Source organism: Aptenodytes patagonicus, chromosome 7, assembly GCF_965638725.1.
Source record: "Aptenodytes patagonicus chromosome 7, bAptPat1.pri.cur, whole genome shotgun sequence".
In the NCBI taxonomy this organism is placed as follows: domain Eukaryota; kingdom Metazoa; phylum Chordata; class Aves; order Sphenisciformes; family Spheniscidae; genus Aptenodytes; species Aptenodytes patagonicus.
The window spans coordinates 63,225,404-63,276,296 of NC_134955.1; the positions used below are offsets into that span (position 1 = coordinate 63,225,404).

The following is a 50,893-nucleotide window of genomic DNA, read 5'->3' on the forward strand; positions in this document are numbered from 1 at the left end:
CCAAACTCTCTGCAAAGGAGACCAGACATGTCTCATCAAGAATCCTACCTGCACCAAATCATCAACATCTTCCTGGGCATTATTAAATTTTGTAATATGACACAGTAACCCCCCCTCTTAACATCACAAATCTCTATGACAGCAGGCCAAATAACTACTGATCTACCTACAACACGTAGATTAACTACTGACTGGTTGCAATCAAAAGCAGGCAAGCTTCCAGGTGGTGATGGCAATGTTCTGATGATGACTGCAGCTCTGGAACAAGGACTGTATAAGCTTTTAAGGAAATGGCTTTTGTCATCTTGATGTTCTGCTACAGTTATCCCAGTTGTTCAGAACTACCCTCTCCTACAATTGTGCTACTTATCAAAACCCAGAAATACTCTTCCACTGAGTAAAGGTCTTCCTTTACTAGGAATAATCGTTCAATTTCTTTCTCTTCCTCTGTTAATCGTATCATCCCAGTACCAGCAGCTCTGTGGAAACTAGAGTCCTGCCTGTCTGCATAAATCCCAACAGGATTTATGCCATCCTCGCAGTTGTACGACTGGTACCAACAAACGTCCAGCTTGGACTCTGCCGCTGAACACTAGTGCAGAAATACAGCTGGCAAATTTAACGGGTGCCTGAAGAGAAACCATGAATTGCTGTTGAACACTGTTGAAGAGTTCCTGAAACTTCTGGTAGAAATCCCTGAATACAAACAATATAAAATCAAGGTTGCTATGGGATAAATCTCTGGAATGCTAATGAAGTTAAACCAATGTTCTGTTTTGTGGACAAAGGGACTAATTAAGAAGAATGCATTTCAGTCCATAGTCGAACGTTGCAGTTAAAGCTAATGAAATAGTTTGCTGGTAACATCATCATATGGAGAAGGCCAAAGGGATTGACCAGAAGGCTCTGTTCTGCCATTTACCCTCAAACCCCAGCAACTGAGCACTGTAAGTGTGTATGGGCATATTCAGAACAGCTATTCATTGCAAATTGAGAGTTTCTTAACCAGCTTTTCCTTCAATAACTCTTATTTATTTTTTTATTTGTCTTTCTGTCTGAACGCAGGAAAATCAAGAAAGGAAGGAGCAAGCTGCGAAGTCTGAGAAAAGGAAGAAACAGCTTAAAGGAGAAGATGCGAAGAGGCTAAAGGGAGAGTATGGAAAGAGCAGTACATTTAACAAAAATTAATTCTGGTTTTATTAGCCAGTCTTTTGTTAATTAGGAGGAAATTATCTGTTTAGCTGTGGCTGATCTAATACAATGAGAGTGATTTAGCCATGGATGATGTAGTTGTCAGGCAGATAGCATAGTAAGCCATCAATTTTCAAGTGCATGTGAATGTTTGGAAGAAATTATGATAGGGATGTTAGAAAAAATATCACTCCCAATGAGCAAGTTACTACTGTTTTGCTTAGAGGTGGGTGATACCCTGCTATTGCTCTGAATAGTTGTTGGAAGACTTTTCGGGGTATAGAAAGTTGCACTTGAACTTCAAGCTGCGCTGTGTCACTGTGGTAGGCAAGTTGTGTCACGTGTTACTGTTACCACAACATTTGGTTTTTTTCTGATTAGAGGTCTGATTCCTTAAAGCGGTTATGTGTGTGCTTTTGAAGGAGCGTCTGTGCTTTGCTGAAGAACGGCTGATTGACATAAATGCAGAAAAGCGTTTGCTGTGCTGGGCCTACCTGGGTGTGAAGCATTTCTAGTGCTAGCATTGGCATGTGTACATTTTAAAATTTTATCTTGGCAAATACTTGACATCCACTTTTCTTGAAGATTTCTGCCAATAGCATTTGGTTACGATTCTTGATTCTTCAGAGAACCACTGCAAAAATGGCATTAGTGAATCTGAGTGGAGTTAATGTAAATATTACACTAGATGCTCACCCCTTGGGAGACTGTGTTTTTCCTTGTATCAGGTGTCTAAATAAATGGCCACCTTTTAGCTCCTCTTTCACGGTTAATCATAGTTAGAAATACATTTTAAAGATATATAAAATTCATTGAAAACTGACCAAAACAAAGTTTTCAATATTGTCTTGACAAGCTGTACTGCAAGTAAGTTTTACATACTTTGCAATCGTAACATGCTTAATGTAAAGCTGCAGATTAAAACAATAAACCTTTTTGCTGTAAATACAGAAAAGTAACTTAGTATCTGGTAAAATAAAATTATAAAGCGACATTCAGCAGCTGTAAGGATTAAAGGTGTGCTTCAACCCTGTGAAGAGAAGGAGCACCAGACCAGAAGAACCTTCTGCACTTCCAACCCGCAGTTTAGATGGAACTGTCGTTATTTTTAGTCTTTTGTGAGAAGGTGGATTTAATTCTTGGGGTATAAACTTAAACATGAGAGAGCATTTAGACTCTGAATTATTTTTTAGTACTTTAGAAAACTGTGCATAGCACTGGTGACAATGAGAATCGGGCATTTTTTTAACCTATTTTAATCTCCATCAGGATATGGTGACATAAATTACAGAGAGTATCAGATCTGGCATGGCAGGATGTTGGAGCTCATCTTAACATTCTTCAGTCTATGTAAAACCTTTTTTCTTTTTTTTTTAATCATATAATTAGCAAGTTAAGTAATTATTTTCTGTATTTATTTTCCGAAGGAGGGAATGAAAAGACAGTAAATCTGGTGAAACCCTATCAGCATGTGCTTACAGGATTATCAAGGCCTGGTTCCACAAAGAATTAAGTACACCTTTAACTTTGCAGGTATCTCCCTTGAAGCCAGCGATCCGCAGCACACGGGGTAATCCTGTGCATAAATCTTTAAGGCCCCAATCCCACAGTCTTTGAATCTCTGACCTTAACTCCAGTCACATGCTCTGTCAGTGTCAATATCTGGTTTATCCAGTTGTCTGAGGATCATTTCTCTGCAGCTGACAGATCTGCCACAGACAGCACACAGCAGCAAAGTCTCTTAGGGCAGGCAATAATTGCGCTTTCCCGAGTTCAAACAGAAGAGGTGAAGGCAGAAGCACCCATCACGGACGTATTATTAACAGATTACATGGGAGGGCTTGCAGCTACTGAAAATTGCTGAGAACCAAGCTGAGCCAGAAATTGTTACCAAAATTCAAACGTATGGCACAATTAAGAGAACAGAGCAATATCCTACTTGATTCCATGTATTAAAAACAGCTTTTCTATGAATAAAATTTAAGATACGATTTCCTAAAAATGTTTGGTGACAGGCTTCTGTTGATTCCAGAGACTCGGACATCTAGGAGGTTTTTTAACTCCTCTGCACATGTTTACATATGTATTTACATTAAGATTTTTTTTCCATGCTTGGTACCAGATAAAGCAACTATCCCGCTTTATTTTCTTCAGCTTCTCTTGCAGCAGCTTCCGTTACTGAGCATTCAAATTCTTCAGGAAAATTGTATCAGATACTTGCAAAGACCAATTCTGTATGTTATTTCAAGACAATATATAATATATATGTTATTTCAAAAGAAATAACATACAGAGGTTTCTTCAGCTTACCAAGTGGAAAAATGAGCTGCTTCTAATGCAAATGTGGGGACACAGTGAACGACCAGAGTAAGCAACAAAACAAAAACACTTAAGAACGAAAAGTGAAAGTGTGCAGTTAAATATCTGGTGAGAATTTACGTATGTAGCTCTAATACTGTAACTGCAGCAGAAAATGAAATGCTATTGAAAGATGAAGAGCAAATAAATTTTGATGAACAGGAGTTCCACAGCATAACTACCATCGCTACATATAGAAACCAACTGCAAAAGCAGACCCTCCCCCCCCCGTCCAATTTCTTATGTCAATATATTCAGCGTTTTTTAAAGCATGTAATAATGGTTTAAAAACTGTGTATTAAGGACAAGTCCAACTTTCAGTGCAGAGTTTACTTATAACTGCATTGTACTCTAGTATGTATTTGTAATCCAGGATGTGTTTCACTTTTGTGTATGTTCATTTTAGTAAACAGAGCTAAACAAATGGCTTATTAGTTGTGATTTTAAACCACTTACTAGCAAATAAGATCCCGAGCAACTGCTTTTCCTGTGCTGATTCCGAATACCGTCGCGGTATTTTTATTTTATTTATTCTTAGGTGCAACTGCAAGGATAGACTATCTGGATCTTAATCTCCTAAATAAGATGGTGAATAAATGAGAAAAAGCTTCTTAATTGCATCTGGCAATATAAAACTGTTAAGCAGTTAAATTAATTCCACATGAATTCTAGAAAACAGTAAAGATTTTTTTTAAAAAGCCTGACCCTGTGCCCCAGAATTCAATGAGTTTACTGGGAGACCAGCAGACTTCAGGCCATGCTCTCACAGGCATAAAGGAGCATAACCATATTGCACTGCTCCTTTAATCTCTTTTTTTAAAATATAAATCGCCCTGCAGAATCTCCAGCTCATTATATTGGCTGGAGAAGTGATTCAAATTGAGCTCATTTCATTAAAATGTGTTTTTAAATCTTTCCATAGGTTTTATGGAATCTTATTTCTGTGCATATTATTTACTCAACCAGCTGAAATAATGTGAAGAAGCCTCCTGTTTTCGCATCAGCTTGATTATTTGTTAGGCAGAGTAAGATGCTACATAATTCAGCTGTTAGAGGGCTCGCCCTAGGATGCCAGAGACTAAAGTTCCCGTTCACATCTCTAGTCAGGGGAAAAACACAGATTTGAAGCAGTCAGTGTCTGTCACATCACAGCTGAGACCCTTAACTCGGTCAGTCTGCGGTGATAGTCCAAATACAATTCTGGGGGGCATTTGCTCTGGTTTATACATTCACTGTTCATGAGGGAGGGACCTGGCAGCAAAGCAGAATACCCGATGCGAGACCCCTCTCACAGCTTGACACAACAAGCTGAACTGTGGGATGAATTGCCTGTGCCCACCCACAGACATGTAAGTGACGACAGAATTGGGTGGCAGCTGAGCAGCTTTCTAAGTGTTGCTGAAGTATTCGACCTGGGCATCTAAACAGGTGGATATGCACTTTTTGAGGGTTTGGGCCAAAGTCTTCAGAAAAGACCCACAGCACTGGGACTTACACAGTTAGTAAAGCTGGTCTAACTCAAAGCAGTTAACGCTGAATCATTTTTGCCTAATCTGTTCTCAAAAAATGCCCAAGGACACAGGAATCCTGCAGCCTGGACAAGCCGCTGCTGTGCTAAGATGGTGCTAAAATGCTGCTGTGCTAAAACACCATCCTTAGGAGTAGCGTTGGAGCAAAGCTGGTCTTATTCGCAGCTTCTGTTTCAAGCTTAGTAAAGCTTTATATGCCTTCAAGTTTGTCCGTGTTTATCAGATCAGTTGGTTTAGCCTAATAAAAGATGCAAACTCTTTTCATTTCATCCTATCCACCACAGAGAAAACACAATAGCACTCCGTTTTAATTTGCAGCAGCCTTTTACGTATTTGGAGGCCGTTATCATGTCACCTCTGGTCTTTTTCTTCCTAGACTAGACCCCAGCCCTTTCAGTTTTTCATTCTGGGGCTTTCCCAGTTTTTTCATCCTAGGGTTTTCCAAATCTATGTTCATGCACTTGTGGCACTCTTCTAGATTTTCTTCAACTGGATCTCGTCTTCCTCACAGCGCAGTGCTGGATCTCCATCCATCTGGGCAGCTCAGCAGGGCTGAGGAGAGGGAAAGGACATCTTCCTGCATCTTACAGGTTGTTCTTCCATCTCAGCATGATGTTTGACTTTTTTGGCAACCATATAACATTTTGACTCCTCTTCAGAGAAACATCCTGGTCTCCAGTGTGATTCTTGTTGCTTCCAGCTCCACGCTGTCTGCACATTCAGTAAGTGCACTCTCTATTGCACACTCCAAGTCTTTCATGGAAACAGAAAAAATTCTGAACCACAAACAGAACCTTTACAATTTCACATGCGCTTTGTCAAAATAAATCATTCTTGACTGGTCTCCGAGTAGAGTCCTTCATGTGCTTTTGCACCAATTTACCATTTTTATCAGGGTTGTGAACAAACAGGTATTTGGTAAAAATGTAGTTCTGAAAAGAAACAGTATAGTTTGGGTTAATTTATTCTGCAGTAAATCTAAAGTGCACTGCTTTAATCATGCGGACATATTTTGCTCCTATTAGTTGCCCTAAAGTAAAAAGCACTGTGGGTTTTTTAGCTGAGAAGGCAAATGCCTGAAAGTTTTCCTGTGAAACTGCAAAGGTCAAGCGTTGTCAGGTGAATCGGTTTTAATGGAAGAGCTCTGAGGAACAGGGAGCTCCTCTGAGATACTGATACTGATCACTGAGCTAAGGGTTCATTCCCTTCTTTGTCAGTACCCAGCACCAGGTGACTCACAGGGGACGGGGACACTGCATACCTGCAGCCCTTACAAGTCGCGTGGCACTCTGCGTGACCTCACTGTTAATTTCATCTATTACTCAATTTAAAAGTCAAACATTTGCTTTTAACTGAGCAAAATCTACCTTGAAGGTTTGATTTTTTTTTTCCATCTCACACATCAAAATGGATTTAAATCCATTGATTTCAGTGGACTTGAGTTTGCTTTTAAATTGGTTTAAGAAGAATAATAAATCACTTCAAGTAATGAACTGCTTCATATTACTTCCATGCTGAGTGACGTGGTTTGAACTTTTATAAAGAGAAGCATTCCCCTGGTTGATTAGTTTGCTTGCAAAGTGTTCAGTAACTTTTTCATGTAAAACAGTTTACAGAAATGGAAGATTTGACATTGCTGGCACTGGTAAGAAAATACAACTGGAGTTTCTGACCATGTCAGAATGATTACAGATTTGGGTCTGATTACAGAAATGCTGAAGAGAACATAAAAAAATTGTCAAGTTTGCTACATCTGAAATAACATAAGAAGAAAACCCCAGAATACTTTAGAATACTTTCTGGCTATTAAGAGCAGAGAAACTGCACCTTTCTTCGCACAAAAAAAAGCAGAAATTTCCACCAAGCCAGTCACTTTGAAGATAGGTGAAAGTTGTTAACGCATTCTTTGTGGCTGAGAGACACAAAGAACAAATAGCTGAAAACACTGTCATCTCCTGTTAAAAAGATTCTGTCCTTAAGCGGGGCAATTGACATGTAGCCATGCCAGGATGATTTGCTTTTAAGAAAACAGATAGAGCATAACCAAAAACCAACCAACCAAACAAAAGAACAACAATAACATTACTCTGGAAAAAGATTTGAGTTCCTATGCTAATAGGTGAAGAGTATCATAAAGAGAGAAAAAAAAAGCCATGCAAGAATGGCAATGCTAAATGCCATAAAATAATAATAAATACAATGCCAGGATCCTCTCGGACTTCAAAATGTAGCTGTGTACAGCTTCTCCTGCAGAGGAACGGCACCAGGAATATGTATTTCTTGCAGCAAAGGGTATTTTTATATTCTAGCTATGTGGAGCTGACTTGCAAGCTGTCAGTTTTGAGGAGAATGCGTGTGTGTGCGAGGGAACTGAGTGACACCACTGCTACATTTTGCTGTCCTTGGTGCTCATGTTTTCAAATCATAAAAGCAACCGTAAATGTAATGCCCGACAAATATTTATTCCACAATGAGATGACACAATTTTTATTATTTAATGGACAAAATGATTTTGTTATTAAGCGGAAAAAAAATCTGAACAATTTGATGGAACAGTAAGGAAAGCTTTAGAGGAAACTTTGAAAGAAAATAAAAGCCAGGAGGGGAATGAAACTGGGATAAAGTACAAAAGGGACGAGCAACAGTAGAAACAGATCACTCCGGCACCGGCTTCCTTTGCCAACTATCAAGATAGACCAAATGCAGTAGACATGGGCTTCATTAAGAGACGCACCGCGGCGCGGAGTGTGGGGTGAGTACAATTACAAAGGGGGCAAGGTATCAGGTAAAGAGAAGTTTAAGTCATTAGCATGAATTTCTGTTGCATAGCAGGACCAGGCTGGTTGCAAATGATTGAGGAGATGGCAGATCAGTGCAGAAGTTTTTCAGATGAGGTCCACGAGCTGTCAGTGCGTGGCTGTGAAGTGAAACATGGCCAGTGCTGGCTGTTGCCATGTCAGGTGGAACAAGTTCAAGCTCGACTGGTCTGGGACGCTGGGCAGCTCTAGACTGGCTGGTACCAGGGCAAGAAGCCCCCAGAGTTTGGCGTAAAGCCTATGCTTGAGGAGTTGCGGCCAGGCATTTGGTGCGCATTAGACCACAGGAACCAAATGTCTTAAAAGACTTCACAGTAACTTTCCATCCTTACAACTGAAATAATGGTCAAAATAAAAGTAAATGTTAAAATTCAATAATGCAAAATTCTGAAACCCGCGCTGGAGGCTTGTCTTTCAGGCCATGTTAGATCGCACGCGGCATCTGGCTGTGAATGTATACATGAAATGCCAAGTAGCTGCACTGTGTGTGTGAAGCGCCAATGGCAGAAAGAGGTAGCAGCATTTCAGTGTGTGAGATACCAGCAGCATAAGTGTGGGAGAGGAGCTGAGTTTTGTCACGTATGTGAAACTTGACAAGTCCAGGAATGTCTTAGGTGAGATACTTCCAGCTGAAAGGAGAAGACATTAATTCCCATGTAGAGGGTACTAGGGAACTTGACATGGACCATAGCGTACAATTCTAGCTGCCTGTACTCAAGAAACATGAACCAAATTCAGAACAGGTGCAGGGCAGGCAGATGAGAACGACCAGCGAATTGAGAGCCGGTCTTTAGAGGAGAAGAGTAAAAAATCTTGTCATTTTCTGCTGAGCAAAACAAAGCCAGAGACTGGATGTAATTCCTTCTATAAATGTATGCACAGGAAAGGGAGAGGAAGTATTTAAACTAAATGGCAACGTCAGCACAGAACATACGGATATAAATTGGCCAGAAGGCTGGGAATCAGCAGAGGTTTCTAACTAGAACAGCTCAGGAACAGTTGTTCAGCAGGAACAGTGAGGTGGTATATGATTTAGTTGACTGCAGTAGCCGGGGAAACTAGGCCCAAACATCAGGAGCTCCCTTCCAGTCTTCTCTTCCAAGTTTATCACCTCCACTGATCGATGCTAAATACTCCGTTGGAGCATACAGTGTTAAATCTTCCCTACCTCCTTTTCCTAGAGGAAATATTGCAAATGCTAGAAATGAAGTAGAGCAAATGTCTGCTCTGTTTGCCACCACGAATGCTTACAGGGTGCCGGAGTCTGGAATGCGTTATATTCTATTTCTATACATGCACATATGTAAATGCATACATGTATGTGTACACGCATGGGTAGGTGCTTGTGTATATGCATACACGCACACAGACAGAGCCCACACATGCACGTTTGAAATGGGCTGTACCTGCCGCTGTATTTTTATTTTTCAGGAGTTCATTCAAGTATTCCAGTACTTTCTTTTCACCCTTACACCAGAGTAACGGACTGTATGAGATATGCACACACGATGTCTTTGTGTGACCTCATGTATTATCATGGCATCTCATCTGAGCCACAGTGTAAGAGAAGGAATGCGTCACTTGAAAATGCTGAAGTTCTGTCACTTGCTCTCTTGGTAGGAATCACACGCACGCATTTGCCAGGAGGAGCGTGCAAGCAGCGGCTGGTGCAGTTCCTCCTGTCTGAAGCTGCAACCTGGGTTTTGCTTCTGTGCACGCATCTGCGTGCAGGCATGTACGTGCGTATATATGCCTCATACTAACACAGCTGCACGTGCCTCAGACTAGTCTGTAAGCTTACACATTTCAAGTTGCTTTTTTTAAGGACATGGTGCCACATGCCTGGAGCTAGAGGACGTGCGTTACAGAAAAAGTCAAGCCCAGCGTACAGCTCGTGCATGGGGAAGGGGTTATGGGTGCCAGGCACTGTCTGTTCACCTGTCACACCAGGGAAGCGGGCATGTAAACCTGCCCCTGTGACAAACCTCCACGCGCCTCGTTTATTTGTCTCGCCGTGACGGTCCTGGGCTTTTTCAGGTCAGTGTGTGACTGTATGTGTGGGTGTGCACGTGTGCCTCGCCGAAATGGACTTGGGTGTCTCAGGCCACAAGGACAGCGTATGTATGTGCCTGTCAACGGGGTATGTGCCAGTTCAGTAACAACAGTCGTATGTATTTTAGGCTAGTGTGTGTGTCTGTCAAACCGAAAGTGCGCCTGCCCATGTTTCTCGGGCCAGCGGGTGGATGTTTGTGTCTCATGACCCGTGTGTGCTAGAGTAGCTTGTGTGCCTGTCCTTCTTCCTCTGACTGTTAGGTATCACGGGGTACTCTGAGTGTACCTGTGCACGTGTCAAGCTACCCTGCGTGTGCAATTCTCTGTGTGCCTGACAGTGGCAGTCCCAAATGCCTCAGGGCAACATCTGTCTTGCAGTGACAGGGGCCCATGTTCCTCAGGCCAGGGACTGTCTGTCTGGCAGCGACACAAGCTCACGCACCTCAGGACTGTATGCGTGTCTCACAGTGACACAGCCCCCGCGCCTAAGACCAAGAGACAGACTAAGGGTCTGTCTTGCTCTGACACCGTCACACACACCTTCGCACTGCTCGTGCATCTCACAGTGACAGTCACGCACCTCAGGACGGCACGTGTCCGTATGTCCCCATGACACAGCCCCACAGGCCTGAGACCGCCGGGACAGCCACACGCCCCGGACCCGTGTGTTGCGTCTCTCCGTCACGCAGCCACGCGCCTCAGACCCGTGTCAGAGTGACACAGCCACACACCTCAGACCAGCGTGTGAGCATGCCTCACAGTGACGCAGCCCCGCGTGACCCAGCCCAACGTCTGTCTGTCTGTTTGTCTGTGCCACAGGCCTGGCTGCCTCCTACAAGCCTGTCCGAGGGTGACACAGGCCGACGTTCCTCCGCGCTGCCACCGTCCCACGCACGCCTCAGGACTGCGCGCGCCTGACAGCGCCGCAGCCCCCGTCCCGCGGAGGTCGGTGCGCGCGCGCCTGTGTGGAGACTCTGCGTGTGCGTGACGAGGCTGCGCGTGTCTGAATGCGACCGCGCGGGGCGGCGGCGGCCGGCGGGGCAGCCGGGCCGGCACGTCAGCGCGCCGCGCGGGGCGGGCGGCGGCGGCGCCGTTAAAGGCCGGCGGCGCGCCACGGGCAGCGAGCAGGGGCTGGGCTCGGCGCCGGCGGGAGGCAGAGCAAGGCGGCGGCTCCTCCAGCCACCCTCCCACCCACCATGTCGGGCACCCGAGCGTCCAACGACCGCAGCAGCCACCCCGGCGGCGGGCTGAAGCGGGCGCGTAGCGAGCCGGGCGGTAACAAAGTGACGGTGGTTCTGGGGGCGCAGTGGGGGGACGAAGGCAAGGGCAAGGTAGTCGACCTGCTGGCCACCGAGTCGGACATTGTGTGCCGGTGCCAGGTGGGTGCCGGGCCGGGCCGGCTCTGCCGGCCGCTCCCCCGCCCTGCGTTTCGTGCTCTCCTCGGCCCTCGCTTCACCCCCCGCTCCCCTCGGCCCGGCGCCCTCTTTCCCTCGCGGGTCCCTTCTCTCTCTCCCATGCTGCTCCCCCCTTTCTCCCCCCCCAGCCCTGTCTCCCTCCGCCTGCCTGCCTTCCGCCGCTCCTCGCTCCTGCTGGTTTTCTTCCTCCTCCTCCCCGTCCCCTCTCCCCCTCTCCCGCAGCGAGCGGTGGGGCGCGAACGTGCCCCGGTGGGCAGCCATGTGCCCCCCCACGCCCCCCCAACCCTCCCCGGCTGCGCCTCGAAATGCCACTCGGAAAGAAAAAGCCCTGAACTATAAATATAAATAGCTGACTCTTCGCGATAAGCGACGCGAGAGACCGAGGTGCCGGCAGGCGGCGGGGACGGGGGCCCTCTGCCTGGGGCGGGGCGGGCAGCGCTGCCGGGGGCCGCTGCCCGCTGCTGCCCGGGGAGGGTGGGCCGGCGGAGGGCCGCGCTGCGGGCCGCGCTCCCCGGCGCTGGGCTGTCTCGGGAAGCGAAGCCCCAGGGCCTGGAGCGGGGTCGGTTGCTTTCAAGGATGTAACGCTGAGTGTCGGGGGGGGGGGGGGGGGTTGGCGCCTGCGGGGCGGAAAACGTTACGAGCCATCTTGAAGACCGGCTGCTAGTAAAGTTCATGTTTTTAATAAACCCTAAGTTTTACTGCAGGGGCTGGTTTGGATAGGCAGGTTGCGTTCCCTGCAGAACGCCTGGAAGTTTGTTCTAAGAACATTTTGAAATGGAGCGCGAGTAAAATGGAAAAAACAAGTTATGTAAAAGTACAAGATTTAAACAGTTTGATGAAAACAGGGAACATCTTACGTGGCTTTGCTTGTACGTATTTTTGAATTGAATATAACGCAAGGATTCTTAAAACGCTCTATTTGCCTAGTATAAACCAAATTAGACACAAAGGTGATCCCAAATAATAGTAATAACTTTTAAAAGAACTGTTTTCAAACATTAATTATGAACATATTAGACCAATACAGCTAATAATCTGTTCAGTTGTCCCTGTAAACTATATGACCGCATTAATAAGTAGTCAGCGTAGTCCAGCTCAGTTGGTATATACCATGAAATTTATTCTGCTTTAAAATGCATGATAGCTACTGAAAAGCTACAGATATCCTTGAATCTGAGATGATAAATCCAAGGACGTTTGTGTAATTAAGTACGTTATGTAAACAAATGTTGCCATGTGAGTTAAATATTTAGAAGGTGGAGGAAGTATTTTCAAGTGGGACATGAAACTCCCAAGGTCTTGAATCACCTTGGGGAGAAGTTTCTGTGCAAAAGTTAGCTAATGAATATGTATTATCAGGGCTATAGCTACTTTTCCATCTTTATTTCTCCCTTCCCCTGCCCCCCCCCCCCAAGCTGTTGCTAGGAATTTAAACACCGGTCTCATAATTGCTTTGGTGAGAAAACAAAATGTAAAAGTTTTAGCTGAGGAGGAGCATGTCATATAGGCCACAGTCAAACAGTGCTTTCTCATGGGTTTACTGTTACTACTGCAAGAAGTCATATTGGTTCTTTTTAGACCTGCTTGTGAGAGATGCCCTGAAGCCGCTTTTGAGACTGATTTGCTGTCCATCCACAGAACTGATTTGCAAGCATGGCCCCCAGGTGCAGCCTCAGAATACCCTTTGAAGGGTACAGGACTCTGCGTGCGTGAGCGTGCCAGAAGGGTTAGTGTGTTAGCAACAGGCTAGATGGCTTAGATGGTTTAATATGCTGCTGCGCACATCTAGATCATCTTTCTGTAGCCTGATGATGAGACCGGGACGGGTGGAAGGCAGGTGGATCTAGAAGAGCTCTAGACTCTTTTCAGAATAGTGTTCACTGATACACGCGCACACACACCATGTGGACGAGACTACAGTAGAATTACTAATACACGGATTTAATGGAAGTGTCTTCAGGATTAGAGTTTAGGGAAGAATATAAAACATTTGAAAGAGAAAATATGAGTAATGATTTACTTTTGAGTAGCAAAAAGTTATACAACTTAAGTGAGAAGTGGGGTTTTTTTAATACTTAAATGGGGGTTTTGCGCATTTGGCAATTTTGAGGATGCTTTTTAAAAAGATGCCATTTTAATAATTTAGTATTTCATACTTTAAAGCCAATCATACAAGTAGATAACAGTGTATTATTCTTGCCTCTGTTAGAACTCAGATGGGACTGTTAAGGTTTAGTAAAGATATGCACATATCTAAGCACATGAACAGTACTGATGAGTTCTCTCAGTGTGATAATGGTAGGTCATTAACTTACAGGCGTAATCAGTTTGAGAGGGACTTCATTAATGCTGTGTACTGCCATGAAAAATGTCAGCGTTTGGACGAGAATCACGCTTGCTTCACATTTCTCCTAGAAACTAAGAAAAACTTTCTTAGTGCAATAGCACTTCTGTACTAGAAGAGATTGCTTAAACAAGAAACACTGAAGGTCTCCCTTATTAGAGACTTTAGAGAAAATGTCAGAAAAAGTTCCATCAGGAATTTTGTGTGTTCTAGAATATGATGATTGACAGGGTTATTTCCTGTCCACTCCATTTTCTGAGACATTGACGGAAACGGTGTTCAACAGCTTGTTTTAGTCCTCAGTGAAATGAAAGTAGGGAAAGCTAGAAAATTAATGTCTGAAAGGGGGATGTTTGTCTTTTAAAACAATGTCTCAACTAGATGAATTCCTTTTTGTGGTAGGATACTCTTTGAGCTAACATTTTAAAAAAGGTGGGTTCCCCCCCACCCCGAATAGGAATTTCAATTCAGGGCCAAATTTGAGTTTGAAGAGCTTTCTCAAAATAGTAGTTCCCTAATATTTCTATGAAAGGAAATAATTTTCATTAAATGTTTCTGAAGTATTTTTAGTGTGTTGATTTCGTGAGAAAAAAAATCTGTGACAGCTAGATTGCTACAGAGGAAATGAAATTATATTTCTTGGGATACTGGAAAGAAAGGCAAGCAGGCAAATGGGAGTAGGAAGTCCTTCAGAGGCACAAGGGAAGCTTCAAAATATGTTAAATAAAGAAAATTCTGCATTAAAACCCCAGCCTCTTTAATTTTCCTGAGCTTTCAGAATTTAATTTCACAGGAATTGAAGAGTGTCAATTTGTTCTCAGTACTTAGATTATACACAGTCTAAGTCCAAACAAATTGGGTACACACCATAATTCGCTTAATTTTTCACATTAGTGACACTGAAATATGTGACATAATTTAAATATGAAGTCTTAGTTCACCTGAAGTAATTGATTTCATTTCACCTGTATACTTGAAGCATTCTTTGTGAAAGAGGATGTTTCAATAAGGGTAAAAGATCTCTGGATATTCTCGTAGATGATGCTGAACAAAACTTTTCACAGGCTGCTTTCATTAAAATACCAGGCACACATACCCATATAAACAAGCAGAAAAGGTATTTCTAAATAAATTAATAACAACAGGCAGTTTAGGGCTGTTAAGGAACTGAGTAGGTTTGTCTAAGTTCGGGTTATTAATGGAGAACATCAAAAACATTTTTCCTCTAAATTGCTCTTTCAGCAAGCAAAGGCATTCAGAAGCAGAACGGTAGAGGCTAACGTTTCTTTCTTACTGTGGCCTCTTGGGGCATAGAACTGTCGCATTATGCTGTGCAATACTTTTAATCCCTGATATATTTTCAGGGAAGGGTACAATCAAAGAGTTCAACTGCAAATGTTTCATTGTGATGTTTCCTTTAAAAACAGGTTTTATGCGTTTGTTTAAAGCTTTTAATGGATAGAGTATCAAAGATAGAGGGAAGTTCACTTTTTACCTAGCCTCTTAGCATGTGTCATAGAACGGGAAGTCCTAATGTAAGCTTAAGTAATTTGGATACATGTAACATACTAACGAAGAGAGGTTTGGCATTGCTCAAAACGTGGCTTCAGATCGTGATTTCTTCAGTGGCAGCTCTCATTCCAGCTGTACGTTTCTCACATCACCTCATATGTTGTTGTGTGGCTACCTTCGAAACGAGAGCTTGTGGCTGGTTTTAGCTACCTGGGTTTTAATTGGATAATTTCTCAGATCTGGTCTGGAGCATGATCAAACAGTCAACTGTCACAACTGCCGAGGTGATCTGCCTCCAGAGGCACCTCTTAAACTAGATCTGTTCCCGAAAAGTTGTATATAGAACTGCTGTATTAAGTTCACAGTTAACTGAGGACAGCTGGTGGTCATACAGTTCTAGCTGTTTCCTTGAGCTGAGACTACGTAAGGTACACTTGTAGTAATAACTCTTCACTGAACATATTTACTGTACAGTTCTGTATGGGTGTCAATGGAAAAGGAAATAGCGTGCATTGTCATATATGGCAGGAGAAGTACCACGCATCTTTGCCAATAATGGTAAATTACTCATGAGACACTTTCTGTGTGTGCCAAGAATGTCTAGGAATTCCTGGTGTAATGGGGAGTAAACAATTCTGCCTTTCCTGATGGAAGTTTTCTTGTGCAATAAACAGTTTCAATAAAACCTCCAAAAGCGCTGTAGGAAAATGCCTCATGAACAATTTGATAGAAAACTTGAAGGGGAGGAAGGAGAAAAAGATTTTCCAAAAGCTCTGTGAAAGATACAAAAATACTGCTAGTACATTAGTAGAGCCGCTGTGATAATGATCATTACCTGCAGTGGGTTTGATCTCGGTTACTGAATAGATTGGTAAAACGGTTGCGGCACAAATGCATATCTTTCCTTCACTTCATACCGAAACCAGTGACAATGATTCAGCAGCAGGGACTAGTCCAAGACAGTTTTTAAGATTTTTTTTCAAGCCTTCATTTGGCACTGCTGTTCCAGTGTTGCCCATAACAATGCTGGATGTGTCAGACCTGCGACACTTCTGCCTTCTGGAAGTCTGGAAACAATCTGCCGGATGTTACCAGCATTCCCTGAAGAACTGGCATTGAAGAAACACCACCAATTTGTAAGAATGTGATTGCAATAAGGAGAGCTGTTACTAGATGTCTTAAGCTTCTCATATTAATGGGCTTTTATTTTTCACTAAATATGCGGTTGCTTTTTAAAACATTTCCTCTATCCAAGTCAGTATGCTTTCAAGTTAAGGATTGCTTTGGTTTTAAAAAGGCATCATCTGATGTTTTGAGATGGATGGACAAAAATTATAGTTGATGTTAATACTGAAGAAAAGCTGAGGAGGTTGAAAAAGGTACCAGAAAAACTTGCTGTTAAGGCCTTTTGTGATTGAGTAGTTTGCAGTCATTTGGACCGAAGAGATGTAACCAAAGTCATACACCAAGGACATTGAGTGGCTACTTTTCTTGATGTAGTGGATGTTAACAAATAAGATTGAGAGGGGCTAATCAGTAAGAAAAGCCTAGCAACATTTTGGGTTTGAGATACCATTGCAACATTAGAGAACAATCTAGGAAAGGGTGAAGGGACGTGCCCAACACTTACGATACAAATAACTGTTGCATATTATTGCCAGTTTCCTTATTTCCTTGTTCTGGTGTTTTAATGAATGCAAGGTAAATATCACATATATTAGAAGTCATACTTTGAGGAATGCAAAGGAATATACCGTGGGCAAGTGATCGAATAATAAAAAACAAATGTGGCAGAAATGCCAGATGAGAAGTTTTTGTCGGTGGTTTAGGTGCGAGACAGGGCAGTGTCCTTTGTTCCTCTGTTGTGCTGCTGACATGGCAGGGCAAAGCAGCTGCAAGTTGTTGTGATTGTCCCTATTGATCATGGGCTGCTGGAACTGTTTGCAACGGGGATTAAATTAGGGCAGTTTTATGTGATGATTACGTGGAGTTACAGGGGCTTGTTGGCTACTGTTTTTCTCTGTGTGTATGTATCACGTGTTGCTCTCCTTTCAGTGAGATTTAACCCTGATATTTAGTATAATTTCTCCCTACAGGATAAAGTAGCACATAAAGACTTTAATCTCCTAATGATTTAGTGCTTGATGATCTTCAGTGAAGAGATTGATGACCTTGAGGTCATGAGTGTGCAGTGACTGCAGTTTTTGATTTCTCTAACGTTTGAGAAAGTTGATAGTCCCATTTGCACGTACATGTGCATTCATACAGGCATATTTCTTTCTATGTAATTTTTTGCAAGATTCCCTGCAAGAAAGCAAGTAGGTTTTATTTTGCTGTTCAACACAGGAGAGGGTTCATTACGTGCGAGTGGTTTCCTTAGCTACAATAAAGAAGTCCACCCTTTCAAAATTGAAACTTTTTTTGTAGCGATCTGTCACTTACAAGGTATTTTATCCAAATTTTATTTTTCATTTTGCTTATACATACTTACGTGCTACACTATATCATTTTAGGCTTTAGAACAACATGGTAACATTGCTATTTTAAACTAGCCTCTCCTTTGGGCATCAGTGAGATCATCTCAGGACCACCAGGATTATAAATACTGTATGAGAAGGTCAGGTTTAAAGTTTCCAAATCTCCATAAGAAAGCAAGCTTAATTTTCAATCCCCTTTATAAAGCCTGATAAATTTATTATCCTCTGCAAGCATCAAAAGAAAGCAGCTGAAAATTAAGCTGAAATGACATCTGTTCTATTTCATTCCTGTTGTAACTCACTAGCTGTTGTTAACTTGTTTACAGATATAAGAAAAGTTATGTTCATATCCTTGGATCATATTACTTCCCACAGGGACATGACTACACTTCTTCAGAAGAGAGGACTAAAGATGAGCAGACATGTCTAGGTTTTTCATGTTTGATTTCCTTTCTTTTAGGATTCTGCTAACGTTAGTCAGAATGCTTTTTCCACTATAGAATTTTCTATCAATATACCTTGAATTTATTATTTTCTTTACATCTTGTGCTGGAGTTGTGTGTTTTGTTGTAGTGGTCTGTCATAGTAGGTTGTTTTTACGTGGTTTGACAAAACTTTAAATTCAGTTTGAGAGAAAATAACTAGAGTTTAAGAGTGTCTAAGTTGCCTACACTGACTGCTGTTTAAAACCTGAGTTGAATTAGACCTGGCTTTTCCAGTTGCATTTTTCAGATACTTAGGAAGACCAAGGTATCCATATAAGTTAGGGTCACTTTTCATTTGTAGTAAAGGAAAAATACTACATTATTAGTGCAAAATACGATACAAGCTTCAGGGGTTTGTATTTGTGCTAGAAATAACTTTATATATTTCTTTAAAAGGTCAAAAGTTTTGCTCAGTTCTTCTCAAGAGTGTTTGTGTTTACAATCATACTAATTACCTCATTAGGCTTTAGAAGGTCTCCTTCCATGGGAATTCAGGAGTTTTTGAAGAGATCACTATCTTAATTGGGAAGGTGAGACCCTGTGGATTTTGTTCGTTCTATGAGGCAGTGAGAAGGGACACAGCAGGAACACACTTGAACAGATGCAGGAATCAGACATAGCAGTTCTGTGCAGAGTTGTTCTTACTTGAAACCATTATGGCAAACATTCTTTGGGAAGAAGAGCAAGGCAAACTAGACTTGGCTGACGATGATTGGTGTCAGGAAATAAATACTTGCAACTCACTCTAGCTCTTTGTCACCACCATAGCTTTAAAAAATCACTGCTCCCCCAGTTCTTCTGGTCTAAGTATACTTCTGATTATTCCCTAACCCAGCTCTTTCCAATGGCTTGGGTTAAAAAAAAAAAGTTATGATCCGCTTTTTGGAACTGAGTTGGGGTGAGTTGGGTGCTATCAGGCGATAGTTTAACTGGGAAAATTAGCAAGAAAGAACTTCCAGTAAAGGAAACTATAACAAGCACCTATGGCAGCAACCTCCCAACTGGAATGTGCAGCACTTTCAGTCATCTGACAAAAGCTTTCACACACAGGTGATTTTGTGACATTGTGTCTAAGGGTCTGAGTGTTCAGAGCACTTAATGCATTGCATTTGTCCGTATGTTGGTTTGTTTTTTTTTTTTAAACCAAAGATGTTCTAAACTCATTTGCAATGGTGTAAATCAAGAGAAATGCCATCAAAGGCAATGGATTTATATTATTATAAAGTTCATGTCAAAGCCAGTTATGCTGGTAACACTTATTTGCTACATTTATTCAAGTTAGCTCCAGGCAGTTGCTAATGTAAGTTAGAAATAGCCATCGTTAATTAAATTGTAAAGAGAAAGAAGAAACAATTTATGTAACAAGGCTCCTTCTTGTTTATTCAGACTCATATATGAAATGCTATAAATGGAAGAAAATTACTCAATCCAGATTAGAAAACAGAAGTATTTTATAGTCTGTTTCATAGTATGATGAGAGGTGTTTGGCCTGCAGATGCAATTGAATTTCACAAAATGTTTTGCTTCATCAATGGATGGAATTAGTGGAGCTGGGACACTTACAATGAAAAGAGATAGACGGGAATCATAGCATTTGTTTTCAGATGCAGACTTCCCAAACTGCTGGTTTGTAGCTGGTATTCCAATTCATAGATTATAATGCCAGAGGGGATCACCTTGTCTTGTCTGAGTACCAAGGACACAGTATTCTAGTGGCAGTTGCACCACTGCCAAAAGAAGAGGTAATACAATCTCTCTACTCCTACTTGATATTCCCATTTATACATGTGAGGTTCGCCTTAGGCGTATCAGCCAGTACTGAAACTGTGTTCAGACACCTCCACATGCTTCCTAGCGTAGATAACTCCCATCCAAAGTTTGACCTTCCTTTTTGTTTTGAATTCATTTATTCTAAACCTGGTCATGACATTTTATACATTCACGGCATATACCAATTGGCTAAGGAGCTCGGACTGCCGCATACTGCTGGTACACCACTCAAACGATAGTTGTGTCAGCTGCAGATCCTCAATAACGAGTTTCTATTTTTTCCCCATTGCATTGATTAGCATTGCGAACTGGAGATGGTGAGAACTGATCACTGTGGAACCCATCAGAAACAAACCTGTTTCGTGTTCATCCTCTAGTTATAGTTTGAAACTATCAGGTTTTAAGGCATTTTATATGTGCTCTGGTGCTTTTTCATATCAATCTAGTTTGTTAATCAAGCTACATTTGGGCATTGTGGGGAGCACTAAGCAAATGAAAGATGTGCTAACCAGTGGAAACCAGCAGAGCATCTGAAAACACTCCTCCCACATAGGCAGAATGCAGTCTCTTGCACGCTGCCTGGCTGGCAAGAGCACGCAGAAACATGTCTGAGCATCAGGACACATTTCATTCCTATTCAAACATGTATCATAAGGCTAGCTGGGAGGAAGGCGTTCCTGCTGCAGGTGCTGAACAGCCTCACTGCTGCTCTGAATAGAAATTCTGTTTCTACCTTGGAATGTTTCAGCTACAGAGAATAGAAGAGATGATTTAAAAATGCAATACAGCACAAAACATCAGCCTTGAAATGGCTGAGCACTTGGGAAGGTGGATCTGTTTCTTCATCTTTTTTGTAAGTTCTACTAACAAGAAAAAGACTATGTGTTCTCCTCTGCTAACCTGTTCATAATAATTATTAATTCCCTGAAAGATAGTATTTATACAAGCATACAGTTGTTAACACTGGTAAAACGGAATAGCTTCTCAATTTAGTGTCTTGATGCAGTGCTTGTGTTCACGTATTATAGAATAGTAATCAAAGTACATCTCTTCAGTGCAAGAATCCAGTATCACAAATAGGTCAGCACATAAAAAGCTTGGAAAAGTATTTTCTTTTTAAAATACGTACTTGAAAAAAATTTTGTTTTATAAGGCAGCTTAAATTCCTTTAGCTTCTTCTGGTACTAGGACAACACATAACTTTACACTTCGATTATTAGAAGTCTGAAAATATAGATTAAAATCTTCCAGAAAAAAAAATCTCATTTTTATTTGAGTCCAACTTAAACATTCTTTAAAAATAATTAAAAAAACCCCAATGACAACCAAACCTCACCATACAGGATTACTCTGCTCTGAAAACAATGCCTAGTATGTTTCCTGCTGTTTAACTCTTGACAACAACATGTTGCAACTCCTTCCATTAACTTAAAGTCTGTTTTCCAACCTGGAATGACAGGCATTTTAGGTTGTTGAATTTAAACCACATTGCTGGTGGTCTGCTGGATTTTAGAAGAAAGGGGGTATAGCTTGAAGCACCACAAGGTAATAGAGCATTCCTTAGGCAAAATATATTGAAATTATACATATTAATGCTGTTAATAGAGCCTCAACTTCTAGCACTTGCAAAGTTAATAAAAACTGATTTGTTAAGCAATGTAGGTAGTTAATAAAAACTGATTTGTTAAGCAATGTGGGTACTTTCAAAAGGCTGAATACTAATTTTCCACTGCAGGCTATGGATGACTTCAATGACAGTTGTTTTTTCTTAGGTGCCTGATTTAAATGTGAAGAACTCTAACACCTGTCAAATACTGTTAGAAACAAGCATTTATCCACTCTGAAACTTTCACATAGCTGATATGAAGAACAACAAGTCATGGCTGCACAGTCAAAAAGTATTGCTGTATATAGGCAGTGCCTCAAAGGAAGGATTTTTGTGTGCTCTCTGGAGATGAGCTTCCTAAATGATATTTAGGTCTTTTTATTACTATAGTAAGATATCTATCATGATGTCTTTGGCATGCTTAATACTTTCTAGTTCTCAAGTCCCACTTTGTTGCTGCAGTTTGCTATAATTGATAGCCCCAGTCACCTGCACCTGGTAGGTTTCCTGCATTTGGCACAGGTTTAATAGAGTCACTAGAGGTTTAAGTGGCTTAACAGAAGGGACACTTCCAGTTGGTGGCCGGTCATGAGCGGTGTTCCCCAGGGCTCAGTACTGGGGCCGGTCTTGTTCAATATCTTTATCAATGATCTGAACGAGGGGATCGAGTGCACCCTCAGTAAGTTTGCAGACGACACCAAGTTGGGCGGGAGTGTTGATCTGCTCGAGGGTAGGAAGGCTCTGCAGAGGGACCTGGACAGGCTGGATCGATGGGCCCAGACCAATTGTATGAGGTTCAACAAGGCCAAGTGCCGGGTCCTGCACTTCGGCCACAACAACCCCATGCAGCGCTACAGGCTTGGGGAAGAGTGGCTGGAAAGCTGCCCAGCAGAGAAGGACCTGGGGGTGCTGGTCGACAGCCGGCTGAACATGAGCCGGCAGTGTGCCCAGGCGGCCAAGAAGGCCAATGGCATCCTGGCCTGTATCAGAAATAGCGTGGCCAGCAGGAGTAGGGAAGTGATCGTGCCCCTGTACTTGGCCCTGGTGAGGCCGCACCTCGAATACTGTGTTCAGTTTTGGGCCCCTCACTACAAGAAGGACGTTGAGGTGCTGGAGTGTGTCCAGAGAAGGGCAACGAGGCTGGTGAGGGGTCTGGAGAACAAGTCTTATGAGGAGCGGCTGAGGGAACTGGGGTTGTTTAGCCTGGAGAAAAGGAGGCTGAGGGGAGACCTCATCGCTCTCTACAACTACCTGACAGGAGGTTGTAGCAAGGTGGGGGTCGGTCTCTTCTCCCAAGTAACAAGCGATAGGACGAGAGGAAATGGCCTCAAGTTGTGCCAGGGGAGGTTTAGATTGGATGTAAGGAAAAATTTCTTTACTGAAAGAGTGGTGAAACATTGGAAGAGGCTGCCCAGGGAAGTGGTGGAGTCCCCATCCCTGGAAGTATTTAAAAGACGAGTAGATGAGGCACTTAGGGACATGGTTTAGTGGACATGGTGGTGTTGGGTTGACGGTTGGACTCGATGATCTTAGAGGTCTTTTCCAACCTCAATGATTCTATGATTCTATGACACAAGTGCTAATGAGCCTGCTGGAATCACTGCAGGAGCAGTAAGGAGGGTTTCAGGTTGAAGTGGATGCCAGTGTTCAAGACACTGCTGTCATCCCAGTTGTACTCTTAGCCTCTTGGAGCTTCAGCAGGTCCCCTAATCATTCCTTCTTCGGAACAGAACTTCTCACACCAGAGTAGTTTAATGGGAATGCCCAGGCTTCCCAGATTTTGGAAGTGAATGCTAATTGTTATTTCTGGTCATACTGTCATCTCTCAATACAGACGGTGCCAAAGTGGGACTGGTGATTAATCTGTGAGAAGGTGTTGCCTTAACATTCCCTTTGTTAGAGAAGCTTTTGAAGAACCACAAAAGAAGGCAGATACCATCTCTAGAGACCTAGGAAGGTGCAAATGATGAAAGATAGATAAAATTCAGGTGAGATCAGTGGTGCACAGCAGAGATTCTGTGAGCTGAGTCTGGATATTAAATGGAAGCTTATTCTGCATAGCTGCATCTGAAGCAAGGGCCAAGCAGAGAAACCAAAGATTTCTTGGTCCAAGTGGAAGCATCCTGAGGGTCCAGAGAATACTGTCACTAGGTGTGTTAGTGTTGACACCACTTTAATGAAATACCATTTGAGGAAAAGAAGGGAGCTTACATGGTTGCAGTGTACCATGCACCTTCAATCATGTAACCTTCAGATTAAGCCCAGACAAGGTTTCAGGTTCTCCTTACACTTCGTTAGCAAAAGAAATGGCTCTCATAGACCCTACATTGACTGTTAGAACTCAAGTAAAATTAGAAAAGGAGTAGATATCTTTAATATCTGAGCCATTAGACTGCCAACGTTAGCTTTAGATTAGAGAAGTACTGTTTTATAAGGTCTGTCACTGAATTTTTGGTTTATATTATCTGTCCAGAGTGACTGAAAGTGGATTCAGAGATTTTTGGCAAATAAAGGATGTATCATATCTGCTGATGTTTCTGTGCTTCAGCATTTTTTTAATGTATGCCAGCTTTCACAGATGATTGAATAATGTCCCTTTTTAAGAACTTGCTAAAGAAAGAAACAGCATTTGTCTGGGTATCAGTAGTTCAGGAAAATTTCCAAAATCATAAACTGTCTTTCATAAACACTCTCATACTGGTATGTCCCACCTCCTAAAATTTTAGGATACAAGAAAACACTTCTGACTATAATTTAGGAGTGCTGTTATCTCAGATTGTGAGTCTTCAAGCCTGATTTCATTTCTTCATGTTGATTAAGAAAAGCAGAATATAACTATACTGTTAGTGACAACAAATACTTTTGAAAGAGCCTGGTTCCCCATTTTCTCAGGGAACGTTTGTAGTAGAGATTAAATCAGTGTTAAATAATAGAGTTCATTCTTTTAAAGTTTCCATCTTGCTATCATCTATAGGCAAGCAGAAAAGGAAAGCTGATGATTTCAGAAGAAGTTACTAGCCTCTTTCTCAAGCCTGAGAGAGGCTAGTACCACTATTATACCACTTTAATAAATTAAGCTAGTGTTTCAACCAGTGCAATCCATCCAGTCTCAGACCTTTTAAATATCATGTAAAGGAGTCTCCTGCATGATTTATTAGCCTGCTAGATAGTTCAGTACCTTTAACTAGATCCAAGTTCCTACAACTGGCTGCTTATATCTGGGAGGCAAGCTAAATACCCAGGATGGTTCTGCTTTCTTCAAGATTCTCCAGACAAGTTATAACTCTGCATTAGCAAGACACTTGGGATTCCTTCCCAGCCCAAGGATGAGCTACCCAGCAGTTTGCTAAATCAAATGAAATTTTACATTGTCGTGGTTTAACCCCAGTCGGCAACTAAGTACCACACAGCCGCTCGCTCCCCCTGCCCCCAGTGGGATGGGGGAGACAATCGGGGCGGGGAAGTAAAACGCATGGGTTGAGATGAGGACAGTTTAACAGGACAGCTAAGGAAGAGAGAATAATAATGATAAAAGAATACACAAAACAAGTGATGCACAGTGCAATTGCTCACCAACCACCGACGGATGCCCAGCCAGTCCCCGAGCAGCAGTCACTGCCCCCCGACCAGCTCCCCCCGGTTTATGTACTGAGCATGACATCCCATGGTATGGAATATCCCTTTGGCCAGTTGGGGTCAGCTGTCCTGGCTGTGCCCCCTCCCAGCTTCTCACGGGCAGGGCACGAGAAGCTGAAAAGTCCTTGACTAGTGTAAGCACCACTTAGCAACAACTAAAACATCAGTGTGTTATCGGCATTATTCTCATCCTAAATCCAAAACACAGCACTGTACCAGCTACTAGGAGGAAAATTAACTCTATCCCAGCCAAAACCAGGATATATATGTACCAGTTTTTCTGTTACCACTCATACTCAGCTCTCCCTTAGCAGGTTATCTTTTTAAACTTCATTGTTGAGCTCACATCTTCCAAAACATAAGAATTACTTTTGTTGTATTTAAAAGCATATTTCTTAATGTTTCCCTCCATCCCACTGCTTAAAAAAGAACTTGAATTTTTTTATAACCTGTGTCTTTTATTTTTTTAATGTTGTGTTTCAGTGTATATCCACATTTTGAAAGGAGTGTCAGTTGCTGTTTTTCTGTATATTACGTGCAAACAAATGGGCAAACAAGTAAATGAAACTCTGGAAGAACGTGTGTTATATTAATTGTTATAAACAACTATTCTTTCTCAGAGTTTTCATGTAACAACTCTGCTCATTCAGCCAACACTCTTCATTATTTGCAAATTACCAGTCACAGTCTCAGTTCTCCTTCCAGTAGATGCCCTCATTCCAGACACTTTTACATCATTCAGACCTCATAGCAAATCCACGAAGATTTGTCATCATTTTGGAAAATGGAAGGCCTGTAAGCATCAGAGCAGACAAGCAGTCAGATTTCCCAACCTTACCAGTAGGAGAAAAAGTTATATCACCACAGAACAGCAACAAACATTAAGCCTGTCGAGAAAACTGGACCTTTAATTTTCAAAACTTTGCTGCTTCAGTTCAAATCAACTCGTGACCTTGATTTACCCACCTCTTCCCAAGTTTGTTCTAAAGCCTTTTGGGAAAAATCAGTTTCTTGAGGAAAATACCAGCATCCATTCTCAGGTCTGGTAGATGGTCGTATAAGGTATGAATTGTAGTAGACTCCGTAAAGGTGTGGTGGTGTTAACTGGGAAGATCATCCCTTGACAGGGAGACTCTCTGAAGCTGCAAAGACTGCACATGCTCCCAACTCTATGCAGACCTTCCATCTTGGACACCAAGGGAAGCAGTAGCTGTTTGCGGGTGGGCAGGCAGGAAGAGCTTCCATTCAAAAGGAAATAGTGGGCATTATAGGCTTAACTCTAAAGAAATGACCATGTACAGAAGATGCCCAAAAAGGATGGGCTTGTCTAGGCATGTCAGAGGCAGGATTCCGTGGGTGGTAGTTCAATCCAGTTTTGTTCCCAGAAAGCATTGGTTCTCTTCTAGCTTCTGCCACCACTCCCACGTTTGCTCTTGCTTTGCCCCAGTCCTGCCTTGACTCCGTGGTATTGTTCTGCTTCCTAATTCTACACAGTCCTGCTGAAATCCTTCAGCCCCCTAATTGTCCTGTCTGAGCCCTTTTTACAGTACTACAGCATCTCAAGAAACTATAAGGTGGAGAAAGCAGTGATCTAGACGTGAATGTGTAAATAAAGAAAAGATGATCTTATCAAATCTGCTGAGAGTTGAGAGCGGTGGTATAAGACCATTAATCTTCTGGTGTTTCTTTCTGTTGCAGGGTGGGAATAACGCAGGCCATACTGTGGTTGTTGATGGAAAAGAATATGATTTTCACCTATTTCCTAGTGGCATCATTAATCCAAAGGCAATTTCTTTTATTGGTAAGACAATTTTGGAACTTACTAAATAAAATAACATTACATGGTGGGTAGCTGCAACCATAGTTTATAGTAGCAAACAAAGAAAAACCTATAGGTGACTGTCAGTCAGATTTGTTTTAGCTTCAGCTGTTTGTCTTTTATTTCACTGCTGCTTTAACGTGAGTTATTCTATGTTCAGTGTCAGTTTAGTCTGCTGCTGGAAAACTGGAAGTAAGAACCCCATCTTTCTATCAAGTTGCTCTTTTTTATACTTTATGGTACAAGTTTGGATCCCACCGTCTACTTGAAGACTCCTTTTATACTTTCAGAAATATAAGCGCTGTTTTTTGAGGACACAAAACCCAGCACTGAGGCTAAATAAATAATATAATTTCTCTCTGGCATCTCTTCACTGACTTTCCAGAAATAGACCCCAGGATACAGGGCTCTGCTTGGAAGGTCATCATCCAGTCTCCTTTTTGTTCACGTTAGCAGCTGTTTAAGGTGATGTTGTATTTCACTGTAAAGATATTCAATGCAAATGGCATCATAAAAAAGTTTGCATTGCTTACTGGGCATTAAACTCATATTTAATTGGTGGACAAACTTAAGCCTTTTACTTGTCCAAAATTATGATTCTTTCTGACAGAAAAAATACATACTGACTGTGCAAGAAATGAGTGTAAGTTTTAGTGAGTCACAGAACTGTAGCTGTAGTTTTGTTCCATTTGATAATTTCTAAATGGATGATTGAAATACATGAAACATATTTTTTCTCTCCGCTAAATATGGTACACCGTCTTGCTTTCCACTTTACTCCCTTGTCAGTTAGTAAAGACTATAACTTAAGTTATCCTAAATTTAGGCTGAGACAGGCTCTTGCAGATATTTCTGCTGTTCCCAAGAAGGAAGCAGCAGCTGTTTCCAGCCCACTACATCAGTAATCCTCCACGTCTCATCAGTAATGCTCTGTATTGCTCGTGGAATTTATATTGTCGCTCAAAAGCAGGGAGAAGGCATCGGTAATGTATTACAGCACTAGTCTGAGTTGAGTTTAAAACAAATACGTGAATATTGAAGAAAATTTAAATACCGTCGCACAGACTTGTCAGTGTTGTAAGGTCATGGACTTCTTTGAGCTTTTACCAGTGAACAACTGAGGCTGAAGTCGTGGTGCAAAGTCCACCACAAACAAAGACAAGAATCCGCTTATCTCAGCTGGCTTCGGAGCAGGCCCAGCATTCACATCTGAAACAAGCAAGCTCTGGGTTTTTCTGATTTTAGCAGGCTTGTAGCTGCTTACCCAAAATGAGGATTTATCCAAAAAGTTCTCAATATCACTTTCTGAGAAATGTGAGAAACTCAGTCTTACTTTTTAAATCAAATTTCAGACAGCAAGTGTTTACATGCCTTACATCCTAAGAACGAGTATTTTATTTCTTGCTTTAAAATAAATCATTTATGTTCCCACAGGTAATGGAGTGGTTATACATTTACCAGGCCTGTTTGAAGAAGCTGAAAAGAATGAAAAGAAAGGTTTGTATCGAGTAATTTTTAACCTTTCTTTATATTGGCAACCAGGTTGAGGGGTTTTTTTAAGCCTTTGTTTCTGACCATAAATATTCAGTGCAATAACATTCTGCATTTTAAATAATGAGGAAAACAGTATTTAAAATGTTGAATTGTGTTGTAGTCTTCAGACAGATTTTCAAAAGCAATCTTTTCATGGCTTTTCAGGGAGTTTTATGGCATTTGATACCACATTAGATAGAAAATAAAATCCTAAAGTGTGTGGCAAAGCTCCCTTTGACCTCAAACTGAGATGATTTAACCCACAGTTTCTGTGTCCCCATTTCTGTGCCCAAGTATAAACTCTGTTGGTTTTGCTTTGAGTGAGGCTTTGGACCAGATGACCTTCTAAGGTCCCTTACATCTTAAATTGTTTTATGATTCTATACATATGAATTCTCTATTTTCTGAGGCACAAATGGAGTTTAAGTGATTTATTGTATAACGAGTTAAACAAGAATCTTTCCTTAAACTAAGAATTGCATGTAAGCCACAGCTTTCTGGCATTAAGAAGAAGTATCTTTGTCCATACCAAAATGAGAAAGCTAAAAAGTAAAAAACGAGAAAAGTTTGTTAACGAAAACATTGCTGATATTTGATATTCACTTACGTTTTATCCGTTTTGTCTACAGTCTTCTTAACAAGAAGCTATATAAACTAGAAGAAAGACACAGAAATATTAAAGCAAATCTCAAAGTTTGACCAATCAGCACAGCTGAAATCCTACTTTTCTTTATGTCTTCTGACAGGTTTAAAAGATTGGGAGAAAAGACTGATTATATCAGATAGAGCACACATAGGTGAGTGATGACTGAAGGGGGAAAAAACTCACAAATGATTGCTTAGGTCATGGTGCTAAACTACATTATTACTCCACAGAGCAGTCATGTGTTTGATCTAATATGGCTTCTTTGTGTGTTGGGTATCTGAAGCATAATAATGGAATTTGTGTCCGCTAAAGAGTGAGATGTTTTACATGTTTTCACAGCGTTTAAGGAATACTCTCTCCGTTTTCACAGGAGGAGGCCTGTGCACTATCAATGATAACAAAGGCACTTTGTCTTGAAATCAGTTGTCTGTGATTTAAAGAATGTTTATCTCCTTTGGTCTCCCACTATGTCCATTTGGTTTTCCATTGCAGTGTTTGACTTTCACCAGGCAGTAGACGGGCTCCAGGAAGTGCAACGTCAAGCACAAGAAGGAAAAAAGTAAATATTTTCAGCACCTTCATTTCATTAATAATTATGCAAATTTGCAAAATTGGTGTAATTTTGGAAAACAGAAATGCAATGTATCTCTAAAGAGCCTTGCTGATGTTACTAATTCTGTGACTCTGTTCTGCTCCTGCTTATGTTAGTGAACAAACTCTGAGGTGTTACTGAAAAGGCAGGGTATAAATTCTTACATATTTCCATTTTCCAGTTCTCTGCAACGTATAGGGACATTTTGAAATTCCTACCAAATTCTCAAAATCCATTTCTATTAAAATGGTGTTTCCAACCCAGTTTGATATCAGACTAGTGATGCTCTTTTGAATTGGGTCTGAAGTGTTGGCATGATTAGGTTCCACACTTGTAATCGTTTATTGTATATTCACTTACACTTCATGGAGATATTAGTTTCTATTTTAATTTCAATCTTACACTTCAGCACAGTGTGTTAACTATTCATACTTCGTTATTCTGGTTTCTGAAAGAACAAAGGTTTATGTGAACACGCTGTATTTTTCTCTCTGCTAGTCCATTAGTTTTTGATCCCACTGGACAATTTCAGCCAAACTTAACATACAAATAGAGATCTCAAAATTACTGTATTTCTAAAACGCACATGAAAATAGGCACACAGGTAGGGAAACAGTTTCATTTTTGTCCTCATCAAGGTAAAGGCTGCAGCAACAGTTCATAGGGACAGAGATGGTGTGAATAATCCCAAAGCCATAGGAAACCAGTTTGATCGCTCACAGAACTGGTGGTTGTTTACAACTATAGACAGTGCTGCAACTGTGAAAATGTGAAAATGACCATTTGTTTCCTATTGTTTGTGGTAAGGAATGTGGTAGTACCACAGGATAGTATGGTAACCATTATTACTGTATAATATAGGTATATATACCCATAGTTTCAACTAAGCTTGCCTCAGCCAGACTCAAGGCTTAATGCTTTACTGCATACCATGAATATCAGCAATATTTATGCAAATCCACTGAAGCATGAAAGTTGCTATATATTTGTTATTACAGAACTTCAGTCTTTTTTTTATGTCTCGGATCTTGTGCCCAGTATATGGTATATTGAAGAGCTTTAACAAAATTACTTAGCATACAGCGTATTTTTGCATATATTTATACGTGTTTGGGGGGTTTCTTTTTAATTAGTATTGGCACAACAAAGAAGGGGATTGGACCAACGTATTCTTCCAAAGCTGCACGAACAGGCCTTCGAATTTGTGACCTCCTTTCTGACTTTGATGAATTTTCTTCAAGGTACAACTATTTTCATTTCTAAATATTATGTTGAAGAGTCATACATTTTGGCTGACAGATTTGCTTTTAAGGAGATGTTTTTAAATATGTGTCTGAACTTTAAATATGTATATGAATTGTCTAGGAGAAGAAGACTGGAAAGAATGTGTGCATGTATTTCCTGTACTTCACAGATTTTCTCATCATTTAAAATATAATTTTGTACATTGGGAAATGCACTGGTTGAGGTATCGAAGTTCTGGGTATTTTCTCCCTATAGCTCTCAGTATATACTGTGTATAATATACGCTGAGTTCTTGCCAAAGGTTCTATGAACAGTAACTCAAAGGGTGTTCTTCATAGATACGATTTCAATATTTTACAGATTTAAAAATCTGGCACAACAATACAAGTCAATGTTTCCCACACTTGAAATAGATATAGAAGGACAATTGAAAAAGCTAAAGGTAAGGATTTAACACTTGTAATATTTGTTCAGTTTCAGGGAAAGTATAGAAGAAAACAGTAATATTTATTTTAATTAAGTAAAAATTAAGTGTACCAGAACTACTACTTATTAAACTAATTAATTTAAATGAAAAATGCATATCTTCATTATTATAAAACCTTTTAATGAGCAGTAGCTATGCTTTGTAATAGAATGTTCTCTTTTTGTGGGCATTAAAATAAATTTTGTGGATGATTTAATTCTCCTATAATATTTTACTTTTTTTGACATAAAATAGCTGTTGTATTAAAGTAGCCAAGAGAATGCAGGGCGACACTTGCAGTTAGCAGTCTCCAGCCATGACTGATCTAGTCTGAGAGACTTCCGTGCTTACTGAAGAATTGTTTGTGGAAGCTGTGTTTCAAGATCCTGGTATTACAAGAAAAATATCTTTTTATAAATAAATTCAGAAGAGCCACTGGTGAAACATCTTCTTTCGTGAATATGCAAGAACAGAGGATGCTAAAAAAATCTCTTACCTTTCCCAAGTTTTGTCTGGTACTTGTTCAGAGCTGACACTCTACCTTTAAAGATATTTTTTAATATTCATGAGTAGTGGTTTTTTTTTTCTTTTGGAGCTTGCACTATTTCTAAGTCCCACTCTCAGTGTGTCTAGACTATAGACACGCTATATAGAGACTATATCAACAAAATGAGGTAGGTATACAACATTTCTGTGAATAGAAATGGTACAGAAATTATGGCATTCTAATGCCATAACAAGTCATGTTTTCTTATGTGAGTTGTTCAATATATTGATTTGTTTTCAACAGAGTATAAGCTAATGGTTGTATTTTTCAGGTAAAACGCAGTTATTGAAGCTGGCGTGTTAGGGTTATCTGTATGTTTCATGTTTCAAAAGTGAACACAGTGTTCCCTGCTTCCAGCCATTGTATGGGGAAGCTGACGTTTCTACTCAAATTTGCAGGGATATGCTGAAAAAATAAGACCCATGGTTCGAGATGGCGTGTATTTTATGTATGAAGCTCTTCATGGCTCCCCAAAGAAGATTCTTGTTGAAGGAGCCAATGCAGCATTACTTGATATTGACTTTGGTAAGTTAAATTCTAAACTCAGTTTAACTCCCCAAAGAAGATTCTTGTTGAAGGAGCCAATGCAGCATTACTTGATATTGACTTTGGTAAGTTAAATTCTAAATTCAATTTCGCTCCTAAGAAGTTAGTTTTATTTTGATTAGTTTTATTTTGATTTGTGTTTATATCAGCTTTGCTAACAGCAGGAAAATAGAAAAACAAAATAGCCTTTTCCTTTAATAGGAACAGATCTCCCAAAAGTAAAGCACAGTAATCCAGAGATTGTATCATTAACAGGATTAAGTGCTTAGGGTTTAAATATTGATTTTTACTGAAGTTATTCTCGTGGAGTTGAAGTTTCGCTCCAGATATTCTTGTCTTTATTACTTCTAAATGCGTGTGCGCATTGCCATACATTCCAAGCAGCCATTGCAGTGCTGCTGAGATAATTCCTCTGCAGTGAAGGGAGGATTAAACTGATGCAGATAACCTGTAAGTCTAGCTTCTTCAGTTGATCTCTGCTCCACTCTCTTACCAAAAGTCTAATTAAACCACTTAGGTCTCCATGAAGATGAAATGAAGAACTGGAGAGATGCTCCAATCCAGAGTCACAGTGTAGAGATCATGAATAACCTCTTAAGACTTAGAAAATTTGCTGCAGATACTCAGAGCTACTTGTGTAGAGCACTGGGAATGTCAGACTGACCTTTACACCAGGCTCTCCGTGGATGTTGCCAGGAAATACTTTCTGTGATACACAGGACAGTGAAAAAAGCTTTACACAGCAGCAGCAGCAGCATCCTGTAATAGATCCAGTGCCTAATGGTAGTAGTACTGAGATGCTTTTAACTTTCTCCCTTGTGGGAGATCCTCAGTGAAAGTTGCAAAGGATGAATGCAGAAAAGCTTACGCACTGGAACAGATCACACATACTGGATACCTCCTTAAGTATAAGAAAGTAGTATGTTTTCTTATTTGTCTGTGTGACCTTCTTGCTCACTAATAATATGCTTATACAAATTGCCAGGATAAGTCAGCTATTTGAGTGGAAAAGATCCTTCATTTTGAGGGGTTTCTGTGGAGCTTTAGAAATCTAAACACATATTATCCGCTACAGGAGGAAGCAATTTGGGGAAGAACAGCTTAATTTGTTCTCTTAAAAGCAAAATGGGGACATGTAGTCAGAAGAATTTGCCCCGCTCTTTGGCTGCTATTTCAGTTTAGCTTTAAAGCCAAACATACAGGTGAAAATCTCCTTTCAACTCGTAAAGGAAAATCGGTCTTTGTTTCTTATCATTGCTGAAACAGGTTTGTGCTGTTGTGTTTTTCTGACAGGCACGTATCCTTTCGTGACTTCATCGAACTGCACCATAGGTGGTGTATGCACCGGGCTTGGTGTTCCTCCCCAGCACGTCGGTGATGTGTACGGTGTGGTGAAGGCGTATACTACTCGGGTGGGAATTGGAGCCTTCCCCACTGAGCAGATTAATGTAGGTTTAATGTTACAAGTTGCAATATATACAGTTGCCAAAAAATAAGGTCAATGGAATGGGGTAAGGGTATGCCAACGATAAATAAGCACGATAATAATGCCAAGCAATCGCACTCAAGAAGAGAGGAGAATTAAGGTATTTTTCTTCAGAGGAGAGAAACACGAGTATGATGATGTTATATTACAGTGACCATGCTTCTGTTGTAATGAATGATGTCAAAACAAATTTCATCATTTTCTGTAATATCGTTAGGTGCATTTCAGTGGCGAAAGTTTGTTGTAGACTGGAACTGTCAGCGTGTCACAGGAACGCTTAAATTACAAGATACAGCTTCTGTGCTTAACAGCCTGTGTTCTGCGTGATTTATAGAATAAATGTGGTGTGTGCGTCAGCCAGTCATGCACAAATTGATCAATAAAAGGAAGGGGAGAGATTTTGATTCTTTTAAACTACCTATTGTATTTTCATTATCAAGAAACTAGAAAGCTTAGGGTATTGATTATGAGCTATGCACACAGCAATCTCTAGGTCAGTGATCCAAATCTAATTTAAGGATTTAGTCACTAAAATCCTTTCTCTAATGGCCCAAATGAATTGGTGATATCCTTTAGTTTTATGAATCATGAGTGTAAAGTTTCTTTCTTCTTCATTTTTAACATGTTATAAATGCTGCCAGCTCGAAGGGAACGGTTGGCAGTCTCATACTGTGGTAGAACGTAGGAGCCCTAGGCATGGTCAAGGAGTCTGTTGACCTAGACATTGTACAAGCATTGATCTTGTCCCAGGCATTTACACTCTTGCCCCCAAAAACAATAGATGCCAAAAGACCAGATGAAGGACGTAAACACAAACAAAATTAAAAACAGGGCTGAATTGTCAAGGAAATCTTTGTATCAGATGAAGAAGGAAGAAAAGTGTCATCTTGGAACATGAAATAGTCATATTAAATAAGTATTCTGGAAATGCTAGTGATTGAAGCACAAAAATCCTGTGCGTGAGGGGCGTTATTCTCCACCTTAGTTCCCTCCTAATAAAACTTAATTATTTTTTTCTTTTTTTTTTCTCTACAAAAAAGCCTTGGAATTGAACAACTATATTTTTCTTGCCTTTTGTCTACATTTGTTTATATTTGTTTTCCTGCTGTTTTTCAGTGGAATACCATCAGCATTCTTTCTGTCTTCCTTTAGGAAATTGGAGATCTTTTACAGTCCCGTGGCCACGAATGGGGAGTAACTACAGGCAGAAAGAGACGCTGTGGCTGGTTAGATCTTGTCATTTTGAAATATGCTCATATGATCAACGGATTCACTGCGTAAGCATCACAGATTTTGCGCTACATTTGGAAGTGATAATTTTGTGCTTCGCAGAATAAATATGTAGGTAACATTAATATAAGTCCAGTAAAGTGTTACATTTTAAACAATTAAATAATTCACAATGGGCAGCTGAGAATTGTCTTAATGCTATTAATAATCTAATTCCTTTGACTTTTTTTTTTTCCAAAGCAAGTGATTTTAAAACATCATAGCAGTGATTTTTTTCATATATGTTTTCACTTCGCTTACATCAGATGGCCGATGTGTATTGGATCAATATATCAGTTTTCTAACAGTTTGCTCTACTGTTCTTGATCCAGTGCTTTCATACTGACTTATGTTGTGATCTAAAACCTGCTGGTTTTGAGCTTTGGTTGACTCTAGTGGATCATACTTGTAGGACCAATTCTGCATCATTTGGAACCACTACCTCTTGAAGTGAAATAAGGGGGGGTGACACAAAGTGTACGGCAACTGGCACAGCTTTCACTCCGGTCCTGACAGGTTCCTTTATTTACAAAGATGTAGTCTAATATTGTAGTATAAATTCTGCTTTTAGTGGGCTGAGTTTTATTTGCTTTGGGACTGAGCGACTTACTTGGTTGATAAATTATTTTATAATTCAAAATATATATTAAATTGGCATTTTAAAGGAAAAGTGGCTGTTTAAAGGAACTGTTCAAGACCATAATGGCATCAAGCTTGCTTATGTCTAATGCTAAAGTGCTAACTATCACAAGCCATTAATTTCTAACTAATTACTGATCTGTATTTTCAGAAAAAGTTGCAAAAGTTTCGTTACAGTTTTGTTCATATAAAGTGCAGACTTAGCATTCAGGCAAACTTGTTCATATATGCAAACACGTGACCCCAGGCATTTTAAAATCTTATAAACTGAGACGTAACTTGATATTGTTTGTGCTACTGATGCTACAAAGAAACAATGATCTTTGTTCATTAATTTATCAGAAGGGTTTTTAAAATACTTTTTTTACTTGGATTTATATTTTACTTTAACTTACACAGCTCTAGTTTATGTGGAAATAGTATTAGGAAGGCGTTATGTTTCCTTCCCTTTCAGTTCTATACAATTACTGCACTTCTATCAACAAAACTATGTCACCTCTGGTAACTGTGACAGTTAAAAAACATGGGGAGATAAAAACTTCAAGAAAGTTGAAGAACTCTCTCTATGCTGCTTCTTTCCCAAAAGGTCTTTTAATTTAATCATTGCATTCATTGTATACTTACTGAGCACATATAGCATGGACTATTATGCACATGCCTGTCTAAATCCTTAGCTACTCATATTTTTAGCAAGCAAGGTCTGGCATATTGTTTCTAGAGATTTTGACTAGTTTTAAAATGCAGTTTTATTCTGATCAGTGAATGCTACGGTGTCGTCTTGAGGTTCCATTTTTGTGTTCCAGAGTGTTCATTCAAAAGATGAAAAAGGTTCATTAGACTGACAGCCCTGATAGCCCAGCCCGGGCACTGAAATTCAGGCTGGGATCTTTCCTACTGAACTGTATACGTGATTTTAGTAGCCAGATTATGCTTGTGAAGTCTGTTTTAAAGGTGTAATTTAGTCAATAAGTCTGTCTTATAGTTGTTGTGAATCAGTAGGAATAACAGAAACAATCACTAGTAGTGACGTAAAGCGACGTGCCGTCATACACACCCAAACAAAGTCCAGTAAGTGCCACTTTACATAGTCAGCTTGCGTTTTCCTGCGCTGAACTGAACGCTGTGCACCTGTGTGAGCAGCCAAGCATTTGGAAACGTGTCTTAGTAACTCAGTCATGTATTCATCCAAGAGGCATGAATTCAATTAACAGTGTTCATAGTTCAATATATTTGTGTATTTCTGCTTGCTGGGTTGCCTGAGCTGGATTTGTGAATACAAAACTAGAAAGAAAAAAAAAAAGACAGGTGGAAAGTATTAAAGAGAAGATTCATCATTTGTGTAACTCTAACCCGTGTTTTTCTGTACAGTTTGGCATTAACAAAACTGGATATTCTTGATGTCCTTGATGAGATTAAAATTGGTGTTGCTTACAAATTGGGTGGAAAAAGAATTCCATATTTTCCAGGTATGTTGTTAAATATCTATGTTCGTTTTTCTCTTTCCTGCCTGTTAAGTCATACCTGTTGGGAAAGGCTGTTTGCTTTTTAAAATCAGGCTTGATTTCTTTTTCGCTAGACCTTCTGTAGAAATTTACAGAACTGTGATATCAGTATAAAGACTACTGTATCAGTATATTAGCATTTTCTAGTCACCTTGCGTCTGTATGTATGATGACAAGAAGTTCAGAGCAAATAAAATCTTGTGTTAGGGCCTCTATGTCTTGTCCCATTAGATTTTTTCACTGACAACACAAGGGGTCTGAAAGTCAGCAAGGTGCAAGTCAGTGACTGTGTATCATTGGCTTTAATGAATTGGCTTTAATCATTGGCCTTTAATGAAGTTAAGTAAAAATAAAATCAGTGCTTAAGCTGTGCAAAAATGAGATGGAGACAAGCAGAATAAAGCTGCTTATGGGCTACCATCATATAACTGTAATTATCAGCAACAACATTGTGGTTAATAAAAATATACATTGCCTCATGAATATGCTTCATGTTAAAACTTTTAAGATGTAACAATATGTAGTTTTCATACATTAATGAAGTTTTCAAGATACCTGTAACAGTGTATGCCAAGATGAGGGGTTTGTTCTGTTGAGATGGGGGATTCTGGAGGCACGGGGAGGGCTGGCAGCAGCCAACTTTCCCACCACTGGTGGTAGTTCCTGGCTGTGGACAGTAGCACAGTGAGAATTCCAGCGGGGAAAGGCTTGCAGACATCTAAGTTTTTAGCAAGCCTGATTTAACCCTGTTCCACAAACGTAAAAATTTTTGAGAAAGTCATGCCTTGTCTACAGGAGGACTTCTATTTTATTATGTGCAAATCTGAACCAAAAAGTGGAACTACTGTAAACTTCAAATAATTTGTTTCCTTAAAAATACTACTGTAGTCTTCTGACAACACAGAGTGCATCCTAAGGTTTTGACAAGAGGAAACTGGATTACTGGATCCTCTTGAATCAGAGTTATCTTCCTAAGTAACAGAAATTAATCTAAATTAAGAATAAATGAATTAACCAACCAGTAGAAATACTGGGGGTTTTTTATTTATCAGATTTTAAATGTTGTCAAAAGACTTTGTTGGTCAAGAACCATAGGTGTGTTCTTTTAAGGTGGAGCAGCTAAAATCAACTGTGATAAAAATTGTTTGCCCACAGCTAATCAGGAGATACTACAGAAGGTAGAAGTAGAGTATGAAACAATGCCTGGGTGGAAGACTGACACAACTGGTGCACGAAAATGGGAGGACCTCCCACCCAAGGCCCAGAATTACATCCGCTGTGTGGAGAACCATGTTGGAGTGCCAGGTAAATCTTTCTGTAGATGTACACGAGGACGCCAGAGCAGACAGGAACAGCTCTGTAAAAGCGCTCAATTCGTTAGTCAGGGAGCGGCTTGATTTGGGCAGGAGGCAATGGAAGTACCTGTGGTTGGGCTGATGATGGTAAACGACAGCTTGCCAAGAAGCAGCAAAGGGTGGTGTTCTGCGGGCAGGTCTGCAGTGTTGCAGAGAGCTCCAAGCTGCTGCTGAAAAGGATTTAACCAGAGGAAAGATAAACGTGTATTGTTCTTGGCAAACTGCTGCCTTCTGTCAGTGAAAACTTAGGGATCTCTGCACCATGCTTCAGTGCATAGTTAGTCTAATGTTCTCCCTTTACTAATCTCTTCCTTTCACTTTACTTCCTGCACTGCATCCCTGTTTGAACACAGGCTTCTCTTTTTTCTTTTTTTTTTTCCCCTCTCTTCCATACTTACCCATATAAGGAGATGTGCTGCATAACGGATACAAGATTGTTTAGCCCAATTCTGCCCCTTTGGAAAAATGAGAATCTTAACATGATCAGTCTCCAAAGGTTAAGCCATCCAGTTTTTTTCAAATCTAATTGCTAGAGCTCTAGGGGTGCCAAGAGCTAGGTGTGGCATGAACGGTGGCGTTTGAAAGGGAATTTCCACAGTAGCAAACTTAGAAAGCTGGCATGTGTGCTTTTGTTTTCCATAAAGCGCCTCAAAGGTCACGTTTGGGGAGTGTGAGCTAATTGCAACTGTGGCAATTCCAGTATTGCTCATGGATTAGGAAGCATCTGACAGCAGAGCCTGAAACTCGGTGGATGGCTCGTGTGTGGTCACGGACGTAGGTGTGGGCGATTGGATGTGTAAATAAAACTCCCCTTACTTTATTTCTCTGGTTCTCAGTGTGAAGGCAGGGTGCCTTGGTGGGTTTAACGGCTAAAGGTGACCTACCTACAGTCAGTTCTATAGTATCCATGGGCAATAAAAACTGTAGTGGAACAATTATAGTATGGTATTTGGGGTGGCTGCTCACACTGGGTAACGTTTTTAATTGCAGCCTTACATTTAACAGTATTATAGCACGTGTGCATCACTATCTCCTGGTCCACATCAAGAAAACTTCACATTCTGGCAGAGCTCTCGCTTCCTTTCTGCAGGGATTTAGCTAGACATCCTGTCACTCAAGACAATGACAGTTAAACCTGCAACAAACATGCTTGACCTTCTGTTAGGCCTTCCATCTGCAATGCTTTGTGTTTATGGTATAATTATTTCATGTTTTCAAACTTCAGTATATTGCACTTCTAGTCTGGTAATGCAGCAGAAGTAAAGTGATTTTTGGCAGTAAAACTCCCTAGCATTGTGTTTCAGCACAAAGTTGGCCAGTTTGTAGTGAAGCGTGATGAAAGGTGAAAATTATTCCAGTTCACTGATTTTAATATTTACTCTCAGTAATTGTTCTAATAGATGTGTTTTCCTCCCTAGTTAAATGGGTCGGAGTTGGAAAATCAAGAGAGTCGATGATCCAGCTATTCTAAACAAATGAAAAACTTCAGTGACAAGAAGCACAATTTAGCGTTCATCTGCTCCTTACTGCTTCCTCTTTAAATGGAGATGCTGTTTAAAACCACCATGTTCTTCTAGGAATTGAATAGAAACAAATCATATATTCTGTATTGTAACATTTTATTTATCTTTAAGTTCTCAGTAAATTCAGTGTAAAATCTCCTTGGTGGCCATCATAAAAAAAAAAATCAAAAAAGTATTCTTAACAAAATAAGGATTTTTTTTTTTTTTTTTTAAATTTGTGCCATGTTACTATTGGAAGTATTTTACATCCAGATAGAGTTATTTCTTCTTTCAAGTATTAAGCCTTTTCCAGTAGTTACTGGGTAACTTTAGAATTGTGAAGCTTGGATTTGTTCTTCAACTTCAAATGTTAAAATGTCTATGTATTTGGGTTGGCAGTAATAAGACAGATACCGTGTACTTAAATTGGTTAGATTATACAGGTTTTCAGTTTCTAAAATACAGTGAAGTTAGGTAGGTATTTTTGACTGCACAAAGCAAAGCAAACACAATTACCTATAATTTTTATATAATGATTTTTTAATAGCCCACTAAAATGAATGGAGAGCAGCTAACGTATTTTTATCACAGAGCCTATTCTGGTAACTGAGATAACATCTGTACAGGGGCCAAACTGGAGAAAGTTGACCTGTCTAATAATTCTTTCAAATATCCTGTGTACTAACAGACAATCCCTGTGGAGACTGTCAGATGTGCAGTCTTCGTTTTATGCAGCAGGGAAGGAGTGAGTGAAGGAAGAGAGTCCTCAGGGCACAAAACACACGGGGAGAGCGGAGCCGAGACAGCACGCTGTGTTTTCTCAGTGAACCGGAGACATTTCTTCCTGCTAATGCAGTGATTGTAATTTCCAAAGTTTTACTGTAGTTACTTGTTGAGGAACTTGAGACTTGCAGCTCTGTAAGACACACTCGCTTCCACAGCTCCTAGGTTTCCAAGAATAAATCAATGCATGACTTAATGATGACTGCTGCAGTATTTACACCCCTCACGCATTTTGACCTTCCTCAGCAAAATGCAGTGCCTATTTATAGAAGGGGATGACATGCGGCAGCCAGGGTCGCGACATGTAGAAGCCGTGGAGAGGTCCCAGAATCTTCAAGAATACACTTGGATTTCTTTGTGGATCTTCTAATTTATAATGGCTATACTTCAAGAGCTCTCAAAAAAGGCCTACCTCTTGTAGAGGAAAAAGAATACACTAGAAATGGAGTTATTCCCTAACGGCGAATTTTCTGAGTACATGTTCCTTTTCTGTATATGTCTCAGAGAGCTGTAACAATATTTTTGTATCATTCCCAGGGGCTGGGAATGTGGAAATGGCATCACAACCCCAGTAATGCCATTATGTAGTGTGTGAAAATAACCCTTTTCTGAAATGATAACTCCAAGGATACAAAACGATGACATTCTTTGCATCAGAGATGGGGAAAAAGAAAAACCTGTCTGGAGTATCTTGTGTGATACTCGTCCCCTTTGTCTTTTCTCGCTCAATATTAAGTAACAGTTAATGTTCAAACCCATTTGTGTCAAGAAGCAGTTACAAAAGTACCGGTATAAGCACACAGCAAGCACTAAATTTAACTGTTTACGGATGTATTGCTGCTTGTAGGGCAGAATTCTTACACCCTCCAGCTGCAGTGCAGTCTCTTCGTACTCCAGTTCATCGCAGACTGTAGCTTTATGCCACCATCAAATACTTTTTATCTCTGGGGAGAAAAAAAAAAAAGCCCAAAGCCGTGAATCCTTAATTCAGCTACAGCTCCTTTGTCAATTTTTGACAAGTTGTTTAATCTCCTTGCTACCGTTTTGCAATCTGTAAAATGGCAATTAGGAACACTGCCTCACCTCTTTTAAACTGTTTTTTGGAGGTCGTTGGGTTGAGCCCTGCAGTCCTTGCTCTGACATTGATGAGGAAGTTCTCCCCGTCCAATTTATGGGTGTTGTAAGGAATGAGCGATGAGATTTCTGACCTTATTTAATGTTTGCAAAGCACTTCTGAAAGGTGCTTGGTAAATGCTAATTATTACAAGCACTGTGGAATGTGCCTCATTTATATGAGATCATTTAAACATAAAGGTGCTTGGAGTTACAGTAATTAAGTTTTGTTTTCACATGGCTTAACCTTGCGACATTTGCCTACTGGATGATCTAGACCCGTTCCTTTTCTTGGCCTCATCTTCATCACTGCATTTGTGTTAGGAGGTTGCCGCTATATTTAAGCTTTGGTTGATTTATAGGCAAAGTCCACAATGACTAACAAGCCACTCGGCGTGCTGAATAACTGGATTAAATGAGCAACTCTAAATGAAGTATTTGGCATATTGAAAAAATTAGGTTTTATTGTTTAATTTTCACAGGATTACTTTCTCTTGTTCACCTAATCTTTTTATTTTCCATTAAGTAGTTTTTCCATTAAGTCTCCGTTAGATCCACGTCGCCTGTCTTTGCATTCAAGGATTCATCAAAAACCCAGTGATATTGTCGATGGGCATGATGTAATAGGCAATTACTGTGACTTACTCTGTTACTGTAAAAATACTATCATGCATTTCATTTCATTTCATAGCATAGATTTTTTAAATGAAAGTTCTACTCCTATTGAATTTCATATGTGTTGTCATTGAGTTAAATGTGAATAAGTTCAGGCTTTTATCGCAAAGCTCTTTAACCTACTGAGTGACACAATGCTTAATAAGAACATTTTTATGTAAATTTGCTTTCATTTTGGCTGTTTCCCTTGTGTATTATTTTGTATTGTTTGGAATTTCATTTTAATAACAATCACTGTGATGAATTTAATTTCTTCTTTCTCCCCAGCCAAATGCAGTAATAATGACTAAAACTGGTTGATGCATCATCCTGTTAGTTATCTGGTTGGAAGAATAAGGGTAAACGTCTGCCAAAATGGCATAATTTGTGGTAAAGATTATAGTTTTTTAAAAGTAGCAATTACTGATTCACTCATGCACATTAATGTATTTGACATATTTTCTCACACTTACCCGTACAATATGGCCTTCATAGTCAGGTGTATGCTTCCTAACACATGCAGTATAGGATTTTGAAGCTTTTGTAATTTTTAATTTGGCTATATATGGTCTTACGGTTCTGGTATAAGGCACTTTATAAAAGGAAAGAAAATTAAGCATTTCCATAGTAATGTGCAAACTATATTTACACCTCAATGCAGATTTTTTCAGATGAATTTTGGATCCGCACCTGTTTATTTTGTCCTGAAAGACATATTAAAACCAATTTAAAGTAACAGTGCTTGGTCTCTATTTCTCTCTTCTTTTTTTCTAACACAATACACTTCATACAAAAACCTGGTTCAATATTTCATGGATTTTAAAAAATAACTAGGAGCGTTATTGAATGAATAGGTATTTTCTTTCAATGTACAGATCCTCAGTGTTTGGCCTTTTTTTAACATATTCTATAAACTTTGTCACGCTTTCCCATTTACAAACTGAGCAGGGATCCACCTTCACCACCGGGGATTCATGGTTAGTCATCCTTAGTTAGCTCACCGGAGTGTACAATGATTTTATGAAGGAAAAAAAACGTTTCCTAATTGACACAAAAATGTTTTTGCCATACCAGCTGGCTCAGAGCAACTGACGTGAGCTCCATATAGCTCTTTATCAACAGCACTGTGCTAGAAAGGAAAGGTAGATATTGGCTCAGATAACATAATTATCACCTCTAAAATGTGGAAGGGCTTCAGACAAGCACTGTTAGGGCTTTCAGAAGCCTTTCTAGAAATCACTCTTTTTCTCATCCATTTTGGAAGTCTGGAACAGCAGGTGAGTCACCTGTCCAGTAAATGACAGCAGGTTAGTACACAGTTCAGGGCAGTGTCCGAGCGCTGTATGAGAACTGCTCTGCTAATTAACTAACGTTTCTTCATTTCCTTTACATCAGTTATATATATATATGTAAATTCACGTCGAATGGTCTTTGGTAGCCAAAGCATCTGAAGCAGTTTCATCTAACTCCACGTGACGCTGGCAATGCCCAAGGCAAAAAAAAAAAACCCAACCCAAAACTGAGGGAGTCTCTCTCTGCTGAAATTACCCACCGGGAAAACACTCTGGTTTATTACTGGTCCATCTGCTGTCTGTCAGCTGGAGAGCTGAGTCTTAAGACTGTCTATCTTGTTTCCTCCCTCCCAGCCCGGTAAAAATGGGAACGATGTGACCATCTTGCCTCTGGAGAGTTGCAATTAATAGATGACTTTCCTGCCCCTACCCTCTTCGAGTAATACTTTACATGGGGTCAAGCTCTAGCCCACTCCTTACTCCTCGTGAAAGTGGCCCGGCTTCCTTTACAGTAACGTTTCATATCCATCAGAGAGCTGGTTTCAAGTGCTGGATGTTTGCAAAAAGGAATAGCTGACATCACCCTTTTAGCTAGGAATCGGGCAAGGAAGAAAATCCAGCTCCAACCATCTTATCCTTAGAAGAGGTCCCCGTTTGTGGTGTAGGCACTGGATCAAGGGAGTAGCCTGTGGATTTGTCGGCTACTAATTTAAGTGAGTCTGTTAGTGCTGGTTTCATGCCTTTATTAGATCCGTGTTGCCAATGAAAAAGAGGGTGCCTGAGGCGTGGAGCCTGCTCGACCGTGACAGGACTGCACGGGATTCATGGTGTGTGCGAACTGGTGTTGTACCGCCTGCTTCAGGGAGGTAAGAAAACGGGTTCTTTCCTTCCCAAATCACAGGTCCGTCACAAAGGAGCTTTGGTAAGGCACACCTTTTACTCTTGGATGGGGCTGGCTGAACCCTTACATACTGCTCAAATTTAAAGTAAAAAATTGTCCATGTAGATGTCGGCCATAGAGTGAGGCATTAAAGTCAAGTCTAAATAAGGATTTCAAGGCTTTGCCTTTTAATCTCTCATATACTTGCAGGAAATTAGTTGTTCTAAAACAGCTTCATGTGTTATTAATATCTGTACATTTCTGGAGTACAGACTGTGCATTAAATATTTGCCCATAAGCCTATGAGATTGTAAGAAAAAAAAAAAACAAGAAAAAACAGGAAAAAGATCTTTTGTAAACACATACACTTTATAACTTCCTTTAATGTAGAAAATTTGGGCCAGCAGCTGCATTTTTCAGTGGTTGGAAACAGTACAAATTTTAACACTGTCTGTAAAAATGTCTTTGGCAAGGAAATGTCTTTGTCAGGAAAAAAATAACTCGTATTTGAATGTTTTTGCAGTCTTGAGATAACGTACCCTTCCTTTGACAGGCGTTACCTTTTAGAAGTTGAGTACATACACCAGAGTTTACATTACAGGCCTGTAAATAGTGCCTCAGACAACCGTGTTAGGTTTCGGGAGATACCTTTACAGTGCTTGATAAGTGGCAGAGTACTTCAGACAGTTTGGGTTGTTGCTGAAATCCTTAAAATACCCTGGGCAGAAGCACTGGAGACGTGTTTCATAAGGACCACAGAATACAGTCAAGTATACGTGCCCTTACAGCAGAGGTGGCAGCATGCATCTTCATCTTCCCTTTTATCAGACAAAACTTTTAATGCTAACTGGGCCTAATTCTTCAAATGTGTGGAAACGGTGTTTGCCGCTGAGGTTTGTGGAAGCCCGGCTGGCCTGTAAATGGAGGTGCTGGAGCCAACCTTTGGTGAGCCTGACAAAATGACAAACTTGGTAAGCACAGCGTATTACCAGTCGCTGTCATAGCAAGGTGTTTCATGGTGTTCTTTGCCTCTGAAGAGGAAACTCCCAGTTACAAACCTATTGTATTTAAAGTTATGTTTCCATTGAGATTCTTAAAATAGTGCAGCGCTCTGCCATGAATGAAACCTGTCCTTTGATGAGTTCTGAATTCAGGAGTGGCTGACAACAAATGGCAAAGACCTTGAGAAGCTTGAGGACTGGGCAACGGAAAGCTCACGAAGCTCAGGAAGAAGCGCAGGGTTCCCCATGTCTCAGTACAGACTGGGAAGCACCTGGCTGAGGAGCAGCTCTGCCAAAAAGGACCTGAGGTTTACAGCAGATGCCAGGGTGAATATAAGCCAACGATGCATTTGCATCTTGAATAAAGCAAACGGCCTGCTGGGCTATACCAGGGGGATAATGGCCAGGAGATGGAGGGGAGCGTATTTCCCATTACTCACGCTGGTGAGTAGTACTGCCGATTCATGCTAAAAATGTCCACTGGCATCCATTGTAATGGCATGTTTTGTGTCCTTAGTAAATGGGTGAAGAAGAAAAGGAGAACTGGGGAGATGATGTGACATTCTTTTTTCAAGAATCTGCCTTGCTACAGGTAAGACTAGCTGTGGTCCCAGTGCACAGTTACACGTATGTCAGTACTATGGTTACAACTTTACTGCTTGGTTAGCATCCTATAGCATCAAAAATAGGCAGATTTTGAACTTTGCATTTCGTACTCCAATTTTCTTCAGCTTCAGTTTTTCCAGCCATCGAGGCTATGCCCTTGTGGTGGCTTCATCCTGCTCTGCAATGACTGTTACCACTGTTCCATGCTTTGGTTTGCACTATGGAGTAGAGTCAGCGTGGAAACTGGGTTCATTTCGGATGAAACTCAACAAGACATGCTCTCCGGCAGTGGCCCCGCTATGCTCAGAGTTCAGTCCATGGGACCAGACAAGAGCTGGTCAGAAGCAACCCTCCACCTACAGTGTGGATATTGGGTCCTGAGCACCAACTACTTTGCATATTTGTTCCTGTAGGGCTGCGCTGCTCGCTAATATAGACACAGCTTTTGAACGTCAGCCATTCCATCTCCCCTTATCCAGTTCTTTGTTCACTTTATACTAATCCCGAATAACTAATTATTCCCTGTATGTTTCTGTATCAAATGCTTAATGAAGTCTAAATAGATTATAGCCACTGCATTTCCCTTGTCCATAAAATCAGCTATTATCCAAGAAAGATAAGTCAGTCAGAGGTCATCTATTTTTTTTAAGTCCATTTTGCATTTTATCCCATTTTGCATTTACTTCCATGTTTTTAGCGAACCTTTCCTTTAAAACATTGCTGAAGTCTTGCAGACTACTGAGCCTAGACTATTAACCCTCTGGTTGTCAGCATAATTCTTTCACTGCCTCCTTTGAATGTATTGTATTTTCAGTTTGCAGATAATACAATACCACTCTCAACATGAAAGATTATCAGAAGCATTTCTTCCTGCCTTGCAATTGCATAGACCCATTCTTTCAGAATTCAGGAATGCAGTTTGTATCTGTAGCAACGGGGCCGTAATCATGTCTATGTGAGATAAAATATAGTTTGAAGACATTTACTGAGTAAGTTCACAAAAGGTTTGCCTTGCCATTCTGGAACAGCATTAAGTTTCTATCTATAGCTTCTAAAGAAGATTGCTGGAAAAGGTAACTAAGACATCAAACCCATTTCCTGAGGATTTGGTCCACTGATTTTACGTATATACATTCTGCAGAAAAAATAAGAATATACCTTCCGTGATCTCTGCTTGCCTATGTTGGGTACTGAAATAAATAGGGGGCTGGACAAAGAAGCATCTCCAACTTTGCCGGAAGAACTGAAGTTGGAATAAAACAGCAGCAAGCTCGTGTGCTGGGTGCTGAACTTGGCCAGAAGAATGACCGGTGTCTGGGACGAACACTGGAGAGCTGTGAATTTTGAAGAGCTAGGAGGAATGTCAGGCTACTCTCCTCCGTTATTCAGTCAGTTATTCAATGCCAATATTACAGTTTTATATTTGCACCAGTTTCAGTGGTGATATATTGGTGTATATATGGGTAGGCCTTCCTGGCGTTTAGGTAGTGATAAAGAATCAGTATTCGCAACAGAGGCAATACTGAACACCTTCACCATCAATCTGGAGATCTTCCAAATCTTGCAGTCAGGACGGATACAATAGAAGAAAAGAAGATACGATTGTGTCACACCAGTATCTTCTCTGAAATTCTCATGCAGGGGGAAAAAAAAAAGAAAAAAGATGAATGCATATACATGACAGGAACGTACTGAGCATAAATATATAGAATAAGTTATAATGCATTTTAATATATGTGAAAAAGGTCAAGTGGAAGAAATAAAAGATGTTAGCTAGTTAAGGCATTACAAATGGGATAAGACATTTTGTCTATTAAAGATTGATTTGCACCAGACTACATAATTAAAATACCAAAGCTGGTACTGATGGAAGTCGGAGCCCTACACAAAACGTATTGATGATTTCCATCCAGGGGAAACATGCCAGCGGCACAAAAAAGTCTCATTCTATTAATTGGCACCCTGGATGGTAGGCCTAGGGCTGAACATTACTTTTATAGCTTATATCACGCCACTCATGGGAACTGCTCAGCAGAGAGCAAAGAGGTAGAATGAGTGCCTTCAAGACTTCCCAGTGTAAACAGATTTCAACCAAAAAGGCTGTACTGAGAAAATTTCCACATTAGCCCTAGTGATGGTCCCTGTAGCTGTGGCACGTTATCCTGGCAGCGCTGGGGGACTCGCTTTGACTCTGTGCAGCTTCTGTTTTCTGGACAGAGTTCTTCTCTATCCAGGATTGACAATACAGCCGCACATATTTGAACTAAACACACTTAGTGGGCTGCTGCTGGGGAATCGTTTGTTAGACATGGTGAGGGCCGAGAGCCAGGTTCTTCGCCAGCATGCGCTGACGTAGCCCCTTGAAGCTGAACGGATGTACCCTGGGTTTTTCCAGCTAAACGGCTGCTTTAGGGAGTGGATAAAGGCGAGCGTGCGAGGCACAACATGCAAAGCTGTCTCAAAGCAAGGATTTATTTCCCCAACAACTAACAAGACCAGGGCTGATGCAGCTGCAATGTGGAGGAAGGAAGGTTTTGCCCAGCCCTTCCCATGCCGTGTGAGGGAGAGGATGTTTTGTACCGCGTGGGACTAGTGAAAGGGCAGGGGTGCCCGTAGCCTCTCCCAGGTAAATCCATATAGAATAATGGAATAGCACCGTTTGGACACAGATTTAAAGAACTCTTAGGACAACCACCTAGTATTAAATGAAAAATGTTGTTGCCTGCAGAGGAAGAAATCAGAACGCTGTGGCACCACGTTAGGTCAGTAATGGCAGTTATCACCATCGGAGCTCAGTTTTCTTTTTTCTTGATAGATTAAAATAATCTAGAAAGGCAAAATAAGAGGAAATAAGAAATGAAGGCACACAAGAGGAAAGGCCAGGAACAACAACCATGAGAAAAACCCGGGAGAAAGCAGCCCCTTTGTAAACCCTGCACATTGCTGTCAGCGGAACAGTAACATCTTTGCAACAGCAAGAACGATTTATAGTCTTGAGAGTGCCCTCTAGTGTGAGTGGGACCTTCGAGTGTTTTGATCTACTGAGCAGACCTGGCGTACCTCAGAGCTGGCAGAATGGTAACATGCTATGAAATTCAACCACGCCATGCTAATTTAAGAGCGAGTACTGGCTGCCATTCCAAGATGGCAGAACCTTGGCTTAACAGCAGCATACCTCAAGAGCCAGCCCTTAATCCTGCACATCACTGGCTTATCAAACATTTTCTGATGCACGAACCAACTCATCAAAATGAGGGCATGAACTCTGTTGCTAACGAGTCATAGTAAAACGACATGCACTTGTGAACAGATAACGTCTGAACTGGGTGTAGCCCTTTCATCCGAGTTGTAAACATGTTGTCTGTTAAGGCTGACGTGCTACGATACGGTACGAAAAGAAAAGGGTACAGAAGAAAGGAAACGGCCCTGAGCCATTCTAGTAAAACCAGGTTTATTCAAGGAGGCTTTTTTTATCTTCGAATCCATATTGCAGAGCACAGAAAGAAGAGTGCAGTGGGACTGAGCGCATGGGGCGCTGTGCTTTACTTCAGCCCTAACAGAGGATACGTGTGCGTCCTGATACGCCGTCCGACTTAACGCAGGCTGCGTGCTGGCGCCCGGCCAACTACATCAGCTACCCTAATGTATATTCCGCTTAAAAGAATTTCCAGAATATTGCTTTCACCGTTTTACATTAAGACATTAGAAAAGAACCAGCAAGTTGGCCAAAACACACTCTTTTTATATCAGTACAAACTGAGAGGAATTGTTAAGGAAACTCCCGATTTTAAAGAGAAGGATAACATATTTTTAAGAAGGGGACTGGACAAATTAGTGACAACTATTAAACATTAAGATCCAGATGGACATTTCGGCTCAGAAAATTTCTGAACGCTAAACTGCTAGAAGCGATGAAGGTGAACTATGACCAGGGTCCTTCTGTGTCTGCCCTGACTTTCTTGAAGCACCTGTAGAAATAGAATATTAGGAGAGACAGACTTAGCAAGCGTAGTCCAGTCCATTTTGCTCTTTAAGTTTGCTTACTGGAAATGGAAACTATGGGAAAAAAATGAAATGCAATTTTTCTTTGTTCTGTAAGTGACAAAGCTATCAACCAGGCAATTTGTCTGTAATATTCACACAGGCACAGGAGAAGCAAAGTAGCAAGAAAAAGGCTGTCTTGTTATTCTCTGCTTTCTTTCACAAACACATTTTCAAGGATAAAT

At 40.6% G+C, this 50,893-nt stretch overlaps 1 protein-coding gene across 1 annotated transcript; it reads left to right on the top strand.

Annotated features, from left to right (window-relative positions):
* Positions 1-11,086: 11,086 nt before the first annotated feature.
* ADSS1 (adenylosuccinate synthase 1) lies at positions 11,087-43,624 on the top strand. Its single transcript, XM_076345568.1, has 13 exons — positions 11,087-11,325; positions 26,890-26,992; positions 28,445-28,507; positions 29,290-29,340; positions 29,682-29,748; positions 30,915-31,022; positions 31,387-31,468; positions 32,438-32,564; positions 33,879-34,033; positions 35,224-35,348; positions 37,348-37,445; positions 38,637-38,786; positions 40,255-43,624. The coding sequence occupies exons 1-13, from the start codon at positions 11,143-11,145 to the stop codon at positions 40,305-40,307; spliced, it is 1,365 nt and encodes a 454-aa protein (XP_076201683.1). The 5' UTR covers positions 11,087-11,142; the 3' UTR covers positions 40,308-43,624.
* Positions 43,625-50,893: the final 7,269 nt, after the last annotated feature.

What these genes read in the sequence shown, in the direction of transcription:
- ADSS1 (XM_076345568.1), top strand. Translation starts at nt 11,143, where the DNA reads ATGTCGGGCACCCGAGCGTCCAACGACCGCAGCAGCCACCCCGGCGGC. An exon ending in AAAGGCAATTTCTTTTATTG is followed by an intron (nt 26,993 to 28,444) that starts GTAAGACAATTT and finishes ATGTTCCCACAG; the next exon opens with GTAATGGAGTGGTTATACAT. An exon ending in TCCCCACTGAGCAGATTAAT is followed by an intron (nt 34,034 to 35,223) that starts GTAGGTTTAATG and finishes GTCTTCCTTTAG; the next exon opens with GAAATTGGAGATCTTTTACA.